Source organism: Rhinolophus ferrumequinum, assembly GCF_004115265.2.
Source record: "Rhinolophus ferrumequinum isolate MPI-CBG mRhiFer1 chromosome 5 unlocalized genomic scaffold, mRhiFer1_v1.p scaffold_110_arrow_ctg1, whole genome shotgun sequence".
NCBI lineage: Eukaryota > Metazoa > Chordata > Mammalia > Chiroptera > Rhinolophidae > Rhinolophus > Rhinolophus ferrumequinum.
This window is the reverse complement of record NW_022680355.1, coordinates 14,119,284-14,191,372: the sequence shown is the minus strand read 5'-3', so window position 1 is coordinate 14,191,372 and position 72,089 is coordinate 14,119,284.

Genomic DNA, 72,089 nt, shown 5'->3' with positions numbered 1-72,089 from the left:
ACCCAGAATAGTGCCTGACACAAGTGTACAGTAAAATGTTTTGGACCAAATAATCAGTCTGATATCATGTATGTAGGATAGCCACTCACCAGCTGATGCCTACGTCTGGGGCTTACTGTGCTGGAAGCCAGCGGGGGGAGAGGGGGAATGGGGGAAATGCCACTAGGAATGCAGGCAGCATGGATCCTAGCTCTTCTAAGTAATAAACATGAGCTCTTGGGCAATGTACCTATTGAGGCTATCAAAACACAGTTTCCTCTACTACAAAATGGGAGTAAAAAAATGTTTCTATCACACAATTGATGGGAGAAACAAATGAGTTAATGGATAAAAATACTACCTAGCATGGTATCCAATTAGATATTGCTTTGGTTCCTTCTCTACCGTCTCCCCTTGAGATGATCCTCCAAGAAAGCTGTCCTGCCCTAGACAATGGACTTTCAGAGGACAGTCCTTTTTTATCTCAGATAAATCTTCCTTGGATTTATCAATACCCTTCTCCTGTGGATCCTCCATTTGCATGTGCCATCTTTCAATCCCACCTCAATTACTCATTGTTTTTAAATTACAGATATATTTATTACATGTCTTTTATGCACAGGGTTTTTCTGAACTAGGAAAAGGAATGGATAGTCCTCATGGAATTTTTCATCTGGTGGTTCTGGAAACCCTGATGTAAACTTCTGTTTGGCCATTTCTTCAGTTATCGTTTTCTGCCACTACCTGAAGTCTTCTGTCATCTGCCAAACCACATATTACTTCCCTCTAAGTGTCCTGCTACCCAGGGCCTATTTAACTTCTGGGTGTGTCTGATTTAAAATGGTGGTCCTATTGTCTCTCCCCATTGTACACATGTCACGGCGTTCACAGCATCTATCACACATTTTGTCACCTAACAATCTTTATGTTTTACTGTTTATAACTCTAAGATTCCCCAAGGTTTTCTGCCTTAATCTCCAGGACTGTGACTATGAAGAGACAGGTCACTCCCATAATATGGCTAAAGGGATTTTTGCAGATATACGTAAGGTTACTAATCAGTTGACTTTCAATTTAGTAATCCATCCAGACTTATTTTATATTCAGATATTTTATTTGCCATCTTTATATGTTTAACATACATATTTGTTATATCTTCTAGTCTCTTCATTGTATTAGGTCTTTCTTCTATCTTCCTGAACACATGTGGCACATTTATAGTTGCTGTTTTAACATCCAGGTCTACTAATTATCATCTATTTTATTTTTGTCTCTATTTCTATTAATTGATTTTTTTCTCAGTTATAAGTTATATTTTCCTGTTTCTTGTTTTTTGTTTTGTTTTGTTTTGCATTCCCGGTCATTTCCATGATATAAGAAATCATGAATGTTACATTGCTGAATTCTAGATGTTTAAAAATTATTTTTGGGCTCTTTGCTATGATGCAGTTATGTTACTTGGAGTTAGTTTGATGTTTTCCAGGATTGCTTTTGACCTGTGCTAAGACTGGTCCAGCACAGCCTTTCATCTGGAGTTAATTTGGTACCATTTCTGAGGCAATACCCTTCTGCCGATAGTGTAGACTCTCCCATGTATTAGATCTTCTCGCTCTGTCTGGCAGAAACACAAAACATTGTCAGCCCTGTGTGCGCTCCAGTTTTTGCCTCACTCATTTCTTCTGAGCAGTTCTGTCCCTGCCCCCAGTCTCTTACACACATGTGTAGATGAGTTCAAAGCTAAGGACTCAAGGGACCCCTCTGTAGGTTTCTAAAGTGTGGTCTCCTTGGGACTCTGCCCATGTATTCTCCCCAGAATTCTGAACTCTGTATTTTCAAATCATTGAGCCCACCAGAAACTCGGGGGTTTCCCTCTTGTATCGTCATGCTGGAAACTCTCACCTGACAGTGAGCTGAAGCATTTGTAGGACTCATCTTGTTCATCCTCCTTCTTCTGGGGATCACTGTTCTGTGCTGCTTGTTTTCCGATATCTAAAACCCATTGTTTGCCATATTCCTGGTTTTCTGCTTGTTTAATGCATGAGGGAAAATGCAAGTCCTGTTATCTCATTATGGCATCCAGTGAAAGTTTTAGGCACTCAGTATTTATAAACTCATGGACCATATACTAAAAAAACTACAGAGCCCAATAACTAATGCAGATAAACTAAGGAATATCAGTAGAAAAGAGCAGGGTTTTGACCAATAATTTGTACTTGAAAAATAAAATATGGGACAAAAAAAAATTATGTCTGGCGTGGAGCAGGCCACAAAATGTGCATTCAGCTCTGTGCCCTCTCCATCCCACCTCTGAGTGTAAATCAAAACTCTCAGAAAGTTCTCTCTTGCTAACCTTTGATAGGATGTGTCTATAAATTTGGGGCGGGGGGCTTGGCATATAAGAGTGGAATGAGGCACTGGAAGAAACCAGAGGTAAAACATGGAAAATATCCACTAAAAACTCTGAAAATCACACCGATTTAACCTGAACAATAGAATCAGAAGTACAACATACAACATAAGCAGTGATAGTTGTTACATATTTTTGAGAAGATTACTGCCACCTCGTAGCTAACTGGTGGATTTAATCAACTCTGAAGGATTAAAATATAAATGTGCATTCACAAGTTGTAAATACATATTTATAGTTATTCATAATTTGTTTAAAAGTCACTGCATACAAGGTCCTTTCAATAGCATGTCAAAATGATGATACAGAAAACTTGTATCTTGCAAAAGCATTCAGTTTTTTTTAAAGCACAAGGAAGTGGGTAATTATTGTTCACAAGCATCCTTAAAATTTAGTCTAACATTTTTATCTCTACTTCACATACATGTAGTAACCAAACCACAAAATGAAGATCTAGGGAAATATTATCTAGCTGCCTGTGCCAACCCAAGAATGATAACCAATACAGAGCCAGGGTGAAACGTGGAACGTCATGTCTCAGTGGAGTTGTCGAGTCACTCAACTTCTGGAGGAATAAAAAGATACCCCGTGGAGTCATCTGAAAAAAATGTTCCTAGAATGGTAGATTTGATCAAACATATTCTGTGAATTGGAAAGGTATTTTACACCTCAGGGACTTTAGGGGGGTTTTAGGAAACAATGATGACTGTCCAGTTTCCCCACCACCACCCCAGAAAATGAAAAACTGATGTTTTGCATACGTCAACCTAAAAAAAATAAATCGGTGAGAGAAATGCAGCTCTCACATAAGAATAGCTGAGGGGACATATAATCCAACAGAGGAATTATCAGTAATCACTGAATTCTCTCTATGAGAACCTATTAAGATTTGTCTAATGTACTCTATACATCCCATTGTTTCCACATGAAGGTTGCTTGGTAGAGATGGCAAACAAACAAACAAAATCATTCATTTCAATAGCTAAATGCAAGTTATTTTTTAAAAGCACCAAGTGAAAATGAAACCTAAATCTTCTCAGCCATAAAACAAATATATTGTACTATACCATCTGTACTGAGTCATTATTTTAACGTATCCTAGGCCTTCCCCAAGGCCAATCTCCAGAGAAGTCAGTGATTCTTGTTGTGACTTAAGAGCCATCAAATAGCACCAACCATTCTTAACAAATTCTAAACAAGCTATTCATATAATTTCCTATATTTCCACCAATTGGAAAACCATGTTAATTAACTAGTATGATATCTATTTTAAAGGTGAGGTATTTGCTGGAAGTGTTAAGGGCTGGAAAATAACTCAGGGCTTACTATGAATTATTTTAATTAGGTTTCAGAGGTATCCCCAATTCCCTCATCTACTCAATAATGAAGCCCTGTTGATCCCCCTTCTTGAATTCTATTTCTTTTTTTTTTTTTTTTGGCTCCATTCCCATTACAAATGTTCTAGTTTAGGTCTTCATCATTTTTCGTCTGGATTACTATAGTTTCCTGAAGTCTTACTTCACCCCGATCTTATTTTGTCCTAATGGTATATTATAATACGATGTTTATCTGTTTGAAATCTTTTAATAACTGCCTAATACAAATGGATAAAGTGAAGATATTTAATGAAGACTGTAAAACCCTTACGAATCAGATGACTGACTACCTCTTTCAGCTCACCTCTCGCCAGTCTAGCCAATGCTCCAGCCAAAACCTAACTCACTAGAATCCCCAGAATAGCTCCTGTCATCTCACTCCTTTCTTCTGTACTTGCTATTTTCTTTACTAAAAAATTCTCTGTCTAGGTCCTCACATATCTCGCTTCCTCCTGGCCATGTATTCCCTTGACTGAGGAGTTAAGGCCTACATACCTTTCAAGACCCACCATTGATGTTCTCCTATGATAATGCCCTATGGCACCCCAGGCTGTGGGAAATTATCCTGCTACCCTGCTACACCGACAGCCTTCTGCACATAATCTTATCACAGTAGACATAGTAATCATGTCTCATGTAGTATAAGCTATCTGAGGGAAGGATTGCGTGTTTATCTTTCCATCAACTCACATTGCGCCTCCTGTTTGATAAATGTTTTGAGAGGATGAATGAGAAGGCAAGCATGAGTAATTTTGCAACACATAGATAAAACACTTTGAGAGACTATGTGACAAGTACTGTGGCAAATTGTATTTGTTTTATTCTTACCATAAGCTTTTCTGCATATTCACCATTCATTCATTCATTCATTTATTCATTCATCAAATAGTTATTGAGATCTTGTAATTTACCAGGCTTTTGCTGGGGAGTTCAGTAACATATCCATCAGGGCCTGGCAGGAAACAGAAGATAAACTCAAATTGGATAGTAGGGGGAGAATTTAATATACATAGTAATTTACCACAGTGTGAGCAAAGTGGAAGGAAAACGCAAGTGCCCCTTATGTACGCTTCTGTAAGTAATCTTCTTATTAATAGAGTCTTCTTAAGTTTTCCAGATTTGGGTGGACCATCTGTTTGCTATGGAGGCTCTGATGCACGCATACATGTACATGCAGAAGTCAGTCATCTTTCACCTCCATCAAGACTAACCTCCCTCGTCCAGATTGCCACTCTTTGATCTCCCGACATCCAGTTCTACACCGAGCCACGCAGAGGGATCTTTAAAATGCTGATCAGATCATGTCACTTTTCTGATTAAAACTCTCTAATGTCCCACCATCACATTCAGAATAAATTTCCAATGCCTTTCCATGGCTCCAGTGCCCTGAGAAGGTCATGGCCCATGCCATTCTATCTTTCTTTGTCTCTGCCACCCTCTATCCTAGCCTTCTGCATGTTGGTTTGAAAATGTCAAGTTCTCTTCCACTCCCAAGCTTTACACGGAAAGACTTCCCCCAGATCTTCACACAACTTATTGCCTTGATTTGTCTAGGTCTCTGTTCTGTTGTCACCTCCTCAGAGAAGCCTTCCCTGACCACTCTCCCTACATTAGCTGCCCTGCCCACCACTTTTTTTCTCCTTGTCCTGTTTTGTTACTTACTTATTTTATTATTTCTTTTCATTTATGGTACATCTAACTATCTTTGTTATGTGTTACTTGTTTAGATTAGAGTTTATTTTTCATCTCTCTGATGGGAAGGCAATCCCCCAAAGAGAAGGAGTCTTTATGAGACTCATTCACAGCTATAATCAAAATAACAAAGATCTTGGCAAAGAATAGGCTCTCTGCTTGAAGCAACATTAGAAAAGGAAGTTGTGAGTATTATTTGAAAGTATATAAAATGCCAAGTATAGTGCTTAACATAATAGGTGGTCAATAATGGTAACTTTATTATTATTATATGTGAAACTAAAGATAAAAGCAAAATTATATCTTAGAACATGCTTATATTTTCATTTTTACTTCTATATGTTATGAAAATAAGAATATAACTCTCAAATTCTTATTTTTAAACCCATGTCTAAGACTTAAAGTAAATTTGACCAAGTGTAAATGAAAACCAACAATATTTTCATAGATATATTTGTGTACACACACACACACACACACACACACACACACATACATATATATATATATACAGCATTTGGAATTTAGTAAATTAATAAACAGTAGTTATTACTATCATTTCTTAAGATGAATTTAGGAAATATTCACATTATGACAGTAAATATAAATATAAATATTACCAGTGCAAATTTTATGGGTTAGTAAAAAAAATACTAAGTGCTACCATTAACTGAACATTTACCACATTTTTATTCTCAAGAATAATGATATTTTAACCATTTTAATATGCTCATGATTGTAGTTTTACTTTTTGTCATTTTTTTAAAGCACAAAAAATAGTAGCTTGTCATTTCCATTTAATTCTTATGGAATCAAATAATAGTTTTAAGTACCAAACAAAATATCTAAATTTTTTAACAGATTCCATTTCAAAAATTTTGGGAGATTTAACCTGTTTGTAATAAATATGGCATCTTATTTATAGAAACAAAATTATGTGTTGTGTTTAAAAGACATAAGGAATAATAACAGTGAATAATAAAATACCTAATTATAAATTAAATGGGTTCATATTTTAAAATCTCTGTACAACAATATCCATGTGCTTCTAGTTTTACCACTCTGCATATATAATCTTTCCTGCTTCTGATGAAAAAAAAAAATTAAAGTTGTTATTCTAAGAAATGTTTTCTCTCATATGGTCGGATTAAATATGACCATTCATTCATTCTTAACCATGAGTACATCAAGTGATAAATCTACCCCTACTTAGCATTTTCTTCTGTAAAATTTTGAAATATAAAAAATGATCTTTTTCTTTTTTCCAGGCAATTTAAACAAGGCAATAAATTTAAAAAATCAATATAAGTCAAGTTGCAGCATTTCCCCTTGAAAGAGTTAGGTAGGAATATAAATCAAATAAATTTAAGTCAGTTAAATTCAATATTATTAAAAGGGTAGTACAAATATAACTGTTATACTCATCTACTAAAGGAAATCTCTCTAAGTGCAGTGGATATTTTTATAGCCAATAAAAATCCATTTTATCAACTAGAGAAGAGAATCCTTCCATCATAGTGTAAACTTTTAAAATCTCATGTGTGTATTTTCCTCAACGATCATTTAATTTTATACTACGATTGTTAAAAAAAAAAAAATTGTGTAGAGTACACTGCAAATTTTACCATCTGCCTTTAGAAATTCTACAGAATATCTTTCAAAGGTTGATAAATTATTCATTTCCTGAAGTTGTGCATCAGAGCTTTGCAGTCCCTAAATAGTATATAATAAATTATGCAGCGTATACGTTACAGACGTGGGGTTTGTAAAGAGACCGTGCATGTGCTATATTCCTCATGCAGAAAAAGTGGTTTCATTTATTGACATGTTTTGACATCCTTCCACGTGATTTTCAAACTTTTATGTAATCTAGCAACTTAATTTGCATTCAAATGGATAGGTTTTAGGTTGGACCAAATTCAGTTGTATCAAAAACCAGTCTTCCACCAGCATTTACTCTTCATTTTGGAAAGGGCCAGCATATGGAAACCTTTTTGCTTTGTATCCTTTTCTGATCAAGTCCTAGACTTCACTATCTATTTGATGATAGAAATTTACCCTTAGCTCTTCATTTTTTCTCCTGTAAATTGCAATCCTTTTTCCTTTTTCTAATATGAAATGAGGGATTGTCTTTCGATTTGTTTTGACTACAACCATATCATGAATCTTTTGGAACATTTTAACAAATCTGGGCCCTCTGAGGGCCACCTCATTCTCCTTTTCTGTCCCCAGAGGTAGGAAAGCTTTTCCAGTTTGAGACTCATTGGTATTTGTTGAGGTTAAGTTTCAACATGGAAAATATATAAATAGCAGTAATGGAGCTTGCAACTACCAAACACCAAATTTCGGTATACATCAGAAAGCTGTGTACCAGCAGCATTTAACTTCACTGTGTGGTAAAACACTCAGTGACTTCAGAAGAGCAACTGGTGTTTAGAATAGTGAAAGAAACCCTGGGACTTGATGGTGGGAACAACTCTGTATTCATCAGTGTCGCACAAGTGTAAAGCATAAACTTGCAATCCTGCTAGAAAGCAAACCCTGATCTTCACTTTATATCTGTGTTTAGTGCCTGCATTTGAGTCAATATGAAATGCACTTTTAATCCCTCTAGATACCCAGGAGGAAAATCACTCAGCTATGTGTCAGTATCTACTAAACCGGAACGTTCACTTAACCTATATCCCAGGAATTTTGATCCTAGATACGTACCTAAACAGGATATGTATATATTCACCAAAAGACATGTACAAGTATATCTGTAGTAGTATTATTAGTAATAGCCCCAAATTAGAAACAACCCAATGTCCATTATCAGTAGAATGAATAAATTGTGGTATGCCCATCCAATGGAATATTATGCAGTGAGAATGAATAAAACATTATGGGTTGATCACACAATATTAAGCAAAAGAAGCCAGACATACATACTACATAACTCATTTATACAGTTAAAACACTGCTACACAGTATCAGAAGTCAGATGACAATTACCCCTTGAAGGGAAATGACTGGGAAGGAGCAGACAAAGACTTCTGGAATTCTTGTAATATTGTATTTCTTTATCTGAGTACAGGTCACATAGACATGTTCACTTTATGAAAATTTATTGAACTGAGCCCTTGTGATTTGTCCACTTTTCTAAATGCGTGTCACACTTCAGTAACAAGTTTTCAAAACAAAACTTTCAAAAAAGGTCCAAAAGCACGCAAAACATATCAACTAAGAATAATGAATGTTTCCCCAAGGTATCGGCTTATTTGCAATGCAGGAACTAAACCTCAATGAATTATCAGAAAAAATAGCATGTCTACTTTTATGTCACCAGTTTGAAATTACCCTAAAATATTGCTTTTATCTGCGGTTCTGCAGGTTTCATTTGAAACCAATTAAAGCTCTGATTTAGTAGTGTCAGTTCACACAGTGCTTTGTGAATGGGCTCCAGAGGCTGAATAATTGTACTGATCACCACCTAGAGATCCACGAAGATCATCTGAGACTATAATACGCTTCCGTCATTAAAGGTCACTTTACATTGTTGATGAGATCTGTACAGCGATGAAGAGGAAGCACCATTAAGGGATTTCCCATTCTTGTGATCTTTTGCAGATCTCACCACTCTTTTCCAGTGATGTTGTAACCACGGGCTTCATCAGAGCTGTTCACCCCAATCAATAGCTGACAAAATTAAACTGTGTCATATGCGGGGTGACCGAAATGCAGATTTATTGTTTCATCAGGTCTGCTGGATGTGTTTTTGATCCCCAGGAATGGTTTTGAAGCAGCAAATTCAGTGATGATTCTCCTTCTGATTGAATTAGTGCCCCGATAGAAGTCTCATTCTTTCATCTTCCCTCCACTGTCTACTGTCCACTCCCACAAGGATTTCAATTTAGAGGTGATCAAGAAAGCAGCATCTAGTTTCCAGGAATAATTGTTTCTTTTGATGTGATCTGTTTTACATAAAAATGAATGAAGATGCACATTTATGGAGAAGCACTTGCCATTCGAAAGCTTTTTATAATCAGCAAGCAATTTGCCTCCTGAATCTCTATATAAAGAAATATATGCTTCCTTCACTACCACCTTTTTTTTTTTTCCTTTGGCTGTAAAAGGCTTTAATCCAAATGACTTACACAAAACTTGAATAGCAAGTTGCTGATAAGGTCAGGTCTAGGATCAGGGGCCACTTTTCCTGAGCATTTTGAGTTGAAGGTGTTTTTGTCTTATAATCTTACATAAAAAGACAATTAACACAATGCAGTATGATAACACATGTGACTGCATCTTTTTCCATTCCTCTCTCTTCAATATACTATGTCTATCTCTTTACTGAAATCCATAATACTCATTGCAATCATTGTGGGGGCAAGCAAAAAATTTGTAATTTCATATAAAATTTAGCATATCTCGGGCCATCAGGCTGTATGTGCTGAATCTTATCTGAAGAAATACATTTATTTGTTTCAACTCCTTTGCCACTTCCCAATACCAAGGAAACTGTGGGCAGGAAAAAGCTTAATGTATCAAATAGAAAAATGCATTAAATATTGAAAAATTTTAAATTTAAATATTGCACTTTATCAAATGGAAAATCTACACAGTATAAATATAGTACTATCTATTTTGAAAGTTTACTAAACATTAGCAAGCAACCTTGATCTTCTAATGTTGAAAATTCTGCTCATTGCTTTCAAATCCATGGATGTTTTTTACAAGATGTTGGAGTTGAGATCAGCACACAGTGAATTTTTTTTTTAATTGAAGTTTGTTGGGGTGACAATTGTTAGTAAAGTTACGTAGATTTCAGGTGTACAATTCTGTATTATATCAGCTATAAATCTCCTTGTGTGTTCACCACCCAGAGTCAGTTCTCCTTCCATCACCATATATTTGATCCCCTTTACCCTCATCTACCACCCTCTTCCCCTCTTACTCTCTGGTAACCACTAAACTATTGTCTGTGTCTATGAGTTTTTGTTTCTCATTTGTTTCTCTTGTTCTTTTGTTGTTTTTGGTTTATATACCACATACCAGTGAAATCACATGGTTCTCTGCTTTTTCTGTCTGACTTATTTCGCTTAGCATTATAATCTCAAGATCCATCTATGTTGTCACAAATGGTTATGATTTTGAAAATTAGGAAACAATGGTAGACTACTCCTGTATAAACCAAAACTTAAAAATATATACATAGCAATTGTAGACAAAAAAAGCAACTTACAACTTAGCACTTTTGCTAATATGATGGTAATATTGCTGAGAATGATATAAAAGGAGAACAATTCCCATTATCACATTTCTTATTTCTACAGGTAGGTTATGTCTCATATTTCAGGTCTATCTTTCAATCCCTGAAGATTAGAATTTAAAACCTTTAAAAATAAATTTGAAAACAATTAAGATGCACAAAAATAAAAACGAATAACTCTTATTTTCACATAAACAGAAAATCTGAATTGAGAGATTAAACCCTTCTATTTACATTCCTTATATATTGGGGATTTTCCATCAGTTTAAATTATCTTATAATTAGATGATTTTTTCTTAATATGGGAAAGATATCTGCCACATCTTGATAATCATGTTACTCAGAATGCTAGACCCAAGAGGTGCTTCTTAGTAAATGATTTCTGTGTTCAAGTGATTTCAGAAAACTCTGAATTCTACATAGTTCTCAGATATTATGGGGCACAATTGCATAATAAAGACTGAGAAATGATGTTGTAAAGCTACTTGTTTAACTGTATGCAATCCAGCCTCCTTTTTAATATATCTAATTATAAAACCTATTTTTTGAGAAATTTACTACTAGCATAATAACTAGTGCTTTTCAGAATACATTTGAGAAATCCTGATGTAAAATATGGTGAGTCAAAAAAGTATTAAACTAATAAAAATAGATATCATTAATTCTATTTTATATTTTTTCTGTTCAGTCAATCTTACACTCTTGAATATAAAAGTGATGCAAATCCTTTGAAAATAGAAACCATGTCTTAAATCCCCAGTGCCTGCCACAGGGTTTGACATTTAATAGATTTTTATATAATTGATTTGGGGTAGTAAAACTAGTGGGAATCTGTAAGACTGCTCCCATCCTCTCCCTCAGTGCAGTCAACACGTTTGTTCTACTGGGGTGAGGCAAGTTATGAAAAACAGCAGCTTTGCTACCAGAGGGGGCTGACTTGTTCTGGAGCAAGATGTGGACAGATACAACGGCCCTAGCCATTGCCACAAGAAGTGAACCAATCTTGGTGGCAAATGAATGAGGAAGGTCAAGTGTGAAGTTGTGATCTGGTTGGGAAAAGTATCAGACTGACAGGATACCCAAGAATTTAACCTTGAAGCTGAATAATAAGACAGTAGAAGGCTTTGATGGAAGCCTGCACATGTGCATAAGGTTATATGCAATAGAGGAAGGAATAGAGACAATCCTAGATAGCCTCACGAATCAGATGGAAAAAAGGAAATAATGAAGATTAAAGTGAAAAATAAATGAAATAGAGGAGATAAACAATTGAGAAGACCAGTGAAATCAAAAGTCGATTTTTTTAAGACGAGCAAAATTGGCAAAGGTTCAGTTAGACTGACAAGAACAAAAGGGAGAAGACTCTAATGACCAAAATGAGGAATGAAAGAGAAGATATTGGGACTGAAATTACAGAAATTAAAAGGTTGATAATGTAATTATGTGAAAAATTGTATGTCAATTAATGTATCAATTTAAGTGAAATGAATAAATTCCTAGAAAGATAAAATAAAACTGACTCAAGAAGAAACAGGTAATCTGAATAGACCTAGAAGGAGTGAAAAAATAAATAAATTAGTAATTAAAAACCTACCCAGAAAGAAAAACCCATGCCCAGATGAGTTCATTGGTGAATTCTACCAATTTAAAGAACAATACCAATACTTCTGAAACTCTTTCATAAAAATAGACTATCATATGAAATAGAGCATTTCCAACTCATTTTATGTAGCAACTGTATCCTGATACCAAAGCTAGATAAAGACAAAACAAAAAGCGCAAATTATGGAACAATCCCTCATGAATATAGATGTAAAAAATCAACAAAATATTAGCAAACTGAACATATATAAAGCATTATATTTTATGGTCATGTAAGATTTATCCCAGAAATGCAAAATTGATTTAATATACAAAAATTCAATGAATGTAATGCATATTAATAGAATCAAAGTCACACTATTATCACACTATATCACAAAAATCACACTATTATCTCAACAAAGAAAGATTATTGGACAAATTCCAACACCAGTTCCTAAAATTTTTAAATTGGGATATAAATGAATTTCTTCAATCTCCTAAAGGAAATATTTGAAAAGTTTGTAGCAAATCTAAATCAATTTAACAGTGTATCAGTCACGGTTTTCTAGAAAAACAGAACCAATAGGATGCATGCACATGCACACACACGCACGTGCACACACACAGATTCATTTTAAGGAATTGGTTGATACAATTGGCAAGTGAAAAATCTGTAGGGCAGGCCAGCAGGCTAGGAACTTAGGCAAGATTTTTGTTAGTTTTGAAGAAGAATTCATTCTTTGGACAACATCAGTTTGGGCTCTTAAGTCCTAAGATCAGATGAGAATGGATCCAGTATTACCTGTTACAACATTGATAAACCTCAGAAACATCATTCCAAGTAAAATAAGCCATAGGCAAAAGACGGCATATTATGTGATTTCATTAGTATGGAAAGTTCAGAGAATGCAAAACCATAGAGACAAAAAGTAGATGTTTGGTGGCCCTTGGTTGAGGATGGGAGCACAGTTGTAACGCAGATGGCATGAGGGATCTCTTTGAAGTAATAGAAATGTTCTGAAACAGGATTTTGGCGATGGTTGCACAGCTCTATAAATTTACAAAAATGTGTTGAATTGTATATTTTCAGTGGGTGAATATGACATATAAGTTGTTTTTAAGTGTCTTAAAAGAAAACTTTGTATTTGCTCATAATTTAGTGGGTGGTTATTGCTTGGGGTCTCCCACACAGTTGCTCAAATGGAACAGAGAACCAAAATGAAATACCCACCTGGATGGCAGCTGATACTGGTGGTTGACCAGAAGCTCACCTGGAGCTGTGAATTTACATGTGCACTCTCCATATGGCTCGAGCTTCTCCAAGCATGGTGGCCAGTTTCTGAGGGGGACTAGCCCATGAGGCCACGGCAGAAGCCATCAGACATCTTCTCACCTAGTCTCTGAAGTCACACAGCTTCACTTCCGCCTTATTCTATTGATAGCAATGAATCACCACAGGTATTGCAGATGAAAGGGGGGTGGAAATTAAATCCACCTCATAATGGGAGGAATATCAAAGGATTTGCAGCCATCTTTAATCTGCCGTCCAGGCAGTCACTCGTGAGTAAATGAATAGCCTTTATTGAAAGAATAGTAATACCCCAATTTTAAAAATAGGAGAATATATCTCTAGCACAAGCAGAGCAACTCCCTCAAAATTCCTGTTCAGTGGTCTCTCAGAATTTCAGAGAATCCTCCAATCCCTGTCCAGAGGAGTCAAGCATAGTTAGTACCTATTCATAGATTCATCTTTTTTTTTTTCTTCAAACAGCAACACTTTTGATTAGTTAAATGCTCTTATCAAGCTTTCTTAACTACAATAAACTGTCTGGAGAAGTGCTCATTATGAATATATGATAAAGAGAACCTAAAGGAAAAGGAAAATGCATCTAGATCATTTTCTCAAAATTGGTGGTGGACAAGATACAATTAAGTGTGTGAGTTTCTCAAGAAGGAAGCCCTTAAGTGGAAGAAATGTGAACACTTCGTAATGGAAATTTTCCATTTGGGAACTACAGGTGTGGTACAGTGAGGGTGTATGGGTGTAGTCAAGCATTGTGAGAATCAGGCTGGGTCTCAAAGTGTTGAGCTTCAGAGTTATAGGGCTGCCACTGGTTCACACCCCTCTCTTCATTCAGTCATAAAACTTTTCTTAGTGACAAGAGGATTTAAAACAATGCTTATGAGCTTCCAAAATATTGTTTTCAACATTAACTGCTGTTTTATAGTCTTGGTTAAGATTGAAATTATTTTCTCCCTCAATATGATTCATTCCCATAGCCAGGTGGTGTCTCTACATAGGTGATGAGTATCCTACAAATGGACAGGAAGAAGAGAAAGGTGTCATTTTGTGATGAACTGAGTGGCACCCTCTTAAAAACAGGCTCACACTAACACAATGAGCATTAAAAAAGGAATGAAAGTCAAATGATTATTTGATGCTTTCTATGTACCAGGCACTTTGCTATTTGCTACCAGCATCATACGCTTAAATTTTTGCAACATCTCTATAAGGGAAATATTCTTACTATTCCCATTTTACAGATAAATTAAGACCTAAGAAGATCAAGTTGTGAACTGTCACGTAACACATATAGAGAAAAGCTGAGATCTGAATCCAGTATATTGAATTTTAGAATGTAACTCCTAACTGGAAAGCTTTGTTTCTAATCTTAGACCAACGGAGACTCCCCAAACCTCCCTGAATTACTTCCTCACCATGCCCATCCATGGTTTCATTCCTGTCTCATCCTTAAAACATTTCTTGATAGAGGGAGATGATAAAAAAAAAAAAGAGTAGAACTAGACTTCAGAGGTGAGTACAAAGGAATCCTTGAAGTGCAAGGGGATCTTTCTTGAGTTACAGAGACCAGAGATAGCTCTCTGCAAACTCAAGCTCTATCAATGTCTAATAATAAAGGCCATCTACAGTAGGTTTTTTTTTTAAGATGGCTGAGATTAGGGTGGTCATGCTCTTCACCTCTGGGTACTTCTATACTGGCATCTGTTCTACAAAGCCTTCTAGAAAATAGTCCCTTTGGCATCTTCAAGGATATAACTGAGTAGGGAACACATATCTCACAAAGTTAAAAACCATATAACCTGTGTACTTCCCAGACTAGCCTTCAACTCAATATGGTTGTCAAAGACTTTGTCTTTGTGCATGGCCTTATGTACCAATATACAATTAATTAAGTCCCAATGGATAAAATTAAAATATAAAACTCTCACCACATCAACCCAAATGCTTCATCTGTGGAAGAGAGATTGACAGGCATTGCATTTTAAGAGAGGTTCATTTTCTCAGGTCACCTAGGCTTCAAGCAAGGGTGTGTAGAGTGGGCTTTTCCCTGGAATAATGAAGATCAAACAGCTCCTGCTTTTTTATCTGGTACTTTACAGGTGTGCCATAATTTTGCCCACACCACTCTGCAGCATTCTTTACATATCTCATCATCCTAGTAAAGTAAGCTGTATTTTACTCATTCCCAAGTTTATATACTGCTGAAGATTTACTGTCAACTTGATTTATGAACTTCCTTTGCTACATTCTGATATCAATTGCATGCCTGACCCTATTTTCTTTCTACTCAAAGTTTTTCCGAACATAAAAATAAACCATGTTAGATAAAAATGTTGTCTCTTTGAATTGGGAGATAGGTCAACAGAGTCGGGGGGTGAGGGTTGCCAAATGAAAAACACTGCAATTCTAAGAGTGAAAGGAATTCTGCCCTGAATTATATCACTAGCCAGTTGTGTTACCTTGGATAAGTCATTAACTTTTGGGGTCTTCAGGTTCCTAATGTTAATATTAGAAAAATACTCCATGCACATAGTAAATAATATATGTTAAATTGTTTGAAAAGAATAAAACATACAAAAATATAGTAAGCTTTGCAGTGTTTTAGTAACCTTATTAAAGACTCTAGATGGACATAGATTTTCTCTGCTTTTCCTCTTAACTTTCATCTTCCTACATAACAGGAAGACAGGGACAACTCTGGAAGAAAGACCTGCCCTTTCTGAACCATCTCCCACATTCCATAACCACTTCTTCTCCATTCCTCTATTGCCTGTGTCCTCATAATACTTCAGCTCCCAATATCACAGCTCTTCTACTTTAAAGATCACTGGCATTGAAATAAAAATTCTGTTAAAACTAGAGAATGTAATTTGACCTCTCTGAGGTGGATTTTCAAAGACCTAACCATTATTATAAAGTCTATGTGTGTTCTTTTAAATGTTTAAATCATACCTATCTTTAGGCATTATATAGAACTGTTTTATATGTTTTAAAAATTACTTAATTGATATCATACACTCCATATATTCTGGAATTTTCTGCTACTTAAATTTTGTTTCCCCAGGTTTATCTATATTGAACTCTAGTTCAATAATTTTAACTATGCTACACAGTGGTATGGTTATGCTAATTTTCAAAATTAATTTTCCTTCTAATTGAGATTTTAGTGTTATATTATAAACAGTACTGCAATAAACAGCACTGTACATGTCTCTTTTTGTACCTGAGTGAGATATTCTCTGCTAAATTTCAGGGTGAAAGTCAATTTGCTGGGTCAATTACACTATTGACAAACTGTTCTGAATTGTGACGATACCAACTTCTACTGTCACTAGAAATGGTTGAGTGTCTCTATTCCCCAAGTCCACCCCAAGCTTGGTACATTCATAACTTACTTTTATCTTTTTCCTGTATTGTAAAATATATGATATATATAATAGAGTACATAAAACACATGTAATTTGAATAATTATAATATGGAGTAAACATTTATGTGCCCACAACACAAATTAATAAATAGAATATTTACATTTCTCCCTGCTACAGTATTCTGTAATTTGGATTAATCATTCTTTTGACTTTTATACAGCTTTTCCATATATTTCCATACAAATAGAGAATATATTATTTAATTAGGTTGTTTTCGAACTGCATGTACATGGCACATAATAGTTTGCATTCTTTTATATCTGGCTTCTTTTGCTCAACGCTGTCATTCATATTGTTGACTATAGCTTTAGGTTATTTATTTTTACTACTTACAGTATTTCATTTTGGACTATAAACAATGTTTAATCACTCTATTATTAATTGATATTTGGTTTATGTCTAATTTTTTATATTCATGTTTTCTGCTCATTTTTTTCTTGGGTTATTTGTAATTGTCATAATGACCCTGAGGAGTTTGTTGTATTGTGGTAGATAGCCTCCAAAAATGGTCACCAACCATGCTGTCCTTACTTGTCTTCAAATGATGCTGCCTCATGAATCAATGGAGTCTGTTTTCCTTCTAGAATCTGGGCTTGCCTTGTGACTTGCTTTGATCAATAGCATGCAGTGGAAATAAAATAATACTGTGCCTGTCCCAGTCTAGGTTTTATGAGGACTGGCAACTTCCACCCTCCCTCTTGACTTATTTTACTTATTCTTGAAAGATAGCTTAGCTGGGTATAGAAATCTAAGCTAAATTTATTTTTGTTTCAGGACTTAGAGGATAGTGTTCCACTATCTTTTGCCCTTATTGTTGCTATGAAAAGTAAGCTGATCCTCTGACTTCCACTCCTTGAAGGCAATCCCTTTCCTACCCTCAACACTGGATGCAATTTTACTATACCTAGGCGAGAATTTATTTTATTTATTTAAATATATATATATATATATATATATATATCATATATATGTGTGTGTGTGTATATATATATATAATTGGGATATATATGATATATATATGATATATATATATTCACAGATTAAAGAAGTCAAACAAATCTATATGTGCATATTATATATATATATATCTATACCCCAATTATATATCATATATATCTATAATTGGGGTATATATATAAATATATATATACATATATATATTTATATATATATAAAATATGCACATATAGATTTGTTTGACTTCTTTAATATATATATATCATATATATATCATATATATATCATATTATATATCATATATATCTATAATTGGGATATATATATATAATGGGATATATATATATGTATATAATATATACATGTAGATTTGTTTGACTTCTTTAATCTGTGAATTGTTCCTCTCATCATTTATGAAAAATTCTTAGCCATTATCTCTGAAAAACAATCTTCATTAGTCTTTTTCAGCTCTCCTTTGAAGACTTCAATTATATTATAGAAATGTTCTCCTTACTCTTCATAGCTCATAATCTCTCACTACTTTTTGTCTCTTCATGCTACATTTGAATAATACTTTTTTACATATATTCAAATTCATTCTATCTTTGGCTATGTTTAATAGGGCACTAATCCCATCCATTGCGTTCTTAATTTCAGTATTTATATTTTCACCTCTAGAAAATCTATTTGGTTGTTTTTCAAATACATTAAGTCACTTTATAGTTCCTATTACACAAGGATGTTTTCAGTGTCATCTTAGTTTTTTTTAGACATAGTAAGCATAGTTGTTTTACAATCTTTATTTGATGTTTCCAGCATTTGACATCTTTATAGGTCCATTTAGGCTCTCTGATTTGTTTTGTTTTCTTTCCTTAATGAATGATTGCCATGGTTTAAAATTTTCTTGTATAATTATTATTTATTGACTGTGTGCTCTCACTGTCTTTGAAAATTATTTGTGGTGTCTATATGAGACCTACAATGAAAGTGAATGCCATCTTCCATAGATGACTTGCATTTCCTTTGGTCAGGCACCAAGGAAGTTTACCTGTCAAAGAACAATTTAAACTAAATTTATAATTGGAATTTTTTGGACTTTTCAGGTAATGGGAATTGAACTGAAAATGCACACAAGGGTTAGGAAGCATTGTTTCTTTGTACTGTTATGTTCGATGCAAAAGTGACATTTTTTCAGACACCTGAGGTTGCAAGACTTATTTCTAATTCATCCTTTCTCTAAATGTGTAGTTTTATGGGGTTTCAGCTTAGTATGAGAAGAATCTCCTACTAGTTCTGGGTTTTAACTTATTTATTCATCACCCATAAGGTCCATTTGAAATTCAAGTCCATCTTTTCCCAAATTATCAAATGATTTAAGGGGTGAGACACCTTGAGTGTCCTGTTTACCTCTCTAGATTCCCTTAGCTTTTGACCCAGTAATTTCTTACTACATGGGTGTTAAGATTTTAAAAATATTTGTATTGATCATTTGAAGTAATTTTCCATGGCAGGGTTGGTCCAAATAATCTAGTCTGCCCTGTTGTAGGAAACAGAAATCCATTCATCAATTTAAAAATTATCATTTACTGTATTTTTTATATCCATATGTTCAATTTGATACTTTTTCAAATCTGTTTGGAAAATATTTTTATCTCTTGTTTATGATGTTTCATTTTCAGTACTTTTATTTATTTAATAAGCTAAACAAAATTCTCTTATATTCTATGTTATTTCAATATCTGAAATATTTACAGATCTGTTAGCTAAGATTGTTCCTGCTGACACTCATGAAATCTTATTTTCATGTATAGTTAATAATTTTTCCAATGGGAGCTAATTTCCTTGGAATTTTATCAGCAGAAGTAATTTGAGGCCTAGTTTAAAATGTATTTTACTGGAGAGACTTTGTATTTCCTTATTCTAGGACCTTTGGGATGTTTCCAACCCAAAATGACTAAATCTCCTGTCCTCCACACACGACCCATTAAAATTCAGCCCCAAGCTCACCAGAAATTGGCACATCTTTCAAAGCCAAAGCCAACTCTAACAACTGCCTTTGAAGAATTGCACTTTCTCTTCTTATCTCTGATTATTTCTTCCTTCTTCTTCATTCATGCTATGAAAAAATATGGTTTATATATTTTATCTTTCATTTTTATATGTTCTATGCTGGAAGGTATTTCTCTACACATCAGTGAGACATATTCTGGAAAATGGAACTCATCATACCCTTTAAAACCTTCCTGCCTAATTACCTTCTTTTACTCCGCCTGATCCTCATCAAGGCTCAATTTTATATCCCATTTATAATGCTTCCATAGATTTCATACTCGGTAAATGTTTGGTGAAGTAAATTTCTACTGAATAATAATAATAAAAAATGTGAATTTTTCCCCTAAATGGATAGTTCTTTATCAGCAAAAGATTATTATATGAAAAATACCTTCTTTGACCAGTTTTTAATTTTTAATTTTATATATTTTATTCATTGCAAAACTAGCAAATAAATCATTTGTTTAATGAGTTATACATCATCTATTATTTTGTTAACATGAAGTCATGTATAACCTTAAAATTTAACTTACAAAATTTATAAGTGTACAGCTAGCTTTCTTATTTTATTATAATCTTACTCGTGTTTCCTTTATCAATGCAGTTATTAGATAATATTGTGGGTTTAAGCAAGAGCTGCTTCCAAAATCTGTGGGGGTTTTTTTGGATGAACAGTTGAAAATTCAATGTGATCTATTGACTTAACACTATTAATCTCAAGTCAAAAACAAAATTCACTATCTGAAACAGCTTTCAAATATTAACAAACATGTAATTTATGCTCAACGATGTCCATGCATTGACACTATTGTTTTGGTAAGATGCGTGGAGATTTTTCAATAAGGAATCTCCCCAAATATGAAACATCTCAGACAAAATTCTGAGTGGGTGGTAGGTTTTTGAAATGTGATAATAATGTATAATAGCATACCCTTTCACTCAGAAACCTAAAGGAACCATGGCTGATGCCTTTACTTCCAGTAGTAAGTGAGGAATAACAGAATGCCCACCTTGGGAAGTTGGGTAAGTTGCATAATATAGAAAACATTATTGAGTCACCACAGAGGTTCCTGAGATCATTATTCCAGGGAAATTATGAAGTTACTAAGCAAGGGGCTTTGGAATTATTACCACAGATACACTTTGTGAGGTTATAAAAGCACCCAAATTTAGGATGTCTTAACTCAACCCTCACAACCTATAGTTACTCAAATTAGGAAACTTTTTTCAAGTAATTAGAGGTTAAGAATAAAATGTCTCAATGTATTTATCTGAAAAAGAAAAGCTAAATGGAATTATGTTATAATAGAAACTTTCAAATAAAAATTACATGGGTGAGGGTGACTTAGCTAATCAATGCTTACAGCTCTTACGTGGGACATAGGTGCTGCCTTGCTAGCCATTTTTGTTTTAAAGAAACACATGACTCTTTTCAGGTCTGGTGATCATATGAGCATGAATTCAGTTTTGAACCGAACATTTTAGGTTCTTTTGATTTGCTTTAGTGGGGACACTATTTGATGACAGTCTAATGGGAATTTGCTCTAGTCCTGGTTTGTTGTTTCACTAAACCTTAATCTTTTAGACAAATGTGTATTTCTCTCTGTAATCCATAAATACATAAATAAATAAATAAATCTATACCATCATCTTTCCTTAAGAAGCAAAAGAAAAAAAGAGAACAGACTTATAAAAACAGGATATTTTAAGACAGCAGTACTTGACTTTTCCTGTCTAAGTGAGAATTTCCTGTCGAAAGAGTTGACAAAGTAGGTTTGAGACAGCTTTCCTGTAATTAATTTTCTTTGTGTGTGAATTTAATACTGATGCAAGGGTGTTATTCATTTGACAACCTCAAGGTTTAATGTCTAACCATCCAACGGGAAAGGAAGAACACGACTTCCCAGAATTCCTCATTAATTAGCTTCAATCCTCACTCTATGATACTCATCCACTCATCTAAAACTGCTAATTGTTATCAATTGAATGATTTTCAGAATGCAACCAATACCTAGAATGACTATAACTCATTTTACATTGCTTGTTGAACATCTCAGTAACAAGATGTTCATATTTATGACTCTGGACCAGATCTGAACTTCTAGTTGAACAGACAGGTAGCATTATGTAGTGAAAAGAGCATTGAACTTGAAATAGCAATGACTAGATTCGTGTTCTACCTGATTGTGGATAAATTAAATAAGCCGAGGGCTGAGTCTTAATTTCTTCAATGGCAAAATACACATGAAGTCAAAGTCTTGACTAATGCAAAAAAAAAAAATAAAAGGAAAAGATATTGTGATTTCCAAGGCACTAGACAAACTCTATGGTTTTGTGTGAGAAAATGATATTGAAAGCTATATACTTTGGACATCAAGACTATTGTGTTAAGTATCTCTTCACTTTAGTCTTTAGGAGTCAAGGGGGAAATAATGAATTTTCAAATATCTACATCTATTTTATTTTCTCCTTCATTTCAATGGTTGGCTTTTACGGTGAAACTAGCTGAGATATTTGAGGATATAAAGGGTTTTGAGTGACTGAAGTTCTCAGGAAAGAATTTAAAAGATCTCAAAGGCATGCTGCCATGTTATATAAACACATTTTGAACTGTACTGTCCTATCCACAGAACTGGCACCACAACTGCATTTAGTGAAATTTTATCCAAAAATTGGAAAGGTGTTCCAAGTTTGTTTGTTTGTGTGCTCTTCCGTTCTTTCTCAAAAACCTTAAGTGAAAACCAAGGTAGTGTAGAAAAATGTGTCCTGTGTTAAGAGGATCCTAAATGCACCAGGACCATTTTAATTTCAGCCAAACTTTGTTAAAACTGCCACTGTAGCCTCAAAGTGATTCCTAGAGAAAACATCACAGTTACATTAATTTTTCTCAATGCTCATCCTTTTGAACTCTAAAGAAATGTATTCTTCCTTCATTTTTCCCTTCCTTTTTAAAGAAGGGGCATAGTTACATCTCTTTCGAACTTCTGAAATCCAAAAGACTATTTCTATGCCAGCCTATTATAGTTGTCATGAAAATACATTTACTTATCTTTTATGCATGCCTCCCCTGGCCCACCAACTAAAATAAAGTTTGTATTTATTTTTCTGGAAATATCCAAAGTGGCCCTGGCTAAGCTTCAAATCTGTTTTTCTATATGCTGTGGCTTTAAATTTTGCTGTCTGTACTTGGCAAAAGGAGATAACTGAGTAAGCTCAACAATAACTGAACTTGGAAAAAAAAAATGCAAGGGCAACTGACTGTCTAAAAGTCAAATTATGATTTTCATTCGATGAATTGTAAAACCTTTCGATGGTACTAGTAAGGCCTCTTGTACTTACATGTCTTATATTTTGAAATAATTGCTCTGAATTATTTGTTTTGCCCTGACCTTAAACAAGAAAAATGCATCATTTCTATTTGCATGTTATACCATGGAATTTAAGAGCTCATCTTTTTGTTATAAATATTTCTGAATAATTATTGTTTCATACTTATTTCAATGACATAACAGGCTTTGGATGAAGAAGTAGACATACAGCTGTTATCTGTATTTCAATAAAATGACTTGATATGAATATTCATGATTAAATATATCTGCCCAGAAAAAGCCTTGAAAAGTCATCTTCTGCATTTGTCCTCTTTTCTATACAGATATTTAAACTAACTCCAAAAAATATTTTAAAATCATCTTCTCTTTAAAGAATTCTCTTTAAAAGTAGTAGTACAATTCTCCTCCAAATTATCTTCCTTATGTCTAATTTGAATCCTGCCTGCCATTTTTATACTGAATTTTTTTCTTAAAGAGAGTAATCCAAGTTTTAAATCTATTCTTACGCTATTTAAAATTAACACAGCCATATATATATATCACTGTTTTTAGAGTCCCAATCATTAAGAAAATCATGTGCCCATATGGTCAAGGGGAATTGTTTAGAAAAAACAAACACAACAACAGTGATGTATGATCACAGTATTTGACTTCCCTTTTTCACTCTACCACATATCAGGAGTGTTATTTCAGAGAAGTCACCTAACCCTCTAGTTTAAATTTCTTCATTTGTGGAATGAGGAGGAATTTGTTTCTCTGCCTACTTGTTTATTGTCCACAAGAGACCAAACCTTTTGGGGCTCATTCACTGCTGCACCCCCTTGTCTAGAAAAGTACTAGGCAATACTATTGCTGGGGCTGTCTAATGAGAACTGCACGTCTTATTTTTCTGTCTGGTGAGTTTTGTTACAGTTCTTTTCCTTTGGGATACAGTAAACTTGTACTATGAGTTTGTGATTGATCCCATTTTGTTACGACACATAGCTGAACTTTTGTGAAGCATGTAACACCATTTGTCTTTAGGCAATAATGGTAGATTTTTCAAAAAGAAATATACGTTCTTTAATACATTTTGGAATTTAGCCCCTAAAATGGAAACTTATGGTACATTTCAGTCTGTAACTTTTAAAAATATAGCATTATACTTTTGTCATTTTTTTTCATTCTACCATGAAAAATAAAATTAAATGGTGTCTTAAATTCCTATAAGGGAGCACATATACCTAAATTACCCAGCTTTCTGGTCTTTATATACTGTCTAATAGTAATGGAAGATGGATAAACAAATAAAGCAAATCAAGAGATTATGTGGTAAATTGCGGAAGAAGGAGCCATTGAGTCAATGCGATTACAGGAAGTTACAGGAATTGAGGTGGAGAAGAGTGAGGTTTTAGCTAGCTCTGCAAAGACAAATTTCAGTAGAGATGATGGCAAAGCATGCCATAGGGAGGGCACGATCTTATGTGAAAGTCATTGTAGTAAATTTATATATTGGCATTGAACTAGAAAGGAATAGAAAAATAAGAAAAAAGTTTATGGGCTGGAATAGTGAAAGAATAATTTTTGTTTCTTCTATATTTTTTCTTTATTGCTAGATGTATACAATAAATTAACAGGCAGAATGCATTTAAATTTAAAGACTTTTTCTGAAGACAAAAAAGTTTGCATTATTTTCTCTTTTTACTCCAAAAAATTGGGGATGGATTGGCAATTATTAGCCCCACTTAACAAATAAAGAAATTAAACTTAAGGAGATTTTTAGTCATATGAGTGAATATATGAGAAGTTGCTTGGACCCACATTATTCAACAGCTGATTTCTTTCTTCTCTAAGACTTCACACATAGAGGTTTTGCCTTTTGGGATAAAACATGGATCCCTAAAGTTTTAATTCTTCAATGCTAGTCATTATAAAGTCATTTCTCACTATATAATTTACTAAATACTGTTTTCTGTCCTTTCGTGTTCCTTCTTCTTGGCTCCTCGTGTTCCTTCTTCTTGGCTCCTGGAGGTTTGAGTGTTTAAAGGAATTGTGAAATGGGGCGGTGGGGGGGGAAGAATGATCTGCAACTGTGAGAAAGTTCTAGTAAATTGCTTCGGCTCTAGACTAAGTGACTTCTGTGTGCTAAAGGCCATGTAGAGGTCTGTGTTAGTAACCAAGCTGATGCAGAAAAAGGTCACAGATTGTTGACAACTTCACCAAATTAATTATTGACTTCAAAGGACACACCTCAGTCTTCACTGGAAGAATCAAACTTCCTGTGAAGGGACTTTGACATACAAATACTGTCAGAAAGTCTACTCAAATATGCTTCGAATTCAAATATGCTGTGACAGGTATCTGAGCAAATGACTATGTTGACGAGCCTTTTCCAATCTGATGTAATACGGGGACCCAATATGTCTCTGGTATTGAAAACATGCATCTTGAAACACAAGAAAAAAGGTTAGTACACTGCTCCCAATGTCCTCTCCCACATTCTTCACTCCAAAATAAGCCTTCAGTTTGGAGGTAGAGGAAAATAGCTGATACCAGATATGCATTTGTGCCCACTCCAGACCCATTTTATAGGCTAGAGCACAGTTCCCTGAATGTGATGCAGGGTGTCTATGAACCTGTGACATTGACAGTCAGGCAAAAGTCATGGACATTTCACCACCACCACCACTATCTCCAAAATGCTCTTCCATGCCAAAATTTTTATTCTGGCTCCAATAAGCTAAATGAACTGCTGTCCCAACATGTCTAAAAGTATTTTTGTAATGCCTAACTCTACAGAAATGTCTATTAATAAATAGAAGCAAATCTACACAGATCTTTTCCCTATCCCCATTAAAATTGTACTGGATTTCCAGTGAATCTGAAATGCATCACCCTGGCCTCAGTGTATCATTGCATTCGATCCTTCCTTGCTCTGGATGTCTGCTGGCAGCTGAATCTGATTCCAGAGGTCAAACTCAAAACTTTCCACTCCATCTCAGTTCAGATGTCACTTGCTATTAGAACCCACCTTCTCATAACTCTCCTGCGATTATTTAATGCTTAATTAACGGACCTGTTTAGATTACCTATGGGCAAACTATGGTTTCTAGCACAGTTTGCAGAATTGCCCTGGAAACCATTGATTGGCTTACATTTTTCTTTGCAAAAACAATTTGGCCACAGCTCCTACTCTGGGGGGGCGGGGGGAAGTAGCTAGCCCAAAAATCATCGATCATTATTTTTTAAACAAACCTTGAATCTATCTTCTAGATCGCCTATTATGAAAAAACACTGAATAATAAAAGCTTAGGGTGCTTCCCTCTGTTGTTTTTCAGCCTTCTGTTCTCAAAATCCTGAGAGTTTTGTAGAGTAGCTTTTTCTGAAAAACCATAGACTAGAGAGAAAGTTCAACTCTGCTAGACATCAGGTCTGAGTTTTTCTTACCACCATGGATGAAAATGTAAAGGCATCTTCATTATTAGTTTGGGGGAAGAAGAGTTTCAATCCAGTCAATGTCAGGCGACTAGTGTTCTGGAAAATGAACCTAGGAAACTTTTTTACCATCGTGAGCTGAGCTAACCCGATACGCTGTGGAAAAGGACAGCATATTACTCTGGGTAAATGAGAAGCACACAGAAAATAAAATTGTTAGGTTTTGCTTGGAATTGAAAATTGTCGAAGGTTGAAGACTTTAATGTAGGCAGTTTATCAACGGCAGCAGAATCAGTGGTTTTATCAGACCAGCAGTCAGGTCTGCAAAAAGGCACTTCCTGCTGATGAAATTATATAGCTAGAGATTTGGGTCCAGATTTTCTACTCAGGAAGCTCTTGAAAACTTGTTTGCTGCTGTCATGCTGAGGAATTAATAGATTAGACATTAACCACTAAAGTTTTTGAGGTATCCCCCAAATACAGCAGTTACTGAAAGAGCAGAACATCCCTCAATTCATAATCAAATGTGGAACACTTCATTTTATATGAAGGCCATTTGCAGCAGCTTCTGGAACAACCTTTTGCATGAAGAAGACGCAGACTAAATGTGTGAACTATGCCTTTAAATTAATGAGTTATTACCTATAAAAGGAAAGGAGAACAAGTGACTATAGGTAAAACTCAGATTGAATAAAATTATTCCTGTATATATGTTTATTTTTGGTTAATACAATTTAGAATCATGTAGACTTCCACACGAATATACTGTTCAAATTATTTTGGACATGTTAAAAATATTTGAAAGGAGCACCTCACAAATAATTTAGAGATTTCAATTATATCCCTTTAGAGAGTCATTTTATTTTTTACATGTTTTGTCTATCTTTTTGAAAACATTTATTATACAGTCATCAAATATTTAGTGAGCAATTGCTACATATTAAAGTTGAGAGAAATAAGGAGAGGTTGGTAAAAGGGTACAAACTTTTAGTTATAAGATGAATAAGGTCTGAGGAACTAATGTATACCATGGTGAGCATAGGTAACAACACTGAAAAAAAGGAATGAATTGTATGTGGTGGACAAAAAATAGAATTATGAGAATTGTTTTAAAGGATGCACTAAATTCAATAGAGTCTATTCTGTGGCTACTGGACATTTATGGTATATGTAAAGTATTTGAGAAATCATGGAGTTGAGTACATTTTTCAATCAATATCAGAACAGAGTCTTAGCCCTCAAAAATATCAGAACATTCTAGAGGAGACACAGAAGTAAAATAATCATGATACTATGTGATACATTTCTATTACAAATGTGCCTAAAACATTAAGGAAGTTCAGAGGAAATGCACAGAAGAGGACACTTAATTGAGTTGAAGAACTTTCAAAAAAAAAGGTGATTCTTGAAATAGATCTTAAAGGAATCACAATGAGAGAGAAGTTTATCGTGGACAAATCACAGAGAACGTTGCATTCAAAACAAGACACAGAGGGTTGAACTAGATAGTTTGTGGAACGTAATGAGAGATTTGGTTAAAAAGGTGTGCTGAAACCAGAATATGAAGGACTCTTTGTAAGTCTAAACTTTACGCTAAAATCGATTAGGAACAGATAAAAGATTTAAAACAAATGCATAAACATTTATTGGAAATTTTGGCTGAAAACAGTATGGAGGATGAATTAAAGAGGAGCTACACTGGGGCAAGAGACTAAATAGAATGAGTCACTCTGTGATGTGATCCTCAGAAGAATTTTATAGCTTTTAATTATTCATTTTCAGTGGTCTATAATACCTACAAGAAAGCCTAGCAAATCCATGAAGCAGAGTTCAACTTACGCTGTTTACTAGCTTGAGTAAATAGGTATGGATTGACTATGTATGCAACTACCCCAAGAACTTGGCTATCCTTATGTCTCTACTAATATAAATTACAAAATATATTCATTTAAAATACATTTGGGGAAATTTAAATAATCATCACTTCACTCTAGGAACTAATAACTGAAAGAAAAAATACTTTATCTTCATTAAAATATTCATTTTGGCAAGGTTAATTTGCACATTTTTCTTCCGTGTTAAGGAATATGCATTGTTCTGCCTTAAGATGTTCCACAAATGTCAAATGATCTCTTTTTAAGGTGTTTTTATGAGTAGTTAAGGTAGTTAGAGTAATTCCTCATAGAACTGCACTCAGGAGCACACTCATGTCATTCTGTTTATTTAATTTTATATTACACAGTCAGACAAATGAGTTAAAATCTGTTTTTCTATGCATTAACTGTAGAGCCTCAGGCAAATTATTTAAGATCTCAATGCCTTAATTTCTTTATCACCAAAATGAATATAACAAAAGCCTAATAGAGTCTGTGTAAGGGTTCAATGAGATAGCCTAGGTAAGATACTCAGCACAGTACCTCCCACTTAGTGATACCCAATAAGTAAACCTTAGCTTTTATTAACTTTGGAAGATAGGGTTTTGCTTGGAAAAAAATCACTAAAATGGAAAAAAAAAAAAAGCAGCAGCTGTTTTCCCACAGCAAGCAATAATAATAGATCAAGCATTGATGCCCACTGAGAAGTATTGGCTTGGAGGAAAATTAAAAATCTTACCTAAGATCAGCTTCACATATGTTTTACCTTTGATGAAATGACCTCATTGGAGGAAGAGAAAAACAGTCAAACCCCTCAAGATAAAAATGTCTGAATCCCTATTATTCATGAAATATAAAACCCAACTTTTAATCAAGAAATATAAACATCTTCTTCAATATCTCTAATAAGTAGTGAAAATAATACAATGCCATCTAAGAAAAATAGATGAAAATAAATAAAAAGTAATAATTGTCCAGTTATAAGGTTGAGCTCTTAGGCTGAAATCATGTAAAGAATTTAAATATGCACTCAATTAGTTTTTCTCAAACAGTACGTATGAAATATGTGTCATATCATATTTTAATTAATATTTAATTAAAAGTCCATAAACCACGAATTCATAATACAGTTGATATAATATAGCTTATATTTTCACCATTTATATGTGAGCAATTGCTTTAAATATCTAAATGCCACTCTACAGAAATTTAATTTATCTATTTACTTTCAGTTTAATTATGAAATTCTTGTACAAAAATTGTAGAGCAAATCTAATAAACATGATCACCTCCTTTATATGAAAAAATTAATAGTTTAAAAGATTAACATCTTTTTAGTCTCTTTGTTTTTGATTTCTAAATTACAATTACTGCTTCACATCTAGTACGTAGAATTCATTTTTACATCTGTGATGTTTTTCATAAGCAAGACATTCACATAAATAAGAGGGGCCTTCTCCACAGCAAAAGACCACAGATCTAACAAAGTTCCAAAGCTAAAAGAAGAGCTTCCCAATATGAGATTTAATGTAATAGGGAATTGCATGTTAAGAAATGAATAGAGGAGCGGCCCGGTGGCTCAGGTGGTTGGAGCACCATGCTCCTAACGCAAAGGTCGCCAGTTGGAGTCCCACATAAGCCAGTGAGCTACGCCCTCTATAGCTAGAACTGTGAAGGACAGCTCTCCCTAGAGCTGGGCTGCCCTGAGCAGCCAGAGGTCGGTGTGAGCTGCGGGTGGGCTGCTGTGTGCTGACGGCATGCTACCTTGAGCAGCCGGTGGCCGCGCTGGCCAGCAGCCAGCATGAGTAGCCAGCATGAGTAGCCGGCATAAGCAGCCGGCACAAGCAGCCGGCAGCCAACGAAAGCTGCTGTGAGTGGTCAACCAACGACAGGCGACCAACTGCCTCATCCGGGTGGAGTGCAAGGCTCCTAATATCAGAATGGGCCAGGGAGCTCGCCCTACAACTAAACTGAGAAACAATGGCTTAAAAACCAGGGGGGTTGGGGTGGGGGACGAAGGCAAAAAAAACAAAAGAAATGAATAGAGTGCTTTCCTGTGGAAGCAGAGTACCTGCCTAGGATCACTTATTTACAATAGTTTCCTGCATATTTGCCAAAACCTACATCATACTAATGCAATTCCACCTCATATGTGAGTTTTCAAAGTGATACTCAAACAAGGTTTTTATCCCAATTCCACATACACACTAAATGACACCTACACACGAAAATAAACAGAAGTTACTTTCCCTAAGTTGCATACTTCACCAAGCTGCCCAGAGAACACAGAAATGCTTACTCATCTTTTGCCCAGTAGTGTGAACCCAAGTGTTTCCTTCTATCTGAGACCATCTGAGAAGCCAATCAATATGATTTTTCCCAGGCAGGGATCCAGAATCATTCAGAATCATTCTCCACTTTTTCACCCTCCACTTTAACTTCAGGTGCTGTCCTCTGGCTCCTCTGGATCTCTACCTTATTGAGGATGTCTCATGCGGGGTGTCATGTGGGGTGTCTTGTCCTGCTCCCCACATAAGAATTCAAGACATGGAGAGGCCAAAAAGGAACACCCATGGAGCTATAGATAGGGGAGTCATACCACTATAGTCTCGCTGGCGGCTGGGTTGGAGACACAGGAAAAAGGAGCCACACTATCCGCAACCTGCCGTCCACTTCTCTCTGCCAACCAACCTCATTTGCTAGCTGCAATCCGCTCTTGCTAGTTCAACCACCATCTTCTTCCTTCCTAGCCCCCATTTTCCGCTAGCATAGCCACGGCAGTTATATTAGTGGCCAATGGCTCACTGGTTACAGCTGACGGCCAACTAGCCACAGCTGATGGCCATCCAATCACAGTTGATGGCCATTTACTACCTGAGTCAGCACCTTCCCATGTGAGGCCGAGAGCATGGAAACTGCACGCCTGGCTCTGTCCCCACAGGATGCCTTTTGTCATCTCTAAGCTGTTTGCTTGTTGCAGAAAGCACATGGTCTTGGAAATAAAAATTCACTTGAGCAAAGAAGTTCTCAGCAATCTCTTCTATCAGGAGTTAGGCGGAGAGCGAGAATCCTGCCACACAGTGACTGTTGAGGCACAAATGTGCCTGGGATGTTTTCCAAGTCTGGGAAATGGCCTGCTTCCCTCCATCAGAATGACTGACTTTCAACGACAGCTGAAGGAAACACTGTTCTGTTTTCAAGGTATGGGAATCAACTCCTCAATTACTTACCGTTATTAGAGAAGCGAATTTAGTGTTATTGCTTTAGTTGCTCTCCCTGTATGCTGACGAAGACGTAGGCTGTATAAAAATCGAGTTTCATTCATAAAATTTGGGCCCTGAACTGATCAGATGGTGAAAGTATTAAAAATCCATCATTGATTTCATTAGCAAAGAACCCAGCAGGACATAATTTAATTCTTATTTTATCTTCTAATTTAAAAACAAAGAAATTTCCATAAGCAAATATATAATGCTATTTTTTCAATGTTAGATATTAAATTAGTATTTTGAAAAGAGTTTCTGCTAAGTGATTATCGTGGAAGGTGGCTGGTGGAAGGAACATTTCTATGTTAGGGAAAGTGCTGTCTCATCTGTTTGTGCATTGTGGGTGTCTGTTCCCTCGTTATTCATCCAACATAATGTTCCCATCTGGAATATAGTGGATATATACAAAAATCACAAATTCTTTTCCTTTGAATAGATACAGTCTTTTTTTTTTACTCAGATTAGGAGAAATTCTGAGTATGTTAAGACCAACATAAAGAATTTTATACATAAAAGAAGACCTACTTTCCATGGTATATACTTTTTGTTGCAACATAAAAACTGGAAATGGCAAACGCAATTCTTATTCATAAATATTAATCATTATGTTTTCCTGTGACTTACACTTTCTTGTAAAATAGACATGCTTCTCACTACAAAATCCCATAGCCTTTTTCAGATCTATAATTTTCAAAAAGCACAAATGAGAAATATGTAAAAAAGAAATTACTATGCAGTGACTGAAATTTGTTTTTTTTTTTCCCCCTACTGAAAACAGCTGATTTTAGAGCTATTCAGTTTCCTGTGCTGGAGTTGATGAGGTCACTAGCACCTCAAGCAGCAAAGGAAGTTAAATTCCGTTCAGGGGTTTTGTTGCTTTGGATGTTATCCAGTGGAGCAAGAAGAACGTTAAATTTGATTCCTGACAGATAAGCAAAAAAGGAACAACTTTGTAAATACTCTGATGTAAAAACACATTTATTTACAGACACATACGGCCAGATATTTGGGGTCAAAATACATGCTTATTTATTTAGCACATTTGATATAATAAGGATAAGTAGTATATACACCTTAAAATTTCTAAGGTTAAATCAAATTGTATCACTTTTTATGTGATATATTTGCTATTTTGCAAAGTCCAATTTTCTATTTCTAAAAATTAAGAGATTCATTTTACCACTCTTGGATTTAGCTCTGAGCATATATTTGGGTCAAGCTCTAATAAAACAAGGACAAATTTAATTTTTTTAAAAAAAATACATGTTGTATTCTTAAATTAAAAACATTTCTAATAAATTTGTCGCTATTGGTAGCAACATCACTGAAAATGTGGTTTAATTTAGAAATGTAGCATAATACTAAAATGCACAAGTGTGAAACAGAAAATAACAACTACGTAAATTATTTTGCTAATGTACATCAACATTTATATCTGAAATAACTGGATTATATGTTTTATGTTTTGGGGCTTTTTCAACATACCTATTACAAAGTAAGTAAGTGTAGTTTACTGAGAAGTAAACAAAAAAAAAATTGACAATTATAGATTTGTTTACCAGTTGACATCACACTTATCAACCCACCCTACTAGCAATATGAGAATTTAGTGGCAAAATACAAGGTGAGAATATTGAATATCACTTTGTATTTGTGCACAACATAATTTCATTTCAATTTATGAAAGCTTATTTCAGTTCTAAAATTATGAGACTGTACTAATTTGTAAAGTTAGTTTAGAAGTTTTAGAAATATGAACATGAGCTATTGTATTATACGTGCAAGGTAATTTAATAAAATAAGACAAAATGCTTTTTAATAAAAGCACTATGAAAGGGAAACTGTGTCAGAGAAATAGTATCTCCACAAGTTTTACTTTAACTGTAAGCTCTCTCTGTGCCTCTCTTTCCCACCATTTACATTGTTAAAAATAAGACAATAGGGAAATATTAGCATTAGTATTGTTGACTGTTCAATAGTGGGCCCAGGCTATCAGCTAGGCACTATGCTAGATGCTTTAAACGTATCTCCTATTTCAAAAGTGAAGTCACTGCCTCTCAGCCACACACATGATTTGGTTTAAAAGTTTTAGGAGTAATGAGAAGCAACCACAAGGCTTGTCCAACCTTATTCACATTGCTGAGAAAAAGGCACCTGATAGAATGAGCAGGGAATGCAAAGCACCAGTCAATAGTACCATGTTTCCTTGAAAATAAGACCTCGCCAGACAATCAGCTCTAATGCATCTTTTGGAGCAAAAATTAATATAAGACCCGGTATTATATTATATTATGTTATGTTAAATTATGTTATATTATACCGGGTCTTATATTAAAATAAGACTGGGTCTTATATTAACTTTTTCTCCAAAAGACGCATTAGAGCTGATGGTCTGGCTATGTCTTACTTTCGTGGAAACACGGTAGCAGTTGGTTGGTCACATTTTTACCATGCTGACATCCAGCCTCTTAGACATTCTTCTTCAATTTGGGACTCTTCCATTTACATTTGAATTACCAGCTCCTATAAATCAGCTTTACACTAAAGTGCTTCCGTTATTGAAATGGGTTGGTTTTTGTTTGTTTGTTGAGCCAGTATTAGGGTATACGATTATGTGACAGCATGAGGGATAGAAGTACATCCAGAACAAGTTTGGTTTGACATTTACATACTGCATTCTTTACCTACATTTTGCAATGTGTATTCTGGAAATTATGAATTTTTAATTTAATATAATTTAATTAAGAAACTGGAAATTATGAATAATTCACATTTTGGCCTATGCAAATGTGCAAAGGACAGCATCACCTACAATATGGTGTTCTTTCTTTTATACTATGCAAATTTGAATGTGTGCAGATTACAGATTGTGTTTCATCACTTATCAGAGCCTCGCATTAAAGCCTCTTTTCTTTTCTTATTCCCGGAGATTTGCTTACGAGCAAACTGAGGTAAGGAAGCCAGCCTTTCAGGTTCATAAAGTTTCATCAAAGTGAGTGTTCTATGTAGTTTCTTGCCAGGTGATCACAGCTTGTTTTTTTTTGTTGTTGTTTTTTAACCTCCGTAGAAATTTAATAATTGTGACATTTCCTTCAGATATTTTATTTTCCTAAATTAATAATTTGGGAGTTTTTTTTAAAGTGGAGCAGTGCCCTCAGCTAAATTATTTATATGAATATGTACCTTGAGGGTGAATTTCATAATATAAAATTATATGTAAGTATTACTTTGTTAACACTTTAGATTTTAGCAAAATCCTTGAGACATGGTCTATATAAGACCAAATGACCCCAGATATTATATTCACTGCAAAAAAAAAAAATCAATAGACATTTTAATGTGTATTTTACATATTTCTGTGAATTTCTCTAAAAGTACTTGAAATTTTCATGCTGGAAATAATATATTACTTCAAATTTCCTAAATGGTACCTTATACAGCAACTTGTATCTGATTTATGTGAAAGAATAGGCTTATTTTCTCTTAAGCCATTTGGGGAACATTTTGAATTTCAGTAATTATTTATCACTTCCATTTAAATGAATAACATTTGTGACTACACTTGAAAATGAGCAAACTCAGAATATGTCTCCATCCTTCAAAAGAGAAATCCCACTAGACATTAAGGACTACTTCATTTATTGACTCAATACATTCTACCTCATTCATTTTTACATTTAAGATGATTAGATGATCCATCTCCTCCAGCACCCACACAGCACCACAAGAATGAATGAATATTCAATGAGTGCATGTGACAATAGACTTAAAGTACCTCACTCTGCCTTACAAAGATCAGCTATGAGCAGAAAGATGCATCTGAGTTTTGGTGCTAAGTAATAGTATGACTTTGGAGGTGTCATTTTTCTCCTCTGGCCCCAATTTTTTCACCTTCCAAATGATCACACTGCATGGCAATCTCACGTGTCAGATTGGTGGTTTGGTAAACTGAACTAGCCAACAAAGATGTCTTATTTGGTTGAATTTGAGGGGTGAACTCCCCTTGAGCTTTTCCTATTGTCTTACTTCCAGCTGCCAACACACATACAGGTACCATGTTTCCCTGAAAATAAGACCAGGTCTTATATTAATTTTTGCTCCAAAAGATGCATTCGGGCTTATGTTCAGGGGATGTCGTCCTAAAAAATCATGCTAGAGCTTATTTTCTGATTAGGTCTTATTTTCTGGGAAACACGGTACCACTAGTCTGCCGTGGGGTTTACTGTATCTGAGCCATATGATATTTCAGGACCTCGCCAACCTTGACACTCCAAAATCTTTCTTTCATCAAGTTAATTTCCAAGCTGGAATCTTATCCTACTTAATTATTTCAGAAAAAGCTTCTATGTAGACTGAGAACATGAACTTAAAACATTTAAAAAATTCATTCCCAATATTGGGAAAGCAAAGAACTCTTTATTCAATTAAATAAAAGAAACTATATAAATTTGGGAAATTTTGTTAATATATAATTGCTAAAAAAGTTAGACTTTCTACGCTGGTGAATGTATTCATTAATTTGAAAAAGAGCACATTTGCAAATTTCAGCAAATATATCTGACTTAAAGGGAAAACAAACCTGTACCATAGGCTTAGTCCAAAAAACAGTGCTATCAATAAAGGGAAAAATTTTAATGATGACTGATTTCAACCACTAAGGAGATAAACAGTTTATTCTATCGCAGTTTACAATACACTGAATCTCATTTCAGAAAAATTCATTGAACAACTCATTATGAATAGAAACTTAAATAAGTCAATAATATAATGGAAAAGAGCAAAACAAAATTATTCATGTTCATTTTATAACAAATGCGGAAGATGAGTGATAGGATATACTTCTTTTAAAAGCAATATAATTCATCGTCTGTGAATGTTGACAAAATAGCTTCAAAATTGTATCAAATGAGACATTTTGTGCAGGCACTTAGGAGCGTAGCTAGAAATGTCCTGACTTTGCCCCTAGATGACCTCATAATTAAATGGTTAAAGCTAACTAAAAGGAACTTAAATCTTACATGTTTATGGTGCCATTCCCACTTTACTTATTAACTTATTTGTTAGCTTGGATTAATATAATAAAAAACAGGTATTATATTAAGGGGCAATTGCAATACTTTGAAATGTTACATTGGAAAAAAATAGATAACTCTTTTCAGTTTCCATCCTTTTTGGTATGCTATTTTTCACAATTTAAAGTGTAACAGAATTAATTTATGAAGATAGAGCCACAGTTTAAAAAAGATTATAAATTGACTTTTTTCTTATTCTAAATGAGTGTTGCCAGTTAAACATCATATTGTAAGAGAATTCTTTCTTCTATCCTCATATGTTAGGGTATCATTTAAAATTGTGGAAAAAATCAAGTGAAAATAGAAAATATACATTTTTTTTTTCATTTTCTTTTATAAGAAGGGTTATGGTAATGTAATTTTTAACCATCAACAGTTTGTCAGAATATGGGTAACACAAAGGCAGCTATTATTTGATGTATCTGGTATATAGAAAATGAAAAAAATGTTTTACGTATAATAACATTATTGGATTGGATCTGGAGGTTTATAAATTTCTCAGCAACTTTCTCACACATTTAGACTGACAGTACAGACAATACTAGAATTCAGTAGAAAACTATTCAACATTCAAGTTACCAATCTTTAATGAAATATTCATTGAATTTCATATTTTGAAAAAAAGAATATGATCTTTCAACAACTTCATCTGAAACCATTTGAAAATCAAAGTTGCCATCTAAGAAGCTATTTTCTTTGAAGCATATTTATATAGTTCTAAATTCCCTTGAGCCTTATTTTAAGCAAAGATCAGATTCATCTTACCCAAGAGGAACTATTCCTAGACTTAGGAAAGTAAGTTTCCAGCATTTCAACCTGCAATATTGCCCTAATCGTTTTCATTTGCATTTCAAAACTTCTCAGTCTCAAAGGGTAGAAGAAAAAAAAGTAAACATATCTTGTTTATACCTTCCTGCTGTTTTCAATTTCAGTGTATCTAGTCACAAAAAAAAATATCATCGCTTTTAGCATTAACATTTATGGTTAAGAACCCAAGGCCATCCATCGCGTACATTTGGAAGACCCAAAGCCAATCTTGACTACGTGAACAGTTACAGCGGGGCCAGGTCTCAAGTTCTAAACAGATGAGCCCAAGATATCAGTTGCCCTAGTTTCAGAGCAGCCCCAATTTGTTTATAAATCATTTTCAGAGAACCCTGCTGTTTTCCACCAGCTGAAGAGGAACCCTGGACATGTCACAGTACTGTATATTAGTGCCATAGCAAAAGTAGAAAAGAGCTCGGTTCACATCTGAGCCACTGTCATGGCAAATTCACTTCCCTCTCTACCTGTAGTTTGATGTCCTATTTGGGAAGAGGAGCTCATAAAATGTAAAGACAACTTTAAACTTTCATTTTTAATAAATAGTCAGGAAAAAGAGACTCAACCACTGCCTCCCTTGCAAGTTTCTAGAGTGGATAAAGTGAGAATTAGACAAAAATCTACTCTGTACTCTCTGGCACAGTACGTTACAAATGACTTTCAAATAGGTCACCTCATGTAATTTTCTGAAGTGTTCTCAGAGGTGGGCATGGCTCTCAGTCCCAGTTTGGAGACAAGAAAGCTGAGACAAGTGGTTGATTCTCCTAGAACCACAGAACAGAAGTTAGCTTGAGCCAAACCAGGCATTTGGGTACTAAGTTCTTCTGCAACACAACGGTGATTTTCTATACTGTATGGTCCACCCTGATTAATTCCAAGAACAAGAGGTTATGGAAATCAAATACTAGAATATTGAAATTTCTCTTTCCACTCATCCTATGTTTGTAATAAATTAAATTACCTCTCCCTGTCTATTCTCCATTTTCCTGACTGAGCGGGTTGTGACCCTCTGTCTCTCATTTACTTTTAATATTCTTGAGATTTCTCAATATGTGTGTCTACCTTGTGTATATATTCATTTCTCCTGAGGTTTCACTTCTTGCTATTATATATCGGTGTTTTCCAAATGGGCACATGGAGCCCTACATGGTTTTCAAAGGTACTTCAGGGACCATGGTGGAAGATCAGTTGTGGGGAGCTGACCAGGGGAGACTTGGGACACTCCAACTTTCCTTCAATATATTGAGATTTATACATACTGTATCAATTTTACAAAGCTATTTGGTGGAAAGGAAGAGAGAGAGGAGGGGGAGGAGGGAAAGGGAAAGAGGAGAAGGCAACAATAATAGAGGAGCAAGGAGAGGAGAAGGGGAAGGTAGGGGCGCTGACAGACACTATCCTACACCATTAATGTCAATGAGAAATTTGAGTTTGGGATCAGGACGCTTCAGTTCTGAGGCCTTCATGAGGTGAGAGATACTCAGTCAGAGAATAGATGAAGAGTTCATAATACTGGATCCCCGTCCCATGCAGTTTTGGTGGCCTGACATCTTAGGAATACAGGTGCGCTCTGAACGTCTTCAAGGTACCCCGAGTGATTGTTTCCTTTGCAGGTAATTGGGCTTTACCAAAGCAAAAGTCGGCACTGTACTTCAAAGACTGTCCATCTTCTTGGAAGTTCTCCAAGGCCTAGATAATGCAGACATTCACCTTGGCTAACTCAGTCTTTCCCAAACCTATCTTTGTGGCAGCAAACATGCTTATAGCAACTCCGAAGGTTGCTCTTTTTTTTCTATAATATTCCACCATGGGTAGCAGTGAGAGGTATCATCTGAAACAGTGGTTCTTAACCGTGGGCAGTTTTTGCCATTCCCCTACCCACCTGAAGACATTTAACAAGAAGACTAGTACTGTGTTTCCCCAAAAATAAGACCGAGCCAGACAATCAGCTCTAATGAGTCTTTTGGAGCAAAAATTAATATAAGAGCTGGTCTTATTTTACTATAATATAAGACCCGGTCTTATATAATATAATATAATAATATAATATAGTATAATATAATATAGTATAATATAATATAATATTTTATATAATATAATATAACACAATATAATATAAAATACTGGGTATACTATAATACTGAGTCTTATATTAATTTTTGCTCCAAAAGATGCATTAGAGCTGATTGTCTGGTTAGGCCTTATTTTTAGGGAAAGACAGTAGCTAATGGGTAGAGGCCAGAACTACTGCTCCTAATATCCTACTTGCACAGAGTAGCCCAAAGAAAGAATTATCCCAACACAAATGTCAGTAGTGCTGCGGTTGAGAAACTGTGACCCAAGAGCACAGAACCATGAACTTCAATACTGAAGGCACTGCTTGGATTCCTCCTCAGGATTGTACGTTCTCCCACATCTGAGCTTTGCAGTAAATTTTTAAAAGATTTCTTCTGTGGTCATAATTGGTTGTAGACAGGGCTCGGTGAGGTAGAATAAATTGAAATACATCTGTTTTCCAGGAAGAAGTAGGATATTAAAAAAGCAAGTACGGAGGCAAAATGCCGTTGGTCCAGATGGCTCTGGTATTGTCAATCATTTTGGAGACCATTTGAAACAGCGTCCCCCAAAGCCATGTTATAGGTTTTGCACATTTTCTAACATTAGTTAAAGTAGAAGTATTCCTCTTACCAGGCTTTTTGGCATTCTTCTTTGTCATGCTTTTTTTATGTTTTTGAGATTCACCCATGTTGTTATGTGTAGCTATAACTTTCCTAATTTCATTCTATATATTAATAGTATCCAGTATGTGAATATACTCCAATTTATTTTTCCATTCCACTGCTGTGGGTTTGATTTGTTTCCAGTTTTCTTCTATGAAAATATTCTGCTATAAAACTTTTTTTGTGTGTCTTTTGGTGCAGTTATGACAAAACCCTTTTTTGATGCACACCTTTGAATGGAGTCACTAGGTCATACAGTGTAATTATATTCAAGTTTATTAATAATGTCAAAAGATTTTCCAAAATAATTGTGTCAATTAATTTGTCCACCAACGGTTCAAAAGTATTCTAGTGATCCACATCGCCACCAGAATTCTAAATTGTCTGACTTTTGCCTAGTTAATTTGCATAATACATATATATGTGTGTGTATATGTGTGTGTATGTATATATATATACATACACACACATATATATGTTAAGTTCTAATTAGTGAGTTTTATGTTTTTAAATGTTGTCTTCAGTGGGGTGGCTTGCCTTTTAATTCTAAGTATAGTAACTTTTAATACTAATGTTCTTTATAAGTGTTAAAATTTATCGTGATTTTTTTTTATTATACTTTTTGCATGTTGTTTAAAAAAATCCTTTCCTACCTCAAGGTCAAAAATGTATCCAAATGTATTTTCTTGTAAAAGTTTATAGTTTTGCTTTCACATGTTGATCTTTTATTGCCTGGAATTAATGTTTTTGAAATGTGGGGTAGGGTCCAGTTTTTGTGTGTGTGTTAATAGCCAACTCTGCCGGCCACACTTCATGAAAGGGCTATTGGTCTACACTGATCTATAATAACAGCTCTGTCATAAATCAAGTTTCCACATTAAATGGATCTGTATCTGGGCTCTATTTTTGTCCTATTGGTCTATCCCTAAATTAATTTCACACTGTCTTAATTACTATGGCTTAATTAGTCTTGATATCCAGAGGGTAAATTACCCTAACCTTTTAGTTCTTCTTCTGCGCTCCTCTTAGCCTTGTGCTCTGCCCTGTAAACTTTGGAATCAGTTTGTCAAATTCACACACACATACCAGGCATGCACATATACCTCTTGGGATACAGATTAAGTTTGCATTCAGTGTTTATGTTAACTTTGGTGGAAAATTGTCATGTTTTCTAAGACTTTCTTTTTTATAGTATAGTTCAATAAAATCTTTTAAATGTAGTATTTTAAAATATCTTATGTATTTATTTCTATATTAGTTTAATATCTAAGTTTAGAAAAGGTAAAAAATATACCGGGGGTGCCAAAAGATGTATACAAGTGGACACTTTGGTCAACATTGCTCAAGCAGTAGCTCGCCGTATTGTCTGGACGCTGATGGTAACCACTTTGAGCACCTCTTGTAATTGCAGAAGTCAACTGTGACTTGAATTCATCTTCTGTTATTGGTATATATTAAGTATTACAATTTTAATAGTTTTTTCCTTTCTTAAAATATCTGTACATTTTTTGGCACCCTCTGTGTTTTCTGCTTGGGCTTTTTTTTGATGCATAGAAATGCAAATGAATTTTGTATATTAATTTTTATCTAGTCACAATAAAGTCTTTTATAAATTTCAATAATAGATTCATTTTTTTACAATTTGGAAAATAACTTCATTTTTATTGCATCCTTTCAAGACCTTATATTATTTATTTCCTTTTCTTACTATACTCTGTAGACGAATATTATTAATGAATTATGATGTTTGTTCTAGGGGGTTTTTTGTTTGTTTTGGTTTGGTTTGAGGGGGTAGTATTTATGCCATTCATAAAAGTAGGAAAATAACTTTCCTTTTTATATTAATCAATGTTTTTGTCTTTGTTTTTATCATACTGGATGTTGAACTTCATGTAATTCCGTGCGTAGGTTTGATTTTTTTTTTCTGTAATTTGATTTAATCTGCAAATGTGGTGAATTATGCTATATTAATTCCTAATTAGCCAAACATATAATAGTTCAAACACAATAAAAGTTACAGTCAAGGCTGGAAATTAGGTGGCAGGAAGTTTTTCTCTCCTCCACAGAGCCAGTTAGAGACAATCTGACAGTGACCCTTTAATATTCAATATATGGCTTCCAAGGGTCCATCTGGTGAAAGTGACCCCCACTGCGTCCTACAGAAAGAGGTAGGGAGCATGGAGCAGCACAGGTGGGAGGGGTTGTGGGCCAGGCTTCGAATGTGAATTTATCAACTCCTCTTACATTCTCTTGGGTAAAATTCATCTGCATAGGAAATATTCTCTAGTTTGGTTCTCAAGAAGTAAGCTTAAACTCAGTGAGAAACTCACCACCCTGCTATATGAGCTGAACCATCTTAATTGATTTTCGAATTTTCAACCAATCTTTTATCGATAAGTGTACCCAACTAGATATATTATGTTTTAAATACTAATCTAGATTTGATTAGCTAATAATTTTGTAAGATTTTTGTGCATGGTTGTACAAAACAAAGATTGGTCAAAAGTTTCTTAAACTCAATAAGACTACAGTTCTTGTTTGTATGGTCAATATTCAGGGGTTTTTTAATTCATATATTTACTCTTAGCCTCCTGGATTTTCATGTTTCAATCCGGAATCTTTTTTTTCCTTTTCTGAAAAAATATAGAGTGGAAGCTTACAGGAAACATATATATATTTTTATTGTCCTCTCCATTTTGAAGAATGTTTACACTGAGTATAGAATCCTAGGTCAGCAGTTGTTAATTTCATCATTTTAAGTATTCATTCCATTTTCTTCGGGCTTTAATAATTTAAGCTGAAATGGCAGCTGTCAGTATAAGTAGTTCTCGGAACGTAATAGGTCTTTTTCCTCTTTATACTTTTAAGATTTTTCTTTATGTTCTCCTTATATTTTTAAGATTTTTCTCTTTGTGTTTTGTTTTCAGCATGAATTTTAAAGCTCAAAAACATTATAAAACTATACATACTTAGGATTATTATGTCTTCTTGATTCAGGAAAAGGTATATATTACTGGGCATAAAGAGAGATATTTTGCACTGAAGACTACACTGTCTACTATTAATATAGCGATTCCAGGTTTCTTATGATTTGTTTTTGCAGGGTATATCTTTTTTCCATCCGTTAGCTCTTAGCGCATCATTGACATATTTAAAGTTTGTTTCCTGTTGACAGAACATAATTGATTCTTGCTATTTTTTAATATAGCCTCGTGTTTTCTACCCTAAATTTGGAGATTTCAGGCCACCTTCTGGTAATGTGATTATGGATATGTTTGACTTGAAGGCATAATTTTCTATTTGTTTTCTGTTTGTCCCATCTCTTCTTCTCTCTTTCCCTGCCTTCTTTCAAATTGACTGCTTTTTAGAATTTAGTTTTATCTACTATGGTAGTTTGAATAATGACACGCCAAAGATATCCACATACTAACCACCAGAACGCATTAGTATGTTCCATTACATAGTAAAATGGAGTTTGCAGATGTGACTCAGTTATGGGAATTAAGATGGAAAGATGTTCCTGCATTGTCCAGGTGAACCCACTGTAATCACTAGGTTTCATATAAGAGGGAGGCAGGAGGATTACAGTCAGTAGAAGGCGATGTGATGATGGAAGCGAGATGTAGTAGTGAGAAAGGGATCACAGCCAAGGGATGCAGTCAGTCATTAGAAGAGGAAAAGGCAAGGGAAAATATTCTCCCACAGACCCTCTCAAAGACACCGGTTCTGCCAGAACCTTGTTCGTTTTTCCAGTGATACTTATTTCGGGCTTCTGACCCCCAGAACTAGAAATGAATAAATTTGTGTTGTTTTCAACCACATGTTTGTAGTAATGTGTGGCAGAGGCAATGTGAAATGAACATAGATTTTGGTACTTGGAAATGGGACACTCCCCTAACAAACACGGAAAAATCGGGAAGTGACTTGGTGATGGGATAAGGGACAAAGGCTGGAAGAATTTTGAGGCACATGATAGAAAAAGCCTAGATTGACTTGAGCAGACTGTTAGCAGAAATATGGATGTCAGAGGCTGTGTTTGTGAAGTCTCAGAAGGAAGTGAGGAGCATAGGGGAGAAAAATCACTCCATCTTAGAGAATCCCTAAACCATCACCGCCTGTTGGGAGACGTGTATGTGTGAAAGTGCTGCTCATGAAGGCTCAGAAGGAAAGGAGGAACATGGAAATGGAGAGCGGGGGGGGAGGGAACCCTTGTCCTGTAGTTTCAGGAGCCTTAGCTGAATTGGGTCCTGTAGTCATGTGGAAAGCTCACTTCTAGTAAGCAATGAACTTTGATATTGAGCTGAGGATATTTCCAAGCACAGTGCTGAAGATACATACTGGTTTCTTCTGGCTGCCTGGAGTAAAATTTGAGAGGAAAGAGAAAAATTAAGGGAAGAATCTTTAAGGATAAAGAACCCAAGTCTGGATGATTCGGGAAATTCTCAGGCTTCCAGCTTATGAAAGATCCACAATTAGGAGATTCCCTATCAAATAAATGCATGCTCTAGAGAGAAAGCCAAGAGCGTGGCTGGACAACCTCTGCTAATACCTTGACAGGATCTAAAGGTCAGAATAGTCAGTCACGCAAAGGCTCTTTAAGAAATTAGGTGTGGGTCTGATGGATTCCTTCAGCCATCCTAGCAGAAGCAAAAATGGAGGTGGTGTTATCCAGGAAAGACCTGTGGGGAGCCTCTTATCGGACAGAGTGAATCCCTCTGACAGTCACAGGAGATCTACAAGGTTTGGACAATGTATGTGAGAGGACAACCCCCAGCACACACTGGAAGAAATAAAGACCAAAAAAAAAAAAAAAAAGGCTGTCACACTCCCAAAATACTACAGGCAGGAACCAGGCTAAGAAAACTATTCAGCTTCAAGCATGCTCTACCTTTCATGAGAAAGCAAAGATGACTCCAAGGGTGGCGCTAGAGCCCAGAGAGCAGAGCCTCAGAACACAGAAAATAATTCCTAGACTAGGGTTTTTTTTTCCCAGTTGGATTTCAAATGTGTCGAGACCCGTGACTCCTTCTTTCCTTCAATTTTCCCCTTTTATGAATGAGAATGTCTATAATTGTTTTTCTGTATCTGGCCCAGTATTCCATTCAGGGAGCAGCCAACTTATTTTCTAGGTCACACGTCCACAGATGAAAAAAATAAAAATAAAAATCTTTGTCCCTGAATGGATTATAGTCTTACCACTACTAATCGAGATGATTTAGATGATGAGATTTGGGACTCTTGAGCTAATGAAACCTAGATGAGATGTTTGGCATTGAGTTAATACTGCAATGGGTTGAGAATTTTAGGGCCACGTATCTTGCTTGTGGGATGGATGTGAAACTTTGGGAGCTATAAGGTGGCTCTTATAGGCTGAATAATACAATTTGTTATAGCAGCAACTATAATAAATGAATGCTTCTACTCTATTGGATTATTCACTGGAATTCTTTGTTTTACCTTTTTAATGGTGGTTGTCAGGTTTACAATATGTATGTTCAAACCGTATATTGTCAATTCATATCAAATATTATAAGAACCTCAAAACAGTATACTTCCCTTCCTCCTGCTAGTTCTTTGTGATATTGTATTACATTTTACTTCTAAGTGTTATAAATCCCATAATAACTGTTAGGATTATTGTTTTAAACAGTTGATTATCTTCTAAAGAAACTTTCAAAATGAGAAAAAAAATGTACTTCATATGCATCTACATATATGCTATTTCTTTACCATGCTATTTATTCCTTTGTATAGATAAGTCCATGTTACCATCTAATATCCTTTTTCTTCTGCCTGAAAACTTATTTTGACATTTCTGACAGCACAGAACTACTAGCGTCAAATTCTCTCAACTTCAGTTTTTCTGAAAATGTGTTTGTTGCATCTTTATATAAAACTTTTTTTCATCAGTAAATCTTGGTTAACAGTTCCTTTTGCTCCGTTTCGGCATCTTAAAGAAGATGTTCCATTGCTTTCTTACTCATGAATTTCAGACAAGAAAGCTGTAGTCATTTTTATTTGTGTTCTTCTGTGTGTAGTGTTTCCAAGTAGAAATTTGATGAACATCTTTACCTTCTTTTCAAAATTGTAAATACCCACATTCTCTCCAAGTTCAAATATTCTTTGTGCCTAGGAGAGTGCTATTGAGTGTTTTAGTGCTACCTATGTACCGTGTTTCCCCGAAAATAAGACCTAGGCGTACAATCAGCTGTAACGCATCTTTTGGAGCAAAAATCAATATAAGACCGACTCTTATCTTACTATAAGACCCGGTCTTATAATATAATATAATATAATATAATATAATATAATATAATATAATATAATGTAATGTAACATAATATAATATAATAAATATAACATAATTAATATAGTATAGTATAATATAACATAATATAATATAATGTACATTGGGTCTTATATTAATTTTTGCTCTAAAAGCCACAGTAGAGCTGATTGTCCGGCTAGGTCTTATTTTCAGAGAAAAACGATATTATTTCTACTCCTCATGCTATTAGTATTGTGTTATGAAGACAATGTTTATCTAGACTTACTTGTATATTTCTCACTTTATTTGCTTTTCATTCCTTTTTGCTTCACAGACTTTCCATTTCCATTTGGGATCTTTTTTTTTTTTTCTGCTAGAAATAAACAAATTTTCTCTAGTGAGGTTGGTTTGTGGCAATCTCTCTCAGTTTTTGTTTTAAGTTTGTTTTCAAAAAAGTTTCTTTTTTGAAATACATTCCCAATTTTCAGTTATTTACTCTCAGAACACTGGGCATTGAGTCTGCTTTCTTCTTTCTCTATTTCTTTTGAGAACTCAGTTGTTACTGCAGTTGTCACTTCTCTAAAGCTAATCTTCTGTCTCTGGCTGCTTTTAAGTGTTTTTTGTGTTGGGGGTGTTTTTCGGGTTTTTGGGGGGTTTCTTTTTGTCTTTGGTGTCTGGAGTTTCACTTTGATGTATCTGGGTGTGTTTTTATTTTTTAATCTGTCCTAGCATTCAATGGTATCTGCCCCAGTGCCATACTAAAAGAGTTTCTTAACGAAAGATCGAACCATGGGGCTTGAAAAGGGCAAGTTATTTTTTTAAAAGTGAATAAAAAGAGCATGTTGGAAAAAGCCAAAGTAGTAAAATGGAAAATCCCGGTGTAACCTCCAGACACACTCATATCCATCCAACGAGAAACAACTGTTCACCTGCAAATTACATTTTCTCAACTCGCATGATGATCTCCGGTGAACAAACTCCCACAACCTAATTTTGCAATGGCATGATTCATTCCTGCATTGCATCCAGGTGAGTCACCTCTGCCTAAGGTAGGCCAAAGGTTTGAAGTTACAACACCATGACCAACAACAGCTCAGGAATCTAATTATTCACCCTAGAGATCCTGCTCCAAGGTCTTTAAAGTAAATGAGGTTTCTTTTCTATCTGTGTATCTATACCAAGGAAAGTCACTTGAGATGGCACTTTGTAACCAAGGCTTACCAAAGAAGATACTGCAAAATTATCCAAATATAGCTTATTGACTTCTAATGAGCTCTTTTTTTTGTATAACATTTCATAAAAATGTAAACATAGCAAAAGCAATAATGTATAAAATGTAATTTGAATAATTTTACTGTTGTTACTCATGTAACTGAAACATACAATGTACTGCACCTCTGTAAGTACTCTTGTTTCCCAGATTAATCAGGTTATTTGGTTGTAATGTACACATCTCAAAAAGAAATTTCATGGCCGTGATAAAAAAAAATCATCTCAAGGGAGTAGGAATCAAGTACTTTCCATGAGACATTCATGCTAATATTTTAGTTACATTTACTAATGTGTAAGACCTACACTGAGCTCATTTTGCTTGCTAAATTTGTAACTGGGGGAGACTGTCCCAAGCCCTTCAGAATGTAGTCCCGCTTTTGTCATCTTTATGATTCAGTGCTTTTACTTGCTGCTCACAAAATATTACATATTTGGATCCGATTTTTTTTATTTCAAATGGCAACACAGCAAATAGTGCCAAACTTAACAATTTGAATTGAAATGGAACACAATGTTCATAATGTTAGATATGAAGGAACATAAGGATTAGTGTATTCAGACCCTTCATTCTACAGATTAATACATAAAAGTCCAAGGTTGCAAAGTTTGTAATGGCTGGATCAGAATCTAAGATTTTTTTTTTTGACTCAGCACTCTCTATTTCATAAACTGTATCATATCATCATCCATTCAAAATCGCATCACTTAAACCTACCAAGTGTCAGGTTCACCTGTGCTAATGATCAAAGAGTTTCCCACAGAGAAAGTATGAGCCTAAAAATGAGACATGAATATCAGAGCTCTTTTGCATTAAACTTAACCTGAATTCTGTACAGCCTGAAGACTTTCAACATTCACCTTAAATATTTACTCTACATTTGTGCTGAAAAAACTCACTACAGTATTTATAAGCAGCAAGTGGCATGAGGGGAAAATGAACCCAATCTTCCCTCATTGCTGTGAATGGTAACTGGAAACTTCTTTGACTACATTTCCACATAAATCAAACAGAAAGAGTACATTCACCCCTATCCAGAAACCATACTTGGAAAATTACTATTTTTGTGAAAATTCATGGAATCACAGAACGTTGAAAAGACCTTTAGCTAATCTGATGAATCAATCGACTTGCTTCATTTTATAGAAGAGAAGACGAAAGCACAAAAGGTTAAGGTTCTGGCCCAGGGTCACACAGTTAGTTATTAACAGGACTGGAATTAAAATTCAAATTGCCTGGCTTTCTGGCCATTTGTTATTAATTCTTATGTTTTCAGAAACAATGTAGACTTTAAATCATGTGATTTTTACACCCCCTTCAATCATTCTTCAGTGTGCTGTGTTTTAATTCCAGTTCAAATGCTACGACAATTGCCCTGTTTTTTTTTATTTCCAGTACCCAGATGTCATTAGTGTTCTGATTAAGGTTTCAAACTGTTCTCTTTCACTTTTTCTTTTAAATCTACTCTGTTACCATTATCTGCAAGCAGAGGTACATTTATAACATTTCAAAACTGAGGAGCATTCTACTGCTTCCTGATCAGAGTTCAGTTCAGTTTCAGTTTGCACACCCCAGGGAAAAAAAGCAAAGCAATGCAACTTCTGCTTACAAACATGACATCAAAATACCCAAACCCTACTGTAAAACTGCTTACAAAAAGCTTTCCACTTCCCACCATGTCTGTCCTGCCTGACTTTTGATCTTTGACTCAAATTAGCAAATTCCCATATTCTTAGATTCAGCTTGTACTGAAGTTTTAATTGTCCTGTCAAAACATAATACTAGCATGTTGGTTGATTTTACACTGTTTTTTCATATAATACATGGAACTACCAAATATGAGTGTATCCTTAAATTCCCTTGAGAGTGATTATTAAAAAAATTTGCAAAATTTAAATGTACACTGACTAGAACAGTGGTCACATCCTGATAACCACAGCTGTTATGTTAGTTTTCTTCTACTCAACTATGTTTCTTAAATGTTATGGAAAGTCAAGAAAGCTTATTTTAAATATAGTTTAATATACAATTTTATCTCGTATGCAATCATTCAGAAACATATCTAGTGAGTAAAGCTGCATGGAACAATTTAGACACAATGAATAAAAAGTCAGGTTGTCTAGCACTAAAAACTAAATCATTTTAGTAATACAAAGGTCAGACAATTAAATTCGTGAACTCATCCTAGAAAAAGTGCTACATACCTCATTGCTGAATATCACTACTGTCACCTTTGAAGTACTCCCCTAGGGAAGCTATGCACTGATGCCAGCACCTAGTCAAAGCAATTCCTGGAACTCTTTTTCTGGAATGGCCATCACAGCTGTCATCGTATTACCCTTGATGTCCTGAATGTCATCAAAATGTCTTCTTTTCAAGATTTCCTTTATCTTCAGATAAAGAATCAGGGCCGGATCAGGTGAGTAGGGAGAGTGTTCCAATACAGTTATTTGTTTACTGGCTAAAAACTCCCTCACAGACAGTGCTGTGTGAGCTGGTGCATTGTCATGATGCAAGAGCCATGAATTGTTGGCGAAATGTTCAGGTCGTTTAGTCTAACTTTTCCACGCAGCCTTTTCAGCACTTCCAAATAGTAAACTTGGTTAACTGTTTGTCCGGTTGGTACAAATTCATAATGAATAATCCCCCTGATGTCCAAAAAGGTTAGCAATATCATTGCAACAAGTTTGCAAACTTAATTGTTTGATCTTGTAGAAAGGTCGTGGAATCCAGGTCAAAGACTCTTATTTGGTCCTAGAATCTTGACTCTAGAAGCAATTGTGCAAGTGCTTATATTAGTTTCCTAGGGCTGTTAAACCCATCCAGTGAATTTGTCATCCCAAATTCTGTACTTTTCAGTTTTAGAATTTTCATTTCATTTTTCAGAGTGTTTGTATTTTTATGAGAAGCCCCATCTGTTCACTCGTTATCACCATTTTTCCTTTAATTCCTTGAAAGTGCTGTCTGCTAAACCCTACATCTTGGTCTTAAGTCTATTTCTTTTGACTTGATTTTCCCCTTGAATATTGATCGTGTTTTTTGTTTGTTTCTTCACATGTCTAATAATTTTAATTTTATACTGGAAATTGTATATGACATTTTTTAGGAACACAATTGTAGAGAAAATAGATTCTTCAGAAGAATGTTGATTTTTGATCTAGCGGGCTAGTCAACTTCTGGCTGATCACTATGGGCATGTGGAAAGATGGTTTTAACTTTGCTCCTGTGGCTTTCTATTGATTTTGCCCATATTCTAACATGAATCCCTTAGTCCTGAGTCAAAGTCTTCACTCCAAAGGCATAATCCTTCTGGATTTTCAATGAGTTCCTGAAATGTTTACCAAGCCATTCGAACTTTGCAAGACTCAAATTCCAAATTCAATCTCCCCTATAGTGGGTAAGAGCTGAAAACTCTGCTCAGTTTTTTCCGTCTTCCAGTTAGTCTCCATTGGTCTTGTTCGTCCCTCATTGAATGCACAGTGCCAGCCAAAGATTTGCTGAGTATTTTAATGCAGATTTCGGTGCTCCTCTCCTCTCAAATTTAAGGTCCCCTCCCTTGCTTCCCATATATTATAGATATCCTGAACTCTATCCTCTAGACTTCTCAAATCCACTGCACTTTCTGGTTCAGGTCTAGATACTATGTAGCTTAAGGACCAGAGAGTGCCGTCAGGGAAAAGCTCCATAAACATGGATCTGTCCTAATGTGGCTTCCCTCTTAGGGGTTGAATCCTTTTCAGTTCCTGCCTGCGTTTGGTCTCTTTCCATGACCATCAAATAATTGGGGTTTTTTTTGTTTGTTTTTTGTTTTGTTTTGTTTTTTTATAGGAGATTTAAGTTACTATCTATAGTATAGTTACGCCGTTACAAGGATTTACACCATATCTCTTCTGGAATTCTCTTGAATGAGAAATAAACTTTTGTTATTTAATCCACTATCCTTGAGTCTCTGTTACTATGTAGCCAAGCCTAATCCTAACTGACACAGTTAAGGTCAGAATACCCTCCCTAGGGAACAGAAAATCAGTCTCATGATGAACTTGAGATAGAAGGCAGAGTGGGTTCTATGGGAAGATAGGTGCTTCAAATGCCAGTTTGCTGGAACTACAAAAAGCAGCCAACAGACAGGAAAAAAAAAAAAAAGAGGCAGTTTTGCCAGCTTTGGCATTAAAAGGTTCTTATAAAAATATCCCATAAATTTGAATGAGGAAAACCGTAAACGAGGCACTAGGAAATGTTATCCTTTTTTACACATCCCATAATCATAAATTCTAAATTTTAAAAATATTCAAAACATAAAATATGCTATCCTAGAGTCATGTAATCTATTCCAACTGTCCATGTGACCACTTGTTGGTTAGAAAAACATGCTCACTATTCCATCACACTATTCAGAATGAAAGATGACTTTTTGGTGACAGTTCTTTTTCCTCCTTCTATATTGGATTATTTTTGTTTTCATTTGCTTGAATGTTACAAGAATGACTATACAGAGTGATTTGCTCTCAACTATATATGCAGATTGACAGGCACATACTCACATACAGAATGTCCTTACCTGAGGTTTCCAACTAAGACCGAAACAAGCCTAGACTCAGAAAATGATGAAAACCCATTGCTACATCCTTGGCACAAGGGTAGAACACCCTCAAAGCTTTTACCCCTTCGTTACGTTCCACTGCTGGCCAGACACCAGAAGACAAGGGAACACGAGACAGCTGCAGAGAACTGGATGAGTTTGTCATGGTAGAAAACTACAAGTGGTGAGAGAAAAAGAGGGTGATTACAGAGTAGTCTATCCCTACTAAGTTGTTTTTCTAATTTGTTACTAAGAAAGAAGGTAATTTGAGTTGATTATATGTAATCAACTTTGCTTTCTGAGTAGGTGCAATCCCTGCCATGAGTTTGGGGAAAGCTCTCTTTATCAGACTAGAATCTCTTCATGGAAGAATAACATTATTTTTAGTTGTTGTTATCTGTCCCTAAGAAGGTGAGAAATGAAGGAATACATTTCCTATGAGACAGTATTTTTCTTAGCTTAATTTTTCATATATCTTACTGCTCTGCAGTCCCCTAAAATTTTGCCACTATTTCTACTTTGTCCTATGGAGACTAACAGAGTTCTGTACTGGAAAATGTTTACTGACATCTTGCTACCCACCCATAACAGAATCACCTTGTAACCGAAACACTCTCCTTTTCTCTCTCTCTCTCTCTCTCTCTCTCTCCCCCCCCCCACATACTGTACACACACATGCACACACACACACACACACACACACACAACACCAGGAGGTTTTTTGTTTGTTTGTTTTGTTGTTGTTTGTCTGTTTTTTAACTCTTTGATATCTGTCAGTAGAATTGGGAAATAAAAGTCCGTGGTTTATCACATTGTACAAAATATTTCCAAAGCTATTGCAAGGCATACATGTTATCACCCACTCCGTAGCTCTTCTCCCTGCACACTCTCTCCACAGCCTGGCAGGTTACCATCTCTGTATGCTCTGTGCTTTAGATTCAGTCACTTCTGAAGCACAAGCAAAGCCTGCAGCAACCAAACAGGGCATTCTTTCGGCCTGTATGTAAGAGTTAATTGCAGTCCCATGCATTAAAGTCCTGCCACAATTCCCTGCTTCACTAAGGACTCTCTGATAGGTGCCCACTGCTCTTGGGAAGATGACAACTTGTACACTTGGAATCCTCCAGTCAGGGTGTACACGAACACCAAGTATGAAGGCAAAATCACGCTCTGTGCAGCTCCGGAACTCCACAACTCTCAATTCCCATGTTAGCTGCGCTGTAAACTGAGGAGTGTGGTGTCTGCAGTGCAGAGCTTCACTTGTAGTTTGGAAGCCAGTTTTCAGACCTGGAGGACCAATGCCTTGCATACTGGTGCCAACTTACTGAGGAGTTAGGATCTTTATACATTGACGTGATTTACCCACCACCAGTAGGAGCTGACCTTTGAAACATTTAGTTGTATTTCCAAAAGAAAGCATCTACTTAAATTTTTTCCTTCACGTTGATTTCTGCACTGCCTCTTAGAATACAATGGAAGCCATCTGTGAGAGAGTTAGACAGAGTCTGAAGGTGACTTTTCTCTGTTACCTATGGCCACCCAGCTCTGTTAACTTAGGATCATTAGAAAATACGTCAAGAGTAAGTAAGTAATATAAGAAAATATCAAGATCCCTTCACGTGTTCGAGGTATTTATACAGCTTAAAGGAATTTAAATTATTTTTACGTGCTTAGAAGTTTTAAGGAAAAAGGCCTTTTTTTTTTTTCTGGAACAATTCCCATTTTTAAAACCGCTTTATTTCACCAGTTGACTAAAAACTAGTAGTAATTGTCCCAATGCCTTTGTTTAAACATTAAAACCTCAAGTGCCCTTCAACCAGATGAAAACAAATGCATTTAGATGGTAACCGAGGCCACGTGGTTGCCTGGGCAATTGACTTTTCAGATGTGTCTCTAGCACATTATTTCTCAAACTGATGTACTTGGAATACTTATATTAGAATCCCTCAAGATGTTTCGTTTTCCGTGCAGGTTACCAGGCTATTTCTCAGAGCTGCCAAATCAGAAACTTTGAATTAGGAGCTCTGAAATCTGTACTTTTAATCAGTAATCAAGTAATGCTTATGGAGTATTAAACTTTAAGGGTCAGCTCAAGAAGCATCTGATGGCAAAAAGTGAGGCCTGCTTATATGAAAAGAAAAAATTAAGAAGAGGAAGCGGTGACATTTAGCTGGGGTTTTTCAGATAAATATATATGTAATAAAAGCATACTATAATACATTTTATTTTTGAGGTGCCAAAGTTGTTCTAGCTCTATTTGGTATGCACGTTAAATTTATGTTGAAAATGAAACAGGAAACAAACAGGCAAAACGAAGTAAAATATGCATCCTTATGTTCAAAGTTAATGATTAGTGATTGTTTTGTTTTGTTTTTCCTTAAGACCACACAGCACGTTAGTGATAGAACTAGGAGTGAGCCTGGCAATATCAATATTCTTTGGGATTTTATAGCTCTTTTCATCTTCAAAGCGCTTTACAAAATTCTCTAATTAGGCTCACATGTTCTGAGTCGGACTCTCTAATCATAAGACAGCATACCTGCTTTTCATTCCTTAGCTCTGAGCAACTCGCTATTCTTAATCATTATTAAATTAAAGAAAAAAATGTTTGTAATAATTTCAACTTAATTAATGACAAATCTGGACATTTCTTTAAATACAAGTCCAATTGCCTGGGCCCTAATCTGTATTAGCAAAGTTTGGCCATTATTTATTCAAAGCAAAGATAAGTTTTCATTGTAAAATTATCTGTAATTAAAGGCAATGGTTAAAATAGTTTTATCTGACCAACCTAAAATAGTATTCAAAAGAGTTTCATTTTATTTCCTTGAAAAAATATTTTAGTTTTACATGTCTTTACTATTTAAAAAAATCACTTTTTAGCTAGCTGTGCTTTTTAATAAACGTTTAGGTACGTGTGAGATAGGTTAGCCTTTAACGTGAGAACTGACCATGGCACTTAAGAAATCTATATTTTATTTTTATTTCTGTTGCTAACTAGTTGCTTGACTTTGGACAATTCACTTATTGTTTCTGGATCTTGGTTTCCTTCTTTGTAAATTAAAGGGCTTCTTCCAGCTCTGTGACCCTAAGAGTAATTGTGTGCATCTCAGCATGTCTTGTATGCATGGGCGCTTGACTGTCTAAAGCCCCTCTAGTACCTTCTGTCATCATCAGGTCTATACAGAGCTTGAGTATCAGAAGTAGCTACCTGGTCGTCAGGCGTTTCATTCCAGTTAAATAGCAATAGAAAAGGTCAGAAATATAAGCAGCTGGACATGTCTTTCCTAAAACATCTCTTTGGTTTGAACCAGGGTTCTATGGAGAGAGACTATGTAGTGTCACCTAAATAATGTCTACTGAGTCCTGGGAAGACGTTTCCTTCCTGTCATCCCTCCCTACCCTCCACCTCTAACAGAGGCCTTCTTCAAAATTACATTTTCAATCTCTTAGTAAGCCTGTTACGAAAAGTATGAAAATAAATGGCTACTGCCAGCTTTATCAAGTACTTCTACCTTTGAGTGAAGGGAATGTTGTATCCTTTTCTGAGAGCATGTGTGGAGATGGAAAGGAAGGTGAAGATTTGGTTTAGGGAACTGTGGGTATGTGTTAAGGAAAGGCATATGATTTCCATTGAACCAGAAGAAAGAAAGAGAATGTGAATGATGAGATTGGAGAATGCAGAATAAACTTCACATGTCATCATTTAGGAATTCTCTAATTAGGCCCACATTTAGGAAAGGGAAAGACCTGCCTGCCCACAGGATACCAGCAAAGAGCAGATATAGCCTGGCCTTGGAAACCTGTGATTGTAAATACAACTCTATATTTGTAACCTCCTTTCAGGTCTAGACAGTGTACTGAAAGCATATACACTGGGGGTGCCAAACAAATGTACACAAGTGGACACTTTGGTCAATGTTGCTCAAGCAGTAGTCCGCCGTAATCAGAAGTGTCTGGATGCTGATGGTAACCATTTTGAGCACCTCTTGTAATTGCAGAAGTCAAACGTGACTTGTATTCATTTTTTGTAGTTGGTATATATTGAGGATTATAATTTTAATAGTTTTTCTTTCTTAAAATGTGTATACATTTTTTGGCACCCTCTGTATATACTCCAATAAGTTAACATATATATTCCAATAAGTCAAAGTTCCCCAGCTCTATGACTGTGTGTGTGGAGAGGGGAGGGCGAGGGTGGGGAAGCAAGGCGGGGAAAGCAGAACACCAACTCCTAGAACAATCTTCACTTTAAAACAAGCATGCCACTGAGCAGAAAGGCACGAGAATCGAAGGACTGAGTCTTCCTTTAATATGTGGCTAAATTGCAGCAAAACATCATGTCTGAATAGACAGTCGTTTTGCTGTGGATGCTGTGAACTCTCTCTTTGATATCAAATCTATTTTCTCGAATGTCTTGGAGTCCAAACAAAGCTTAATAATCTCAGAAACAAAACAGGGGTCCAAAATATCCCCATTAGATGTTCCACTCATAGCGGAACTTTTTGAAAGGGAAAATCACTGCGATGTGTCCGTATATTAGGAGGATATTCAGTTAGGTACCAGTACTGGTGCTTTGGCCAAACTTCTCAACGGCACATCCATATTCAGGAAACCCAGGCTGTGAACAATGATGATTTTAGGGTAACCATATTTAGGAAGTCACGATACAGAATGCCCATTTGAATTTGAGTTTAAGATGAAGAACAAACATATATTTTAGTATAAGTATGTCCCAAGCAATATTTGGGGCATAGTTACACTAAAAATAAAACCCAACATTGTTTTTTGTTTATCTGAAATTCAAATTTAACTGAGTGTCTTGATTTTAATCTAGCAACCAACCTTAGGTAGTTTTCAGCAGAAATATGAATCATTTAGCCTACTCTCAAGGATGGATTGAATTGAAATATGGTGAGAAATTTTGTTCCTATGACTCCTTTTCACATCATCTTGTTACCAAAACGAACAGGCAGCCAACAAATTCCTCTAGGTTTGTAACTGTGTGTGAACACGGCCTGTGGCCCAATTTCATCATTGTAAATAATGATTTCCTCACAAGGAAGTGGTGCCTGAAAATTGTAGAAAAGTTGCATAATTCCCATAATGTCAGGTTTAAATTCAGGTTTAAGTGAGTAAAATTGAATGCTTTACTGATGCTCTTTTCATCACTATCTGAGTGTACATTAACTTTCGCTGTGACGTTTGACTGTAGTCAAATGATATTTCCATGCCACTGACTGTTGCATTTGACTCTACACCATTAGCTCAACGTTCCAGAAAGGAAAAAAGAAACCAGATGTACATTTTTCTATATTTTTGTGTTTTTCAAGAATGACTAACAATAGGAAATTTTTATTCTTTAAAGTAATTATTAATTTTAATAAAATGTAGCACCTTAACTATATTTACTTACAAATATAAATAGTGTAATTATTTTTTGTGGATTTTTGACAAATTTTGGAGAAAAAACGAAATCAGTTAATGCAGGGAAAGGATTAAATTGCCATTAAATTTCATTCCAAGAGCTTCAATCTTCTACCTTCTAAATGGAATGTATAAAAAAAAAAAAAAAAAAAAAAAAAAAAAAGGAGCAGTGGAGGATACTTACTTAGACAGAAAAAAAGTGCATAACTCTTTTCCTAAAGAGTCTTCCCTGGTCTTCTACAGCCCCTAATCCCCTATAGTCCCCCATGAGTGTCAGTGGGCAACTTCCTTTTCGGTGTCAGATGGAAGAGACCCCATCAGGTGGGAATGACTCATTCCTCAGCAGTCTCCTTCTGGCCCTGAAACCAAATTACCTGCGTCCAGGGTCATCGCCTCTTCAGACTGACCTCAGCACTTGCTGTCTCTAGCTCATCTGTGTGTCTTTCCCTACAGTTGAAAGGAATCTTCCTCCACACACTCACCACACACACTCCTTAACCTCCGCAAATGCTGGCCTCTGCCTCTGCTCCTCTCCCAGAATTCCACGATAATCAATGGTTGTTAAATCGACTGGACATTTTTTTTTTCATTCCTTATTTTACTATCCTTTCTGCAATCTTTAACACTCACTTTTTTGGTTTCCTGACACTGCTTTCACCTTACCTTATTTATCCCACATCTTTTACTGTTTGTTCTCAGGTTGTTCTTTTGTTGATTTGTCTTCCACTAAGCTTGTCTTAAATTTGTAGGTTTCCTAGTGTTTCCTTCTGAGCCCCATTTCCTCATAATATGCCCTTCATGCCTGAACGATTTCAATTTTTTCCCATTATACCAACCACCATGTGTATCTGAGGGTGGAAACTGTGAATTCAGGCTGGGTTGAAAGCCCATCTCTGCCACTCTCCAGCTGTGTTGTGTAAGGAAAATCACTGAATTTTCACCTCCAAATCAAAAACAATATTGTCACTATCCTTCAGCCACAGACCGCTGGGAACAACACGTCAGTTTGCTGCAGCTATACATTAAGGTTTGGGAATTAAGTTCACGAACTTTTCCTAGAAAAAGTGCTACATGCCTTATTGCTGAATATTACTACAGTCACCTTCGAAGGACTCCCATTGGGAAGCTAGGCACCGACACCAGCGCCTAGTCCAACCTTCAAAGCAATGTTGGACCTCTTTTTCTGGAATGGCCATCACAGCTGTCATCGTATCACCCTTGATGTCTTGAATGTCATCAAAATGTCTTCCTTTCAATATATCCTTTATCTTCGGGTAAAGAAAGAAGTCATTGGGGGCCAGATCAAGTGAGCAGGGCGGGTGTTCCAATACAGTTATTTGTTTACTGGCTAAAAACTCCCTCACAGACAGTGCTGTGTGAGCTGGTGCATTGTCGTGATGCAAGAGCCATGAATTGTTGGCGAAAAGTTCAGATCATCTAACTTTTCCACGCAGCCTTTTCAGCACTTCCAAATAGTAAACTTGGTTAACTGTTTGTCCAGTTGGTAAAAACTCATAATGAATGATCCCTCTGATATCAAAAAAAGTTTAGCAACATCGTTACCACAAGTTCATGAGCTTATTATCAGACTATGTTGACTATGGAGAACAACAGGGTGTGTGAGTAAGAGGGTGTTAGGAAGAACCGAATATGGCATTTGGGTATTGGTTGGGTGATTGAGGGAGGGTCTCAGGAAGAGAGGATATGGTGTAGGGGGGATGTTGTAGGTAATAAACAAGTAAACAAATAAATGTAAAGAGCCAAATGTCTGTCATTCAGTTTAACCTGCACAGAATCCCATGGTCTGTGTTTTTTGAAAGTGTGCAGTTGAACTTCAGAATGGTTAAAATAGTGCTGAAGAGCACAATCCTCATATACTTGCTTAGGAGAAAACTAGAGAGAGGGATGGGAGAACTGTCAGAATTGTCAGCGTTTCACATAAACGCTCTAAAGTACAGATGTTTCTCTGAAGTTTGTCTGACTGGACTGAACAATCCAAGTCTAGAAATCGGATTGCAATTGCACCCTAGTAATTCGTCTGTCAAGATGCCCAGTGTCTTCCTGTTCCAGTCTTCCTCACAGTCTCTTACTACTTGTGCTGCCTTGTTTTCCTCTAAAAGAAAAAAGCTCACCGCTGCTATGGGAACACACTTCAAAAGGGTTTTGCAATGTTAATTAAAATTTATTTAAAAATTTCCCCATGCCCTATGCTCTATCCAGATAAGTTGGTTTCATATTAGATTAAGATACCTCTGCCTTGAATTTTTGCATCAGTGTAAGTGATAAATCTGAGTAATGAATTAGAGATCTAATTTGAATGTAAATATAAATTTCTTAATTAAAAAATTAACACTCTAGAATTTAAACGTTAGCTCCTTGGCAATTATTGAATCCAAAACCCTTTCTCTCTTCACAATTGAGGATGCTTGAAACCCTCAATCATGCATTGCAAGCCAGGATCTTAATACAGCGAGTCTGCTTCAATATGAAGCTTTATTTGACTATAGCATTTTACATTTTGCATTTTTGTAATATTTATTTGGTTTAAATTCTGAAACCATCAGTCCATTATAGTAAAGACGACTTCGGTGACAGACTTGATTATTTACTTAACAAACATCCAATTAGCCCTATTAGAAATAATATTTATTGACTGCTTACTAGGTGCTCAGTGCTATGTTAAGCGTTTTACGTAAATTACCATGTTTAATGCCAACAGTAACTCTATAAGATTGGTGACATTGCTTTTCAAGTTTTATAGATGAGGAAACTGCATTTAGCAAGTTTAAGGAACTTGCCCCAGGTCACAGAGCTTGAATTTCAGCAGAGGCATAACTTGAACTTGCTTCAACTACTCCAGCGTCTGAGCTATCAAAGGGAAAATTCTGGTACCGCCACTATGAGAACTTGCAATTTCTCAGGCCACATCAATATAAATATTTTAAGCAGCATTAAGTTATTTCCTTAAACATTTTCTCACATTTTCAATTCAGTCCAACATTTTTTTTTTTTCTTAATCATTTCTATCTGTAAAGTCCTGTACCAAGTAACTGTGAGTAGCTGCTATGCAGAGAAGTGAAGCTGGGTGCCATACTCTCGTGTCTTCTTAGCTGATGGCAGGAAGTTAAAACAGGAAGAGTATGATGGTGGGTTCTCCTTCTTACAGTCAGTTTTCTTAATAACAAGTTAACATCATCTAATCCAGCATTGCTTTTTAGACTGTGCAGATTGAATCTACAGACATCTTTCCTGAAAGCTATTTGACATTGTTAGAGAAAGGAGAGCAGAATAAGGTTTGTTGTCAGATCTAAATGCCATGGTGAAATATTTCAAAGAGAAGTTGTCTAACTGCTTCACAAAATAACCATAATATCTAATTATTTTTTGGAAGAGTCGATCCCTTAGTATACTTTCCTCTTTGGGCACTAGGAAAATTTGAATGAAGTCAAGTTTTCAGTTGTAATAAGTATCTTAACTTTATGGTCCTAAACGGTTTTTTTTTAATTTTTTTCAAAAAGATTTCCAAACTCCATTTTTAATTTATTGAAATCTGTCTTGTTTTCTGTATACTTTCATGCTGAATAATGTCCAATCCTTTTTTCAATCATATGTGTTTTCCAAACAGACAACCATGAACAGCATCAATAGACTGAATTTTCTTCTAAGCTGTTTCTTTTTCTTCTTTTAAAAATTGTGACATCCAGAATAAGATGATGTTCTGTTACAGAGAAGCTTTTGAATTACAGTCGGATAGAATTCATCTATTATTCCCAATTAAACAATTTTATATCCAGCTATAAACTGAGGTCAAATTTTGACTCCAAAGTTACAAATCACAACAACAAAAATGTAACTTCTCACACATTAAGTTTGGACATGAAACATCAGTAGCATATCTAGAAAAGTCAATTAGATGTGTGAGAAATTCAATACGTGTATGCAACTTGTAGAAATAGAAAAGTATCTCTAATTACTCTTTATTTAAAAGATCATTCTGACACTGAAATTGACTTTGTACTTTGGCACATATGAACCTTATTGTTCTGCTTACAATTTACATAAAAAATAAGTACATTTTAAACTAGAATTAGTCTTTCAGTTCATAACTATCCCTCTTTGGACAGTCTTAAATATAAACATAAATATTTGACATGATTGTACAGAAATCATGTTACAGAGAAAGTTCTTGAAATATCCACAAATGTGTAGAAAATAAACATAGTATAGATTTGGAGATTACAATTTAAATATCTCCCAACGAAATGCAAAGCAAATTTTTTATTCACTTTTGCAAGAGCGTCAGGAGGCTATTTTTCACCCATGTGATTTCCTCAGTAATATAACCTTCTTGTGAGTCATCTGTGAAATAGTAAAATGGAGATTTTAATCTCTATGCCACTCCCAAGCTTGTTTACAATCCGATTCACATGTCCACAAAACAGAGACTAGTTCTTCTGATCTTACAACTTGTGTAGTTATTTAAAAAGATAAAATATATATATATATATATATATATATATATATATATATATATAAAACCTAAGATATGAAAGTCAAACACAAGTAAAACAACAACAACAAAAATGAACACACCAACAAAATAAAAATAAATAAAAGCAGACAAAAGTCATATCTCTTATTTTAAAATATCATTCTTAAAGATATAAAAAAAAATGTACAGCTATTCACAGGAGCACTGGTCAGATCCAATATATCAATTTCGAAAAAGGTGTTTAATGGATCTATGAAGGGACACTTCCTAAATCCTAAACATAACAATATAAGGGATGACTGTCATTAATTGATCATGACTAATGTTTTCAGCCATACGGACTCACTATGTCTAGTCATCACTACCACCCTGTGAAGTAGTATGATTCATCTCCATTTTCCAGATGAAAGAACCAAATTTAAACGTCTTGCTCAAGGTCATAGAGCTAGTAGAGGGCAAAGCCCTGGTCTGAACTCCCATACTCTTTCCACATTCCATATTGCTTCTGGTGGTCCACAGGCAATGTGTTCCTAGCGGTCATAGATCAGTAATGCTTATCTGCAAGTCAACAAGCTGAAAAAGAAGTGAAAAATTACATCGCTAGCTTGTGCATTTGGTTGTCACCATTTTAATTTCTCTTTCACCCCCTATCTCGAAAACTGTATTGTTTAATAACAGAAGTGATATACTAGGGGTACCAAAGTATTATACACATTACTTGTATTCATTTTTTGTTATCGGTATATATTGAGTATTACAATTTTAATACAGTTTCTTCCTTTCTTGAAATGTGTATACATTTTTTTGGCACCGTGTGTGTGTGTGTGTGTGTGTGTGTGTGTGTGTGTGTGTTTAGCGACTTTATCACATGGTCAGTTAATAAAATACCTAAACTATAATTGATTACTTTATCCCTTTAGGCGTCTCAAAGCTCTATATTTGAAAAGAATAAAATGTAAAAAGGGGTCATTTTTTGACATCTTTTAAATTAATCAAAACTTGCCTCATGACTTGGAATTTAAATTTCATTTTGAATCATTGGTCGACAGAGTCTTCATGTCAATTAGATACAGATGTCACAACCTCTGACTCTTTTGGAATTTATGTTCTATCACAAGTTCTACTTCTCTCAAGGGAATACTCAATACCCTCATCCGAACCATAAGAGAAGCTTTCAATTTTGAGTAGTAAATTTCTTTTGCTGCAAGTATTAGGCAGACCACTCAGGGAAATGAGAGTAAAGGTATGTTCCTTTAAGTAAAGTACAGTAAACACATTTCCATGAAGAACTAAGAAGGAGGGCAGACACTAAATTCCTGAACGGTCTGTGGCCCCCACCTTGGCGATCCCCCTAAACCTTCCGGGTAGGTAGAGATTCTTGCTAAATTTAGCTCCTGCTCAATAAAAATCTTGCTTAAGATCTTTCCAATCTTTAACACACTCAAATGCATATCCACATACTATGTTTTGCCCCCAAAATCATGTAGACATAAAAATAAGGAAGATGATATGGGAAAATTTTTTGGTCTAGGTTTTCTATCCCTAGCAGAACCAATACGTAATTATTGAGTGTTGCTCTGTGAAAAGGTGGTTCAGCTCGCGCTTTGGTGATGCAGTGGGAATGATGATCACACACCTGGCACCAACCTGGCACTAAATTACATATATGCTAAAGCCTTAAAGACTGGAAAATAGGTCACAGTAGGAAAGAAAATGAAAATATACACATGTACTTATTTCTGTCCCTGTTTTCTTCCTTAGTAACACTCCCACCTATCCCAGAGATTAAAAAACAACAATAAACAGTGGCACTCCAGCCATAGTCAGGCTATCTCTGTATTTTATTTGGCTAACCCAATGTTGTATACAATTTTAAACTTGCTGCCAATAGTAAAAAAAGAAAAAAGAAAAGAAACCATCTTACATAAAAATCCATAGTCTAGTCCTTTTGAAAAACCAAATATCTGGTCATGCTGGACCCCAAATTTCCCACGTTAAAAGGTTTAGAACACTGCCGACCCCCTTTATGTGGGCAAGCATTCTCCAGCTTACCAGAGCCCTACTCTGTCATTCTCTATCATTTCAATATCCACCTTATCCCTGCAAGTCTTTTTAGTTTTCCACCCATGACCTGCCCAGTTATTCTTACCAGAAACTTGAGATCTGTCCTGAATTCTCCCCCTTTTTTTACACATACACACACATCTAATCCACAATAATATATATCTCTGTACCACGTTCAAACCTCAGCTTCTGTACCTGAATTATTTTAGTTTTCTTCCCCACAGTCTTCTCCCTACCTCCAAACCTATACTGTCAAGTCATTTCCCTGAAATACTTCCAGAATTTTCAAGATAAAGTTCAGAGTCTTTGGGTTGATTCACAAAACCCTGAAAGATCTGGTCCTCCCACCCTAAAACCTCTCTTTCTACCTTAACACTCCATATCTAATGGGCCGGTTCACAATTTTGCATGTGTTGTACTATATACATAAAGTATCTAGAAGAGTGTGTGGTTCTAAATAAGGGCTCTCTCTAAGTGTTTGTTATTATTTTTATATAGAGAAATAGTTTTAATTCAATGTTCATTGCAGCTTTATTTACGGTGGCCAAGACATGGAAATAACCAAAATGTCCTTCGATAGATGAATGGATAAAGAAGTTGTGGTATATATACACAATGGAATACTATTCGGCGGTAAGAAAAGATGATACAGGAACATTTGTGACAACATGGATGGATCTTGAGAGTATGATGCTAAGCGAAATAAGTCAGACAGAAAAAGTAGAGAACCATATTATTTTACTGATATGTGATATATAAAGCTAAAAACAACAAAAGAACAAGACAAACAAATGAAGGAACAAAAACTCATAGACATATAGTTTAGGGGTTACCAGAGAGTAAGAGCGGAGCGGGGCTCTAGAAGAGGGTAAACAGTTTCTAATATATGGTGATGGAAAGAGAACTGACTCTGGGTGGTGAACACACAATGTGAGATATAGATGATGTATTACAGGATTGTACACCTGAAATCTATGTAACTTTACTAACAATTGTCACCCCAATAAACTTTAATTAAAAAAAGAAAATAAATAGTTTTAAAATATTATTTAACATGTATTCATGATAATTCTCTTCAATTGAAATATATAGTGACTTTCTTCAAGACATGTATATCTATCAACAGTCACCAGAAATTATTTCTGAATCAAAGTGAGAGATTTATTCATTTATACAAATGTTTAATTGTTTTTTTTAGTTATACAACAGATTGTGTATGTACCTGTGTCAAACTGCTTTCACGACTGAACAATGCTTTCACTTTTAGGACATGGATGTCGTTGGTTAAATGTCCTGTAATAAATTGTCTCTGTGAAATCAAACTAGGATTGCAGTTAATGCAAAATGGTCAAATTTGTTAGATGCTGATATTTGTCAAAATCCTGTGATATTCTCGTGATGAGGACTAGGTGTTAAGCTAGATAAAAATCAGTATAAATTGATTGCTTAGTTTTAAGTGACAATAATTTTCAAAAGGTAAGTCGTTAAACATGAAGCTATATGAACAGGAAACTATGTCTGTAGATATTTGTCCCAGGATCCCCACTCCGAGTTCTCCTTCCCTCTAATTGAGAGGTAGTGTACCTATGGTTCATGAGCCCTTACTTTGCAGAAGTTCACAGAAAAGCTTTAGGAGGTCAGACCATGAAGCCCTAAAATGGAAACTAAAACTTGGTATGTACATGCTTTTGAATTTTTTCTTTTTTAAGAAGAGGACCTATTATTTTAATCCATTGCCCAAACCCCATTATAATTTGCTGATAAACATTAAGAGGCAAATAACAAGTATAATTTGGGTAATTTATTTAATAAGGGTAACCAATGAGTCAGTTATAACTTGGACTATTATTCACTTATGTCAAAGGGCAAAATGATCGCCAACATTTAATCAAGTTGTTACAGGAGCTGGCATTTCTCCATCTGCTGCTGAGTTGAGAGTTGTGATATCAAGTGACTTCGCATTTAAAAACTGTGATAATAGATATAAAATGGTCTAAAACTAAGATTCTATCTCCTTCTTCTTCCCATAGTTTGAAGGTGTCAGAATGGAAAAGGTGTCGATAGAGGAAAGAATGTTGATGAGAAAGCAGAGGAGAGCTGTTCTGAAGATATCTTAAACATTATAAATGGTTTGTGAGTCAATTTATAGAAAGAATTTCTTCTATAATAAATATATATTTATACAGAGACAATTTTTCCTTCACAAATTCCTATTTTGTAAAAATTAGATGAGTTATGTAAGATCTTTTAGGGATAAAAACTTTACTGAGTCAGGAAAAAAACACTACCCTTTCCCTACCCTTTAAAAAGTAAGTTTTGTGAATTCTATAATCTAGTTTAAGATTAGATTGACTGCATTTCTTGGGATTTTCTTTTTCTTTTTTGAGGTGAGGAGTGGAGAGAGGAAAAAGATGTTTACATCGAGGCTTTTCCTTCAAATTGTCAGTTGATAAACGTAATTTCTCTGTATTTTTGCTTCACTGATCGGAAAGGCCAGTAGTTAATGGCCTTTTATTACAAACTTCCTTTAGTACGCAGCCCAGCAATTAGGCGTGGGCATGCTCCGTGACCTCTCGCTACCTCTCCACCAGCTTTGATCAGAACTTTGCTCACTGACACACATCTAATAACCAGGAGTGGCATGAACTGAACCATCAAGACCCTGATTTATTCCTCAACCCACATCCTTGGCCAAATAGGGGTGTAATTAGCTATTATGCCAACTGCCAATATAACCTGACCTTGTGTTCAGGTTGGGGCACAGACAAAGCAAAACAAAACAAAACAAAAAAACAAAAAAAAGCCATGCCTCTGTGCAAATAAAATCATGAAGACGGCACAGCAGGAATTTCAGCCTCTGAGACTGGCCAACACAGTAGCAGCTTGGAAGCAAATGAATTTTGCAATCAAATGTGTTGCTTTGCTTTGCCTTAAATTAAGTGTTGAATTTAGTACAGTAGCACTAAAAAGAGAAAAGACATGTTTGAAATGAAGACTATACATGACAAACAAGGTTCTTCTCCAGTAACATTCCAAACTCTATAGTCCAATATTATCAACACTTGTTTGAGAATAGCTCTTAACATAGACAACCGTTGAGTAATGATCCCAGTGGTTGTTTTTTTAAATCTTCACTAATGGATACAGGAAAACGAAAAGCTTTGACTTACGGTGACTGCCCCAACAGTACAACCCCAAGGGCAGCATAAAACAGGCCAACTAAATTTCCTATAACCCAGAGTTCTACATCAATGGTCTCAACCTGTAATGTTTCACAGATCACCTGGGGATCTTGTTAAAATGCAGATTCTCATTTGGTAGTTCTAACATGCCACCAGAGCTTCGGCATTTCTAATAGCATTTCTAACAGGCTTCTAGTAAGGTCAATGCCGATGGTCCCTGAACCACGCTTGGAGTAACAAGGGGCTAGATAACTCAGATAGTAGCCATTTCTAGCCTCGGCCTGGTCTCAGTATGTCGCTTTATTTTGCCTTTAAATTCTGGAATTTCCTGCTGCCTCCTAATACGGCATTTGGAATGAGCTCTGAAGAAGATAATTAAGTACTCTTCCTTAGAGACATTTGCAAATAAGACTTCACGAGATAATTTATCATGAGATAATTTATAAAGATTCAGTTTCCTTATTATTGTTGAAAATTTGGAATATATAAAAATGGTAATCAGGAAAACAAAAATCACCCATTAACTCATCTTTCAGAGATGGACTGTTAACATATTGATGTATATTTCTCATTATAATCAAAGATACTCACACATTTTGGACTTACCGTATTTTGCTATATAAAATGTGCACTTTTTTGGCCCAAATCTGTGAAGGAAAAATAAGGATGCACATTATACATTGGTAGTACTAATTCCATATCTATATAAATGTTTTTTATTCTTTTATTTATGCTTATGAGTTAAAAGTGTAACTAGAAATCAATAATGATATCTGCATGCAAAATAATACTCTGGAATACGATAATTAATTTTGTTGACCTTATTACGAACTAGCAACAACAAAGAGTTCTTGGCCTTTTATTTAATTAAAATAATTAAATAATTATTTGATAATAATTTAATTAAATATTATAAATTTAATAATTTAATTAAAATTATCGTACCTTTTAATTTTACGATATAAAAATATCGTAAATTTGTTATCGGTACATAAAATTTCTTGTACCTTGTATCTGTTCTTGTGTTTTGTAATTATTTGTTACATAAAATATCTTGTACCATAAGATGTTAAAAAATAAATGCTAAAATTCCTTTATAATACAAAAAAGTACCTAAATGTAAACAAATACAAATTTGAATTAAAAAATTAAAACGAAAGATTTTTTTCCTTGAAAGTTTGGGCCAAAAACATGAGTGTACAGTATAAATGGCAAAATATGGTAATCCTTTTCACTTAACACTGTATTACATATATTTTCTGTTCCATTCACTTTTTTTTCCCCAAAATAAGATTTCATATTCTGGTCTATGGAGGTAACTATAATTTATTGAATGGTTTCTTTTCATTAAACATTTATGTTCTAAAATTTCCTTATTTAAAATATCACAGAAATATAGTGACAGAGTTTTTTTAAATATCTGTCTGTTACAACATACTTTCCATAAGTTTTTGTCTTTTTCATTCTCTAAAAGAATCTTCTCCAGAAGAGAACCCACTGCTTTACTGTCCCTGTGGTTCAGGTGGAAAGGAACTCACAACTGTGTTCCCACCTATGGTGAAACCTAGGTGCATCTCTACTGAAAACCACTAATAGCTCTTCCATTTTTTCTCATTGTTACTAATTACATTCCTTCCCTTTGAGCTGTTATTTTTCTCTAATTTATGTTTCAAAAATATCCCATTCTCAATTTAAACAAATGGTACCACATTATTAAGCCATTCTTATAGGATAAAAATCACCCTAATGAAAGAGTTTTATCACTTGCCCTTCCCGTGACTCCTGTCTCTACCATGTTCATGGTATTACATATACATGTACATGGTAGAGACAGGATTCCTGTAATTGAGGATTACTCAATTAAATAAAGGATTCCTCAAAACACACAGTCTTCCCCTTTTCCCCCCTCCTACCTAGAAGAAGGTCTGGTAGTATTGTCATAAATGCAAACTAAATAGTCTGATTATTTTAATCTGAACTACATCAAAGTAGTTGCCTTTAGCTTTATATTAGACAGGATTCTGTGGACTTCTAATTAAATTGTATTTAATTGTGAAAATACAACTTAAAAGAAGTGGCAGTGGAATTTAGCCACTGCTGAATTTGGGGACTGAACTAGCGTCATCAGGACTTCGTGTTTTAGTCCTCCATCTCTCAGCCCCTACTTTTCTCTGCTTTGACTTTATTCTGAGACAGGCCCTTCCCATTGAGCAACAAATACAGAGACCAGAAAGTCGAGGTTTCCATGTCTAAAAGAAGGGAGCGTTCCTTTCCTAGAAGTTCCAGCCAACCACTCCCCCACCAGAAGAGGGTACTGATTAATTGCCATCTCTCAATCACATTCCTACTTCTGAACTGATCTTGTGGTTAAGGGATTCAGTATTGTGACTGAACATCTCCTGGGTGTACCTGTCCCGCAAGCCATTGAACGGGGTTACCACCCCCTAAATGACATGGACTGAGAGTGGAAGACTATGATTTGCTGAGGAAGAAATAAAGACATTATTATTAAAAGGCAAGGAATACCGGGGAGGCAAACTAACAGATGTCCACAGTAGGTATGTTGACCGTAGCTCGCAATTTGCCCAGGACAGTCGTGGGTCATGCCTGTTGCCTTAGTGTCCAAAATGGTTTAGTATTTAGAATGGTCTCGGGTGTTTTTATTTTTAATGTACAAGTATTAATAGTCAAAATCAAATGTCAGGATAGATTGGATAGACATCTAGTCTACAATTCCAACTTCTGCCATAATATAATAGTGTGTATAAATCTACTATGATTTATTCACTTTATTGTTTGGTTATACTTGTATACTTTACAATAAACCCTTTGGGCAGCAATAAGCTCAAAAAACAAAGGACATATTTAATTAAAAATTAAGGATTTAATTTCTGTTCCTCAAAAAAAGTTGATGATGAATGTGTAACCGCCACAAAATGTTTCAAAGCTTTTACAGATCTCTGTGGAGACCATAGTACTATCACATGAAAAAATAGTTCCTTTTGTCTCATAAGAAAAATACAAGACACCAGTCTGTGAATAAACACCAACTGTTTCTTCCAAATTTGATAGTTATGTGGAAAAGAATGTGCCTAAAAGAGAAAAGGTTAACATGTACTGTTGTAAAAAGTGTGTGATATAACCCTCGGAGAAGCATGACTTTTCCTTTAGATCAAATAATTATTTTTCTAAATTCATTTTACTTTTTTGAATTCCAAGTTTTCTGTACACGTGCAAAAGTGATAACTTAATATTTTGGTTCTGCTTGCAACCTTGTTAATGAGAAAATGGAAACAAGTTAAATGATAAAAGTTTTATATCAATGGCATCAGCTGTTTCAAATAAAAACCAGTTACTTCCAAAATTAGTTCAAATTTTTTTCTCCCACTCATAGGTGGAAGTGTATTTATGGCAAAACATGAGATAGTCTTATAAATGTGATACAATATTTAGTTGAAAAGTTCAACACTACAGATCAAGTTGTTTGTTTTTATGGTGATGATACAAATGCAAATTCTAGTGAAATATAGAATCATGGTAAAAGTAATATCCTCACTAAATTAAGAAATCTATAGAGCAGTGATATTTTACCAAATGAAATGTAAGCCAAATTTCTTAAAATCTACAAATACTTTTATCATACATTTTATTTTTCTGATGAAGCTGATGTTGAACACCTACAGACAACCATACATAAACACACAATTTAACATGGCCATAAAGTCTTTATAATTTTACTTTATCCTCATAGGATTCTCAAAATGTTTGAATCTGAAGAACCACTTTATTTTTTTATTTGTTTTTGTTTGTTTGTTTGTTTTTAATTAAAATTTATTGGGGTGACAATTGTTAGTAAAGTTACATAGATTTCAGATGTACAATTCTGTAACACATTATCTATATCTCACGTTGTGTGTTCACCACCCAGAGTCAATTCTCTTTCTGTCACCATGTATTAGACCCTGTTTACGCTCTTCTAGAGCCCCCCACCCCCCTTACCCTCTGGTAATCCCTAAACTATTGCCTATGTCTATGAGTTTTTGTTCCTTCATTTGTTTGTTTGTCTTGTTCTTTTAGTTGTTTTCATTTTTATATACCACATATCAGTGAAATCATATGGTTCTCTGCTTTTTCTGTTTGACTTATTTCGCTTAGCATTATAATCTCAAGATCCATTCATGTTGTCACAAATGGTACTATTTCATCTTTTCTTACCGCCGAATAGTATTCCATTGTATATATATACCACAACTTCTTTATCCATTCATCTATCGAAGGAC